This window comes from Oenanthe melanoleuca, chromosome 3 (assembly GCF_029582105.1).
Source record: "Oenanthe melanoleuca isolate GR-GAL-2019-014 chromosome 3, OMel1.0, whole genome shotgun sequence".
Taxonomy (NCBI): domain Eukaryota; kingdom Metazoa; phylum Chordata; class Aves; order Passeriformes; family Muscicapidae; genus Oenanthe; species Oenanthe melanoleuca.
The window spans coordinates 32,648,758-32,710,805 of record NC_079336.1 but is presented as its reverse complement, the minus strand read 5'-3'; the positions used below and the strand labels follow the sequence as shown (position 1 = coordinate 32,710,805).

At 38.8% G+C, this 62,048-nt stretch overlaps 2 protein-coding genes and 1 long non-coding RNA gene across 4 annotated transcripts; 1 reads left to right on the top strand and 2 right to left on the bottom strand.

Annotated features, from left to right (window-relative positions):
• Positions 1–10,906: 10,906 nt before the first annotated feature.
• Positions 10,907–38,541, bottom strand: LOC130250736 (cytochrome b5 reductase 4). Of its 2 annotated transcripts, none has more exons than XM_056486758.1 (16): positions 38,382–38,541; positions 37,167–37,320; positions 34,245–34,345; positions 32,161–32,245; positions 29,814–29,855; positions 27,524–27,578; positions 26,218–26,275; positions 26,012–26,105; positions 25,427–25,459; positions 24,549–24,671; positions 18,837–18,977; positions 17,547–17,699; positions 16,794–16,944; positions 13,897–13,983; positions 12,367–12,531; positions 10,907–11,522 (listed from the first exon to the last, which is right to left on the bottom strand). In XM_056486758.1, the coding sequence occupies exons 1-16, from the start codon at positions 38,454–38,456 to the stop codon at positions 11,468–11,470; spliced, it is 1,572 nt and encodes a 523-aa protein (XP_056342733.1). In that variant the 5' UTR covers positions 38,457–38,541; the 3' UTR covers positions 10,907–11,467. The 2 variants fall into 2 exon arrangements, with proteins under 2 accessions (XP_056342733.1, XP_056342732.1); XM_056486757.1 differs by lacking the exon at positions 38,382–38,541 and adding an exon at positions 37,946–38,189.
• Positions 38,542–40,028: 1,487 nt separating this feature from the next.
• Positions 40,029–42,674, bottom strand: RIPPLY2 (ripply transcriptional repressor 2; the record flags this gene model as incomplete). Its single annotated transcript, XM_056486950.1, has 3 exons — positions 40,029–40,299; positions 42,053–42,117; positions 42,231–42,674. Coding segments are annotated over 3 exons (675 nt in total), but the record flags the coding sequence as incomplete, so codon positions are not given.
• Positions 42,675–54,592: 11,918 nt separating this feature from the next.
• Positions 54,593–58,522, top strand: LOC130251384 (uncharacterized). Its single transcript, XR_008840136.1, has 3 exons — positions 54,593–54,674; positions 56,517–56,661; positions 57,949–58,522. It is a non-coding gene; the product is annotated as an uncharacterized LOC130251384 (long non-coding RNA).
• Positions 58,523–62,048: the final 3,526 nt, after the last annotated feature.

Here is a 62,048-nt window from a genome sequence, read left to right as displayed (position 1 = left end):
AAAGAGGCCAATGATCAAGCAGGCAGAACACACAAGATGCTCACCACAGACTTCCAGGTCCTTAAAACAGATCAGAATTTCTTGGCAGTGGCAATAAAATAATATACCCATGAATATATAGCCTGAAGGGAAGATGGGACATATTTTGTAAGTAAATCTTCCATCTGTCAGCCTAAGCATGCATCACCAGCAGCACTGGCTGCCAATGATCCAGGAGGTTTACTCTCATCTCAGAGTATTAGCAGAGACTCTGCTTTAGAAGATGATGTGCACAGAGATTTTTTTCTGCAAATTAAGTATGTACATTCAGATGCCTGCACTTAGCCAACACAAAAGCTGAAACAAAGGCTCCACACTCACATCTCCCTGGGGTTCACACAGACAAGCCTGGCAGTGCTCCTTGGGATAAATCACTTGCCACCAAATAACTGAATTTCTTTTAAGAATCTTGTTCGTCCTAAATAACGGGAATCCCTGCAATAATTAGCTCCTTTTTCTTCCACAGAAGAAAGGGATAAAGGATTTAAGTTATGCAACTCTGACAGTGACTGTGGTAATTATACCCCTGCAATGCATAATAGATTATTTTCACAGATGAGGTAGATTTTATTAAAAAACTGTTTCAGGATTTGTTTTCAACAGCAATGTAGACTTGAAAAAACTACCATGTTTACAGAAGAAGCAGGGGACACCTGAAACAAATCAGCACTTTGAGTAAATTCTGTCTCAGCCAACCATCTTTTGCCCAATGTGAAGCAAGGATGGAGAAGACATTTACTGCTTATGTTCATCACAAGAATCCCCTGCAAGCCCAGATGACAGCAGGAGAATGTGCATTCAGGGCCTGACCTTGGGCTTGCTGAAACCAAAGGGAAAAAAGGTAACACTTTGCACCTTGGCATCACCCCTGGATTTCTGCAGGCACATTACAGAGTTTCATGCTGGTTTCATTTTCTTTTTCAAACACTTCTTTAGCCATCACACTCCCATCTCTAAACACCCATGTGAACATGTCAGTAAAGTAACACCCACTAGTCAAAATATTTACATTTAGCTCGTCTGTTTTCCCTGGTTATTTATCTTGGCATTTTTTCAAGGAATGCTCAGAGGCATTCTGAAACTGCTGGTTGTATCAAGTTCATGCTCTCCTCCATACCTGTGTTTCTCTAGCATGCTGTCATTTCTTCTCTTCAGTGAAGACTGAGGTGAGAAGAGAGAAGGGATAAAGTGTTTGCTGTCCTTCACATCCACCAATACATGAAATCATCCCAAGCTAGTAATAAGACAGCAGGCATTATTTTCAAGTCCACTTTTTCTAAGTGACAGATACTGAAGAGCCCAAGTCAACTTGAGATGAAGAATTGCAGTTCTCATTGTTGTTTCATTCCACTTTTAACAACCACCCAGGCTAGGCAGTACATTCAGTCCCAGCACAGACTTTTTATATAGTCAATTGTGTACTAAAATAGACACTATCACAGGATCAGCCAGAAATGGGTTTTTTTCAGTGCCTAGGAGTTCACACTCTACTCGCCAGTGACAAAGCTACTGCTAAACCTATTTTTAGCACTTTGCAACACACAAATCTAGGTTGGAAGGAAGAGTTCACTCACTAAACTTTATGATCAGGAGCATCTTTTAGTTCCAAAGGGACAGATGAGCAGTGGACATAGAAATTGTACCTCAATTTGCTTTTCCAAGGGTGTGATGCCAAAGCTTCACCTGAGGTACCTGAGGTACCTGACACATGGACTGCAGCAATACTTGGCCAGGCCCATTCCTTGCTAAAGAAGTGTGGTCAGACATATCTTCCATCATACAGAGCAAGGAGTACAGTAACAGCTGCTCTGCAAAAGTATTGAGAAATGTTTGTTTGCAGCAGAAACAGGACAGGGAGCTCTGCTAAGCAGCTGCATCACCTGTCTCCTTTGGGCTAATGGGAGCACTCTTAAACAAGCCTCAGAGAAAGACCTTCTCTACAACAGGGCTGCCTTTGAGGACACTCTTCCCAAGAGACCACTCATCTTTCTACTAAAACCTTTCACTTGAGCTTGGTTCCCAAGGTGTTTGTGCTACTTCACTGACAGGATGCAGGTCCCATCCTGCATGAGTAAGGGACATAGAAGTAGGCTAAAATACTGGTTCCCCTGCATGCCTTTACATTCTTGGTTCCTGGCAAAGCTTCCCAGCAGCTGCTGGGCAAGGGATAGTCAGCAGTTTTCCATTTTGTGGGAACAAGCAGCCAATATGATGAGAGAAGTATGACAAGACTGAAGCATCTTCACTATACCAAATTTTCAACCTAGATTTAAATCTGAGATGAGAGCAGAAGGTCAGGACTGAGGACGAAAGAGAAATGTTCTGCTGATGCTGTGCCCTCACAGAAGTCCAGCAAGGTCAGAAAACCCCATCAGAGTGACAGTGACCCTGCTTCCTAGACCCAACATGCATTGAGCTGAATGTGCAGAGAGCCCCAACCTACATGAGGGGTCCTTCTGCAGTCACAGGATCAGTCACCTCCAATGTCTAACAGTAAAGAAGTAACCCCTGTGCCTGAGTGATGGATTTATCCTGCTCTCCTGTCAAGCAGCACACATTAAGAGACACCTCCAGATAACCCAACTTCTCGGGGTCTTATCTGTCAGCTCCTTTTTCAAGTGTTCAGGTTGTGCATCCCAATGCACAAATCACAAGCATTGTTGCCATGCTTAGAATTTGGTAAGATCTTTACCAAGAGAAGATTCAACTGCATTAAAAATGTATATAATAATTATTACTATTTTTAAATTATATCATTATTATTTACTGAGTAAAATTCCACTATCTTTGGGTCTCACTGTACACAGCCTAACAAGATACAGATTTTGAATCTGCCTCACATTCATTCTCCCTTGAGTCCATAAAATCTGTTTGCTAGCAGTGCCATGATACCAGTTTATTTGAAAGGGGAAATAAAAGCAAACACACTTTCACTTAGGAAGCTGTCTGAACTGCCAAAACTGCTGCATGCCATTATAAGTACAACTGTGCATAGAATACAAACAAAAATTGTATCCTGTCTTTCTGTAGAATTTATTCACCTGAGACATACTGTGGTCTTGTTATTTTCCTGCTTTATTAAATGTGACATTGTTCTGTTGGCTTTATTCCCAGAAAATGGAATCTGAACTAAGTGTTGTTCCAAACCACCCATGGCATGGTCCATCAGTCCAGCTAATTTCTCTCTTATGCTGAGCAACATTTTCATTGCTATGGTAACTACACAGCTGTTATAGAACTGGGGTAGGAAATCAGTTTAGGAAATTATTCCTCAATTCCTCAGATCCAAAGGAACTCCTGCTTACTCTGCTATATCTATTTATGTTTGGGGGAGCAGAGATATTCACTGATGAACCTCCTTATAGCCACATCTGCAGAAAAAACCATGCCTGCCACTGTCAAGAAGTCCACACTTCACACTGTCAAAGGGATCTCAGCCATATGCGGAGAGGAAAGGTGATGTGTATTTTCCATGTTCATGGCATAGGACAGTTTTCACAGTTGGAATAGAGGAACTAATACAGAGAATTGAAGCCAGGTGCCTGAAAGAAAAAAGTTCCAGTGCTTTCAGCTTGTGTGTCAGATCAGGACACCTCAGTGCCTTGCTCTAAGACATTGCTTGGCTTTTTAATAGATTAAAGTGTTCCAGCACAATCTAAGCTGTCCATTGGTCTCTGTTTATGGCTTCTGGTATAGCAATGATGGTTCAAAGGTACCACAAAACCAACCTCAATGACGCAGCCCAGACAAAACCAGGAGCATTAAATCTGCTGCACGATTTTGCTGGAGGACATATTGGGATATCAAAGTAGAGTTCACTATAAGTTCTCTCAATGCCAACTGATGGGCTGAGGGAGCTGAAACCAGTGTCTTTGCCACTAGTAGTCAATAAAAGGTTAATAATTGATGAAAGCGTATTTCAAGCAGTTATTTTTAATCATCCTTAGCTTGTAGCGTAGAAATTTAAATTTTTTTCTGCTGCCTTGAAGAATATACAAAGTTATAATTTCTCACTGAAAAAACTAAGCAGTTATGCACAGGATTCATGCATTTTCTTGACTTCTGGCAAAGGATGAAAAAGAAAAGGACCTGCATTCAATTTTTCTTTGTAGTTATTTTGAAGTAGTCATACTAATAATCAGAAAGAGACTACATAAAAGTTTGGCTGTTACTTGCAAGTTTTGTTGCCAGATCTTTAATTGCTATGAATATTTTAGAAACTATTTTCCAAGGCAGTTATTTGCTGGGCTTCTTCTTGTAGCTATAGATACACTGGCATATTTTATTACTAAATTATTCTTATTTTACTACGAATGTCAGGGAGTGCTACACAGATTAAATACTAACCGAGATAAATTATACCTTAGCTCAAGGCCTTATCAAGAGAGATTGGCAAATGTCTCCCTTACATAGGCAAGACACCATCTTCTTATGTCCTTAACATATGCTAAAGAGCTGTGTTGAGGTTTTTGTAATCTTAACAAGATCTGTTTTGCTGGAGGATGCTATTTCTTGTCTTAGTCAAACTGAAATAAGAAAAAAAGAAGGAGGGCACACCAGCTTTGTGTCAGAGAGATTTCCAGCTGAAATTTGAGATGGTTGATCTGAATTTAACCCGATTCTGTTCCTCAGTTACTCAGATAAAGGGGAAAGACAGCAGCATGGAGCAGAGGAGAGTGCTCCTGAAGAGAATGGCGAGCACAGTGTTAGGCACAGGGGACAGACACACTCACCAGTCATGGGTGCTGTGGAGTATACAAGGGATATAGGTTCACACATATGAGGTGGTTTGAGACCTTAAAATGGAAGGCAGTAAGGTAGAGAAACATTTTGAGACAACAGCACTGATAAGGCAAGCTTAGCTAGAGATTAGTTTCACTAGACAAACTGATGTATAAACAACAAGTCTGAAAAATAATACAGCAAACATCTGGTATATTATCAATACAGAATCCATTCCCTTTCCCTTGTTCACTGACCATCTGTGGCTCTGCAGAACACCATTGCAAAGACCTGATCAAAGGTCTCCTGAGTGGAGTTTTGGAGAGGTTATGTTTCAAATATAAATCAGGAGTCTAGGAGATGAATTCAAAAGGTAACCATAGTCTTATAGGTTCCCATCTAAAACAACTTATTAATTGATTTATTTATTTTAATATTAATAAAATACAGGATAAGGCCTTGGTAGCTGTTTGCATCATCAACCAAGAGAAATGCAACCACAAGCTGACTCTAGTTAGAGGAAAGCCAAAATTGTGTGACTGAATATTCACTCGGGTCTATGGTACACTGAGTTCTCCCAGCTGGCTCTCTGCATATGGAACACTCCACATGTCCTCCAGTATGCACCAATCCACAGTCCCCAACATCTGCAAGACAAGTCCTTCAGCTCTGCTTCTCCTCAGCAGAGGCATGGAGAGGTGCAAGGCTGGCAAAACCATTTTGGCAGGGTCCATCTTTACTGTGCTCACAAAGCCCAGATCTAGGGGAATACCAGTCCTGTGGCACCAGTATCTCCCACACTGGGAGCCTGAACAGAGACAAAGCTCTATGCCAAACTGCATGGTTCCAGAATGACAGCTTGGGAGGGCTGGTCAAGTACCTCGCTGTTTTCTAAGTAGAGAACACAGCAGTAACTCAGCATGTAAACTTAGCTGGCAAGTTTCCTAAAGTTCATGAAAAAAAGTAGTGAAGATGATAAGTTATTAAAATTGTTTCACTGGTTTCAAAATAAGCTGAGGAATCTCTGAATGTAAGTACTACTTGTCCAGAAAATTTTTAATATAAGATTCCCCTATTCAGTAGTCTTCACAGAAAAATACTTGCACAGGAATTTCTGCACTGAAAAAGAACAATGTTCATTTGACTAGTGACTGAAGTTCTGTTAATAATTTATTTTTCCTGTGAGGAATGATGCAGAGTGTTGAGGGGAGAATAGATGGATTTAAGATGGTTATTAAAACACATTTTTAGACTTAAAACATGCTGCCATGTAGAGTCTACTCTGCTTTTATTCATTCATCTTGTTGAATGGCTACAGGGAGGCAGCAGGTGAAGATGACCTTTCTTAAAACTCACACTGACTGTGCTATTTAAGAGCAAAGTCCACTGCTCCAAACAGTGAAGCTACCAGAGGCACTGGATGCACTTTTCAGCAGTGGCTCAGCCTGCTGTGGAGGTAGGAGATGTCTCCTCCTTAAGACACACATGACAACTGCTCATATTGTGAGCACTGAGGCACTCAGCTGCTCTTTGTGCATTCTAGAGTTAGCTTTTTGTGCCACAGCATTTAGGTACCTACCTTCAGGTTCCTAATTTTTAAAAGTCTTCCCCACAAAATTTAACACAGTCACATTGTATACAGCCCCTTTCTCTCTCTTTCCCCTGCATCCATGATGGCTTCTCACCACTTAAGAGCATTGACATATGAACACATCATTGAAGACATGAAGATTTTGGGCAGAAGCTCCTATACTATAACCTTTCTGGACATAATTTATTTCACCTGCCAAGCAGCTGACATTTAGATCTGTCACTCATATCTCCCATACTGACATTTTGGAATATGCATCAGAGTAGGACCTTCCTGGCTTCTCCACAAATACCACTCAGGGTATTGAATCAGATGACTCTTCTCTAAAATTGTTTCTTCTACACCTTTTATGGAGCTCAAAATTTTACTTTGTGCTCTGCACTAATCTTCAGTTAATCAAGAGGGACACAGTTCAAAGCAGAGATAAACAAGACCAAAAGGGGAACAAGAAGAGCCTCCCCACCCTGAGCTGGTCAATTGGTTTAGCAACTTTTTTTCCCCTTTACTGGGAATGAGCCAGCCACCACTTCTGACTTAGTGAGTAGAAAGGTTGTATCATACTGTGCTTTAACTGACATGCCTGTCATTGGTAAAAGCTTCTCTTGTATGACTACAGTTCCAGGAGCATGGAGTTACTTATTCTTCTACCACATAATGTCAAGTGCTTTCCCACCCCTCCATTTTCTGCCAGGTAAATATCTTTGTATCTTTTGCAAGTTGATTCAAACTTATTGTTTTACTTGCTTTTAAATCCACAATAAGTGGATCTTCCTTACCTCATCTCACTGTATTCTAAACTGACTCCTGATTTTAAATAAAAGAAAATATTTCCAACAGGATCAGGTTTTCTATGTGAAGATGCAAATACATACAGGATTGCCAAGAGGTATATTTCAGTTAGAAACATTTGCAAGTTGGTGACAAAACCCACACTCCTCTTTGACCTCTACATGCCAAATCATCACTAACAGAATCAATAAATCCCTTGAGAAGTTACAAAACACACAAGGCAAGTGCATTTCTCATGGTTAAATGTAGAAAGATATGCAGGTTTGAGAGGAACTCTCTGCCATTTTAAGGTTTAGGAAGATCACATGCATCCTAGAGAGCTCCTCACTCCCTTCTGGGGCATCCAGCAGCAGCTCCTGGCAGATGCCAGATGCTCAGGCTTAGCAGCCAGCACAGACTTGACACTTTTCTACACCTACTAGAATTTTTTACCTGTGTTGCCACAGCAACTCAGCATGTCCAGTTTGTGTGAAGACAGTAATATGTTTCCATGGGAACTAAGCACGCAGGCTTGCCCTGAAATTTCAGCTGGGAAAACATGAAATTTATCCAGTAACAGGAAAATCAAAGAATGAAAGGCAGGTAGTTAACTAAGAGAATCTGCACTGTGTACTCACAGGACTGTATAGAGAGAACCACAGGATATTTACTCTGGCCGAGAACTAAGCAAATTTGTACTCTGACTATTAAGCCACTGATCACAAACTCTAGGACAGCTCTGTAAAAATAGATTATTTTCCTCTCAGTGATTGGCAGCTTTAAGATTTATATTATCTACTCATGAAGTTGAAAGGTCTGTGGTAGAGAGAGTTTGGGGTTTTGTAAATCCAAATTTCTCCAGACTAGCTAGGAAAATCACACAACCCCTTCTCCAAGTAGATTTAAATATGTATAAAATACAAAACGAAGTAAGCTTATTCTTGCTGCTGTTTGTGTGAAAACAGCTATTTTAATACAACCATTTAAGGTAAGATCAGGAAAATCATAAAAGACTTAATTCTTTAGGAGTGCAAACACATTTTTAATATAAATATATATAGGAAAAACCTGAAAACAGTTAAGAAACAAAACCACCAAAAAACCTAAACCTGCTTTCACAGTACTATTTCTTTACATCACTAGTGATCAAAGACTTAGATATTGAGACAGATTTAGGCAACAAACTGGGCTTCAGATGTATAGAAAACACTGTCTGACAGGCATAAGTGGAAGGAAAAACAAACAGAAAAATAAAAATAGGCTGTTGATCGGCCTGGCTTGCCACTGAACATCTCAAATGGCCCTAAGCACCCTTAATCCCACATCCAGCACAGCTGAACCAACTCTCAAGACCTGCACAGGCTGTGCTGATTTGAATTCTAGTGATAACAAAGAGAGCTTGGATACACAGCTCTGCCACAGGCAGCTCATTTTAGACAACTTGTTTTCAAACAAAATCCTCCTCTGGGGAGATCAAGTAGACAGTAAAAAACACTGAACTGTAAGGTGTTTAAAACTTATCTGTGATTTTTTTTCCTGCCATTTTATCCCTTGTCCCTTTTAAACACATAATAATGAAAAGTATGAAAGAGTGGGAAAGTACCTCGACTTGACAAAAGCACTACTTTCAATATCATCCTACAAAGGAAAAAAAAACCTGTAAGGTAGTGCTTATATGAGCAGAGATAATTGTTTTGTGTATAAAACATTTTGATACTCATTTAACCACAGAACAATGTATTGAAGAAATGTACTGGAAGCACTCATCTGAGTATTTCAAGTACTTTGTTTCTCTTGCTTGTTTTTTAAATCACACAATTTGCTGTGTGATATACCTTATCAACATCAGCTCACACATGAACACAGAGAACTTTCAGGAATCACAGAATCATTTAGGCTGGAAGAGACCTTTAAGATCAAGTCCAGCCTTTAAACAATCAATCACCACTTTGCCAACTAGACCATGGCAGTAAGTGTTCAGTGTTTCTTGAACACTCTATAGGATGGTGACTCCACCACCGCCCTGGGCGGTCCATTTCCAATGCCTGACAGCCCTTGAAGAAATTCTTCCTGATGCCCAACCAGAACCTCTTCTGGCACAGATTATGTCCTGCCTGGGAGAAGAGGCCAAACCCCACTTGGCTCCAGACTCCTTTCAGGCAGCTGTGGAGTGAGAGTGTCTGAGCCTCCTCTCCAGGCAAACAACCCCAGCTCTCTCCTCAGCTGTTCTTCATATGAGTCACTCTCCAGATCCTTCAGGAGCCTTGTTAACCCTTTTAGACTTACCTCAATGTCATCCTTATAGTAAAGGGGATGACACAGAACTCAAGATGCAGCCTCACCATTGCAGACTACAGGGACACAATCCCTGCCCTGCTGGCCACACTATTGCTGACACAGGCCAGGATGCCATTGGCCTTCTTGGCCACCTGGGCACTGCTGGCTCACGTTCAGCCACTGTCAACCAGCACCTCCAGGTCCTTTTGCACTGGCTGCTTTCCAGTCAAAACGTTTTGTGCCTGTTTGATCACACTGCCAGCAATAAAGGTTAACTACAGGAAAAAACCTGACTGCCAGCAGCTCCATTTTAACAGCTGCATTAAGGCTGGGATGACTCCTAATGCAAACAGCCAGACCATGAGCATTGCTGCCTTCAAAAAACACTTCCACTTGATTTTAGATGCTCAGCCTGGTGGCCATCACTTTAGGAATGCATTATAAAATTTATAACCTGCAACAAGTCTTTCAAGTATTAGAACAATATAAATAAAACTTAAAAGATACACTTCAGGCATTTTTAATAAATTGTTTCATATCTAGATTAACAAGTTGAAGTAATGTCAAACTATCATTTGTTGCTGAGCTACTCACACAAAAAATTCCAAAATTCCAAAGAATATCTGAGGCTTTTAGAAGTGTGGCAATTAATCCTAAATTACATTTTGAAAAATCCTCAAAGTGCTTAATGCTTTGAGAGCTAGTCATGGGGAAAACAAGCAACTCTGCTTATCTCAGCAGAAAGTTCACTTTGGAAATTTGAAAAGTGTCCCTCCACTTAACTCCACTATAGATACCAAATTATGACTTCTCTCAACTATAGTCTTCTGAAACAACTTTTGACCTATGGGCAACAACTGACAACTAGATCCTTTTCTAACTTCAAGTCCAATAAACTTGAGGAGGGGCACTGAAGAGATGACAATTCAGTTAAGCACAGCAGTCACTGTCAGATAGCAATTTTAGCCTTTTTAAGGGTATCATTAAGACATTCTTCATTAATGTATTAATGCCACAATAACAAGTCTTGCTTCTTAGAAGGAAGAAATATCCATTCAACACAATAGGAAAACATAAACACAACTAGATGTCACACAAAACAACACCTACATATACAAATGACAACATCTAGAAGAGGAGTAGCTGCTTTACTGCTTTTTTTCTCCAAAATACTATTAGGCTGCAGACTGCTGCCTCATGATAACACATTTTTAATAATGGAGTAAAAAACCACACTGATGGAAATAACCTCATGTAATACTAGTGCAACCTGTCAAATATTTTTAGGTATTTCTGTGGTCCTGACCCTGGTATCTGTACTGTCAGGATTTTATCTTCAGACTGTGTCTTAACAAGGGATGCCTGACATCAGCCACGTGTGGTCATGTGGGAAGTTTTGTGGGAGACCAAAATTCCATGGCTCTGTTTTGAGTTCTCAGCTGAAGTACTAAGCTTGTGGAAACCTTTCTTCATAGCACTTAAATGAAAATACAAAAAAATTTGTAGAAATACATGAAGTAATGTATTTTTTTTATTTGATGTATATTTTATATTTTACCAAAGGTACTTTTATTCTTTGTTTACAAAGCCAGAAATATATCTGGATCACTTGCAAGTCAAATAGAGAATCAGATGAAAAGGAAAATTTTTCAATGACCGATTACCTGAGTTACAGTGCAATTTAATTTCAGACAGTATTGCTCTTTGGACTTTTTACAGTAAGAAATAATAAGCTTTATCAAGTCAAAACCTTAATCAGAGCTTTTGCAAATTTAAGAATTTTCATGAACCAACACCATGAAACACCTGACATAATGTATACCTCACTTTTTGCTTGCCTTTACAATAAATTAATACCCTGGATGAATTAAATATTAGCAAAAATATTTACAAAAAGAAGATAAAACACAGTATAAAACTTTTTTCAAAGATATGCTTCTTTCAAGAAACAGTTTGGTACCAAGAGTGAAATTTCAAGTCTTACAAAATTGTTTCTCACTTATTTAAATTCATGAAGATAAATAAATAACACTGAATTATACAAACAAACATTGATATCCTCCTATGGGTTTATGCAGTAAAAGCGTGGATCTCTTCTTGGGAGTATCCAAGATCCTTCAGATATCTGAAAGTCAGAAATCAAGTTGGCAATATTAATATTTGGATCTCAAAACCCACCCCAGACACAGATGAAGCATAACCTCAGCACCTTTTCCTTGTTTTTATTTAGACATGCACATTCAACTTTACCCCTGCAAATACATTTAGAAAACAATCAATGCCCAGGAGCTCAGATATACTACACAAACTCTTTGGGTAATGAAAATTATTTTTATTTCTAAAAATAAATACAGGTATCATCTGAATTATCTCAGATTTCTCAAGAGGCAGCATAATTATTGGCTAATTCACATTGACTTCAGCAGGACTGCAGACATGCAAACAACATCATATTGGTTCAATATTTTGAAGCTGGGCAAGAGAAATTTAGAGAACCTTTTATCTTAAAACATGCATAAAAACATGAAAATACTATATACAGACAAATAAATGCATTAATTTAAAAAATAAGTGAGAAAAATGTTTCTGCTAGAACAACTCCTTTGAACTTTACTTCTGTAACTTATTTTATCAAGCCAACACCAACAAAGAAAGCTTATTTCCTATTATTCCAGCTTTTTTATGAACATCAAATTAAAAGCAGCATTTAAAACATTAGGAAAAAAAGGTCACTGTTAAAGAGCTGCTTTTAGGAAGTTCTGGACAACTAACTCATGAAACTTACATATTGCTGATACTTACTTAGCTACACATAAATATAAATATAATCTTCAACTATGGTGCAAGGTGGGTTTTTTAAATTCCATTTTTAAAAGACTACCAAATCAGAAACATTACGGCTGATTAGGTGATCAGTTTTTTAAAAATGTCTCACTTTTCAGTTATTTAGTATTATTTAAAATACTCACTGTACTCCTTGTTCTGTAAAAGGTGTTGGACCACAGATGCAGATAAGCACTTTGGAGTCTCTTCTGCTTCTTTTCACATACTCAGACAGAAGAGATGAAGAAATTGTCCCCTGTTTACCTACCCAGTCTTTTGATGGTTGTGAAAGAATGAACTGAACCTCAAACCTGGTAAGCAGAAGAATATTTCATAAATATTACCTCTGATTAAGAGATCTGCTACACAAAATGCTAGTGACCAAGACACTGATGTTTCCTATGATTATCCTCCTGTTCTGCTCAACTGCCCACTCTAGTGTCAAATCTCACAGATATTTAGTCATTCCTACTGATCAAGTCAGTCAAATCACCTTCAATATTGCATATTTATTAAGCCAAATCTTTCAATGTTAAAGATTCCAGCTATTTAATTTACAAAAAAACTCAGCTGGCACCAATTAAGATACTTAAACACAGATTTTACTGCTCCATTAGTCACTTATATACAAATGTTGGTGTAGCTCAATATACAAGCAGTGAGATAAGAATCCTTGGCCAAACTTGTGAAAATGTCAATACAATTTTATTAATGTGAAAGTATTCATTACTGAATGTTGGTTTCAAAAACTCACACACAGAATAGTAACTGAGAAAAAACCAAGCACTTCTGTATCTGAGGCTCCTATGGAAAGGGAGAAAAGACTTTTACTGTAAATTTGGACAATGTCTAGACTACAAAGCTTTGAATGTGCCAGACATCACTAGGATATAAAGTAGTATTGATTTTCACTTCAGTGTTGTGAAGGAACAAGTGGTTTCTACTGAGGAAGAATTCAACTAAGAATTAACCATAAACAAAACATATTTTTATCACATAAAACCTAAGCAGTGACAATTTATCTAGTGGTAACAGCAAGGGAACTGAAATTAAAGGGTAACCTCTGTCTCCTGACAGAACTATGGCCTGCTGAATTAAATTGACATTATATGTGCACTACTTGCATTTTAATCTGCAACTACATTGTAATTGAGGGCAAAATGCAACAATTATTAAGAAAAAGTTAAATAATGAGCCTATTTAAACTTTGAATTTCTATATAAACATTTAAATAACCAGTGACACCAAAAAGATTTTCATAAGACTTCTCTAAATTCAGAATTTTTCTCCTGGGGTACATTCTCCTTCTCTCTCTCTTCTGTGCTCCTTTTTGCATAACTGTGTTTTCTATTGTTAAGGCTAAGGCAAATTTTCTTCTGCATCAAAAAGCTTCTCAGTTTTAAAACTCATCTCATCTAACATACCATTTCCAATAACCACCTATTAAACACTGTATATCAAATGCCTGGCTTCCCATGGGACATACAGACAAAGCCTCTGCTATCAATCTGTGAGCAATGGATCTCCTTCCACACCCTAGGTCTCATTATATTCTTAGCTAAGAACTTACAGAATCAATCTGTCCTTGTGCCAAAGCTGTATGGTTAGTCTAAGCCCCAAGACTTGCTCTGTACAGAGAGATGTTACAAAGTGTTCTCCACAAGACTTTTAATTACCTTTCATCTTTAAGAGCTAATTGCTCTAGTTGGTTTCTCCACAGTATGTCATCCTCAGTTTTGTTGAAGAAGATCAGCTTCACTGTCCTTAAAAAAACAACACAAAACTAAACAAAAATTAAAACTAACTGTGGATTGTTTCTGTTAAAGAATCAGAACTTAATGCATCATACAGAAACATTTTACTTATATTTTTTGTTTTCTCCAGAGGCATTATAAGTCAAAATGAGACACACTGAACCAGCTTTGGAAAACTGGAAGAGTATAGACAAAACAGCCTCAAATCAGCCATGCTACATCTTTAAATACTAAACTCATCTTATTCAGAAACCAGAATGTGCTAAAATCCTTACATGCTTCCCAGGACCCACTTCTCTGAAAACATGGAAAATAAAACCCACTACACTAAAGTAGCACTCTGAATGGTGTCATGGTACACCACAACATCAAGTGTTACTCAAGTGGGGGGAAAGTCAATAAAAAGTGCATAGGAAAGCCATACATTTTGTTCATTGGGCACAAAAGTAGAAACTGGCTATTTGGAGAATGATGTTTTGAGACACCTCACTGGTACTCCCCAGGGTAAACAATTGTATCTGATGCAGTTCTGCCCAGTACTCAGCACTATAAAAAACAGAAAATTACCAACTTGGAACAAACTGGTCCTAGTCTTGCTGAAAATAAGCGAGAACATAACTAAAATGAAGAATTGGAAATTTAGATATGATCCCCACCAGTGAAGAAAAGCTGGTTGACAGAATGATGAAAAATTTAGGTAACAAGTAAGAAGCTTCATAGGAAAGAGTGAATCTAACATACTGGAAACTAATTAAAGGGATGTAGATTTTAATGAACTTAGAACACTGGTATGCAAGGTCTTATGGAAGACTTCTCAGAAAGAGGAGTTAGAGACCCTTAAAGGATTTTAACACAGAGGAAGAAGATGAGATAGAAAGTTTAAAAATTACCTTCCAAACAAGAATGATGGTGAAAGTGGGATACTATATTAAAAGTGAATATGAGAACAGAGTGGCAATTCAGGAATGGAAAGCTGGAGACAAAGATACAGCTATCAAGGAGAATCAAGAATAGATTACAAGCATCCTATACTCAAGAAAAGCATTAGACCCCTACCTAGTGTTTAGTGCCTTTGTGCTTCAGTCTTCTTTAAGAAACATACCTACCTGACTGCAGTCATACACAACCAATAAAAGGAGCAAAAAAACCTCATCTGAAAAATGAAGTGTAGAGGACCAATATTCTTTTATGATTAATACTTTGGCCAAATACAATTTGGTCTGTAAGAGAGGAAACAAGGCTGAAGAAAGAGCATCACTTGATGCACAAAAGGATAGTGCAGCTATGAAAGGAACAAATTGTTTTGCCCATTTGCAGTAGGCAAGAAATAGACTTACAAGATAATAGGCACACTTTGTCTAGACAGTAAGAATGAAAATCCAATTATCCAAGCCCATTACAGCAAATGCTGCCCAAGGAAGCTGAAGATTTTCCAACGTTTGCAGTGCAGCCCCCGAGGTTCAGCAACACTCTCCCAGCACTCCAGACAGAAGTTACTTTGGCACCCTCAGGTGACAAGTCTGTCATTGTACAGATTATTGCTCAGCTTTCTGCAATTTGTGCTCTAGCATGGGCAATCTAAGTTTATGGCTAGTTACTTTGCAAAGTAATATAATTCTATGCAAACCATATTTATACTGCTCATATATCCATATATACATATATATTCACACACATGTATCTCATACAGATAAACATACATATATTAAACACACTCTGGTAGTACTGTCCCAAAAAATAAATTGAGGGTTAAAGAGCAAATATAAGGCCAAGGAACCAAATTGCCTAGAACAGTCAGAAAAACAAAGCTTTTAAGAGCCTACATATAAATAGAACCTGTCTCAGTTCAAGTTACTCCAGCACTGAACCAGCCTCCACAGCAAGAAGGAAAAATTCATTTACTTTGACTAGCAAGGAAATAGATGCTGCTGCACCCTAAACACTGAGTCCCCATAAGAAATTGTGCTGAAAAGAGCTAAAAATGTGTTCCCAAGCATTTTGTCAGATGATAGACTCATCCTGTAGCTTCACAAAGCCTGTCAGCCACTTTTTATCTGCTACTGACAATACAGGACATTTTGGAAGAGCCAAATAGTACAGTCTCTCTGCTCACAAAACAGGATTATACATAACTGCTGAAATATAACAATATGAGAATAACGTTTTTTAGAAACAAGTTTTTGCAGTTTATGTCACCCTTCGCAGGAGAAGTACTAGTTCTGCAGTTCTGAAGGACATAACAACCTGCTCCATTGACCAAGTACAAGTAATGTTTTCTTCTGTAGATTTTACAAAGAGTACAGAATACATATGAAATATACATTTTTTCATTAATTCGAATATACTTAATGTTGTACTTATGTAAGTGACATATAAACCTTCTGTGAAAACTGGAACTCATCTGGGAACAAGGTGTTGCTGCTGCTTAGCAGATGAAAACCATTAGGTAACTATTCTAATGAATTAGTGAAGCCATAAGTAAACAGCTGCAGCCCTCCTCAGTCAAAAACCCAGGATCTACATTGTAGTATTTCCATACAAAAAAAAAGACACTCAAATGTAATGCTAATTAAAAAAACCCAACTCCTCCAAGTTTCTACTCAGGGAGCTCATTTGTACCACAACTACAATTCAAAATCAGTCCGTTATGTTGATGGCAGCCAATAACCAAACAAGTGGAAGTTGCCTCAGCTTCTGACAGGCTCTTCCCTAACGCACACCAGTTTTTGGTGTAAGCTGAAGAAAAGTGCTTTCATACCATTTTATTTTGTTAATTGTTTTTATAACACTGAAGCTTGTGTATCAAGAAGTCCACATACCTGACACAGCTAACTTCAGTCAGAGCAAAATTCAGCAGCTTAACCATTGGTGTAAAACCTGTGCCTCCTGCCAATAAAAGGAGATCTTCTGAAGTCTGAACTTGCGACTTCTTGAAGTTGCCTTCAGGATTGCTGACAGAAATATAGTCTCCTTTATTTAAAAAATTAAGAAGTAAACATTATTTGATGAAAACAAGCTAATTAGCACTCTGATTTTCTAAAGGCCATTTCATATTGCCTTCATCTCTATAATATTAGGGTTTCTTTCAGAAAGGTACTATATACTTCACATAAGGGTCATTCTTGTTAAAAGAAGAGATGTACAAATAAAATGTTTTGTCTTTATGGACTTTACACAATGTGAGTAAAACATTTGCAAAGTCAGTGTTAAAAATCTACTTCCGTATCTAAAATGGAAAAGGAAGTGCATCCTAAGTCCCATAAAACAGACCTACTTTCTTTATGCAGAAGTACAAGAAGTTCTCAGAGCATATGACACCAAAACCATCAACTATGATGTGTGATACAGTTCAACACATCACTCAGGAGAGAGCTTTCTGTTATGGACAACATCTAGTTACACTCAGGACAAGCCTTTACATTCAGGGAATGGAGAAGAAGGTTTAAAAGAAGTTTTAAGTAAGTCCTGGTTAAGTAGGTAAACAATAAGAACATCACAATACTCAGACAGTGAATATTTAAAAATAATGCAATTGTTTCAAAACCAAACACAACCCCCCACCATATATTTACCAATTTGTAGGTGGTCAAGTGCCTGTGTGAACAGTCCGTGGGAATAAATTTTAATCATTAAATATATATGCACACCATCATGGCGAGGTGGTTCTTGGAAATCCAGTGGCAAAAAAGGCAACACAGGTGTGTATGGTTTTACTACCTCTGTCCCTAGAGAGTAGACAGAAATACAGCTCAAATAATATGAAAAGTACTCTACATCCAGGTATTACAAACAAATGCCAAAATAAACAAAAAGTAAATAAATAACCTGTATATACCATAAAAATAAAATCATCCCATGCTTTTATGCAAGTTATGACTTTACAGTGCCTTCTACTTGCAATTAAAAACTTGAGTATGTTATTTCTATGCTACTTAGCAATTCAGGACACAGGATGAAAAGATCTTGAGTCATCCCCAAAGAATATGAAAATCTAAACATTTTCATTAATTTTCAAGTACCACAGCTTGATTTCTTCTAAATTTAAACAGCAGATTTTTAATACTGCACAATTACATATTCTTGCAGTATAATTTCAAAAACTATTGTATAATGATAGCAAGACCTCAAGAGCTGGGCACTACTAAAGTATTAGGAAGGGAGGAGGTCAAAACAGTTCTTAATAGACATTTAAAAATTCTTCTAAGAAGTCTCTACCATGTACACTGTAATCCAAGTACAGTGGCCAGTATAACTATTAATATGCAAATTTTAAGAAGTACTCTTTAAAATAGTAAATTGGGTATTGCTTTGCCCTTCTGCTTTTTAAGTTTTTACAACATTTTGAATAGCTCATTGAAGAAAAGCACATATGCTTTTCAAGACACATTCCTCTCATAACCTCACATTATCATTAATATTGCACAACCAGAGTGTTAAGCAGTGTTACCATGACTACTATAAATCTATCAGAAGAAAAAAAAAAAAAAAAAAAAAAGAAAAAATTGCAGCAATACCCTCCTCATTTCAAAAAAGCTGCAAACTAAAAGGAACTGACTAATGATACGTAAGACATATGCAATAATCTTCCCACACATCAAAGATGAACAGAACTGCTTTGGTTTTTTTAAAGGGAGAGTTGACAGTAGAGACAATAAGGTCACCAGTAATTGCCAGCCATCTCAATAATTAGCTTTCCATTAATATTAATCCAGTCAGTTCATTATTAAGCACTGACTGTAATCTTGAAAGCAGAGACTTGCTAACAACAATCAGAGAATTAGTGGCCATGAACTTATTCTCACAACACTATGAAAAGGATTTACTTAAATATATCCATTTACTACATTCTCAATTTTTCTTACCTGCAATAATTTGTTTGAGGTAAACATGTTGTCCAGTGGGAACACAGAGATGTGTGCCCTTAGGCAACATTAGGCAGAAGAGTTTGGTGTCATGGGTAACTTCTGTCTTAGAAACCAACTTGCATTTTCTGTAGAACAGTCCTAAAAACATTTTACTTGTTAGTTATCTGTCATTCTGTTATTATATGTCTTTCAATAAGAGAGACAAATGTGTGTATTTCACTATATACTTATAAAAAGACAATAAATAGATGCTTCTTTTAGAATTACTTACCATAAGTTTTAGAATTCTGGACTAAGGACTCATTTATAATGTTATTTAAGAGCCTCTGAGCTACTGACTGGAAATAAATAGAAAAGCACCAAAAACTATCAGAACCATTTGTCCTACATTGCACTGAGTTCCCCATACAAGTACAGCATGGGTACACACACATAAGCAGCCTGAAACCAGCTGGTGGAACACAAGTGAAACATAGGCCAGCACCACACCACACTCCTCAGCAACAGACTACCCATGGTCTACTACCCAGCAGGCTGAGGGAGGTGATTCTACACCTCTTATTCTATTCTTGAGTCACCTCACCTGGGGTACCATGTTTAGCTCTGGGGTCCCCAACATAAGAAGGATGTGGATCTTCTGGAGCAAGTCCAGAAAAGGGCCACAAAGATGAATAAATGGCTGGAACACCCCTCCTATGAAGATACACAGAGAGTTGGGGCTGTTCAGCCTGGAGAAAGCTCCAGGGTGCTTATAGGAGCCTTCAGTAATGATGATCATGGGTAATTTTTCCTTCTCTACCTTTAAAAGAGCACTTTTCAGCTAGGCCTTTGTTTCAGCACTGCAGTATTTTAGCTCCAACCTGGAATATCAGTGTGATCACAGCACCACACTGCCTAAACAGGTTTGTAACTCAAGGGAACTTTCATAGGCTATTAGGTACTGGAAGCTCTTTAAAAAAAAAAGAAAAAAAAACCAACAAGCTAACAAGCAACAAAATCCCATGAGCAGCTGAGCAGCATTATCTAAACTTCATACATCCAAAACAAGATGAATAATTAGAAAAAAAAAAAAACAGGCAGTGAGAAAGAAAGAAGAAGCCACTTAATCTCTTTCCTACAATTACCCACCAATGTCATTTCCCATTTTCAATGTAGAATTTGTGACCAGTCCCACTGGATATTTTTATGTAAAGCCTCTCAAAATTTGACAGGTTCATATATGAGAATACTTGAGCATGACACCCTTCTAGCAGTACTTTCCACATTGGAGCAATTACAGTGAAGTAAGGTTTCTTTTCCCCTTTTTTCATGGTATTGAAAAATACTAATGCTGCTGGCATGCTACTCATGAAACAAGATGAAATGCAAATGAAATTCCAACCATAAGCATGAGGTTGGGTAACCCTGAGGATGGTCTGGGGCAGCTGCACAGAGGGGGGTCCTTGGAGGGATTCAAACCCTGACTGAACAGCTTTAAGCAGAAGGTTAAATCAGATGACTTCCAGAGCTCCCCTTCAACTAAGTAGTCTACAATTCTAATATTTCTTAAAGGTTTTAAGAGTGAGAAGTAGAAGCACCTTGATCTTCTGTGTTTTGCCACTGCATCAGGAGATGCTTCTTTACTTCCTGACTTCAATCTCATTTCAATTCCCTTTTGACAGGAATGGACTACCAGAAAATCTCTAATAAATGCATATCATTTGTATATGATCTAAATCCTGATGTGAGTCAAAAATCTCATATTGAGTCAACATAACAACTCTTTGTGAGTCGTGCCTGAAGGAAGGCTTATGCAAGTTTCCAGCGAAGTGTCCATTAAATACAAATCAAAATGTAAAGGAAACTCTAGCATTGCTGCAGCTCAAGTAATCACTGCCATTGCTTCCTTGCTCCTTCCTCCAACAGCACCAAAAAGAACCTGAAGTCAGTATGCCTGGTTGAACTAGGGCTACAGTTCACAGACTGAAACCAGTTCCTGGACTTTTAAACAAAAAAAGCTTCAGAGGGGCTCTCAGTAAGACAGCCTGTCCAATCTCCTTGTCCAGTGATCCCCAAGAGTAATTTAAGGACCATCTAGTGAATTATCATCTTTCAAGTAACTTATCTGTACTGCAGCTTCCTTATTCCAAGATTATTATCCCAAACATTTTGCTCTTTCCAGATATCCTAGATGAAAAACACAGTTTAAGAGTACAAGACAGCAGGAGACCAGACACAGTGTGCTTCAAGGAATAGCCATTGCTATTAATGTTCACTTCTTGACTAAGTGCAGGATCAATTCAACCATAACAGAAACAAAATAATTTTAAATAGAGGGAAGCTTCCAACAAACAGTATTTATCTACAACTTGCTTAAAAGTTAAGGGTTTAAACAGTATGTTCTAACAAATAGCTCAGCCATGCTTCTTTCTAACTGACTATTTCCAAGGGTATAAATAAACTCTGCTGGAACAGTTAAGCATCTAAATACATTCAGTTATGCCTGGAAATACACATTCAGGTTACTAAATCTCAGCTGCACATGCACTTTTGCATGGACTTAATTAGGATCAAATTTCTTATATACCACAATTGCCACAGAGGATGGCCATGGCATTTTTCTGCATACACTGGTTTTCTTAAATTATTCAAATAGCTACTAGTGAATTACCCACTACAAATGCCTGCAGAGATGTGTGATAAAGCTTCTGACATGGCATAAATATTTATTAAGATTTTCTCACATCTTTCATCTAATATCCTATAAATCCCTTATTTTGAATGAACAAGCATTTCAGATGAATCAAAAGAACACCTAAAGCCCTGATAAAGCGGAAGTCAGTAATTCCATTTCATACCAGTCTTGAAGTAAAACAAAACATCAGCATCCCTCCAGCTATATAAATAGTAGGAAATTTTGTGGGAATTTGTTTTCTATCCTTCTTTTAAAAAGCAGTACACAATAAGATTGCAAAGTACAATAGCCAAATAAATATGTTAAGATTGTTTTCAATTCTGCATACTTAAGAATTGCTTAAAAGGATGTGTGAGGTTAGGAATATAGCCCTTAACACTCATCAGCTAATACTCTTACACATATTTGGGAATGGAAAAAGAAGTTAAAAAACTGATTCATCAACTGACTCACCGTTCCCTGACAATTTTTTCACCTTCCCAACCTAACTTCAGCCTTTTCCTCATAAATAACCTTTATCTCTCTCTTTTTAATTGCCACACAGAACTTTCATTCTGATTCATTCCATATAACTTTTGAAAACTGAGTAAACTTCTAGTTTAGACTGTAGTCTGACTGTACAGTCAAGACTGTAGTCAGTCTTGACTGGCTTTCAGTCCTTCTTCCTGTGCTCTGAATAAAATGGAAGGGTTTTAACTGGTCAATACACAAAGAAATACTAAAAAACTCATAAGAAAAACCTAATAAATTTTCTCCAGTGCTTCTATAAGCACTCACTATTCACAGCCTTGCCACCAAATTGGAATAATGCCAGTTAAAATGATTATTTTTATTAGAAAGCATAGGTTACCAAAAGAATTAGTAATACACAAAATTTGTGTATTACTATAATACACAAAAATTGAATAACATAAATTTTTAAAAAAGTGTAACATGATAACACAGCTATTTTCTATTCTGTTCCCAGATTTTCAGAAGTGGAAATTATGAGTTGCACTGTCTTCACACAAGACTCTCATATTCATTAGAAATAAAAGGTAATGCTGAGAGTAAGCAGATGACTCAAGGGAAAAATACAGAATATTTAAGGCAATACATCAGTGCTAATGTATATTGACTGCTGCACAGAAATACCAGATATAAAGCTATAAAACAGCTTTTTAGAATTTATGTTTTAGCAATTAATTATTATTTCTTCGTTCACACTGCACAAGATATGGGTTTCTTTACTCATAACATTATTTTGCTCCCACAGAAGTGGAAACAAACATGAAATTCTGCAATTTAGAATAAAGGAGCACAATTCTAAGCAGAAAGCAAACTGGCTACTTAAGACTAAACCAAGTTAATAGAAGCCTCCAACATGTAGATTTTATGGTTGAGCTGAAGCACAGGTTCAAATGAAGGAAAGACCTGTAGGCCTGAGAATCTTCTATAAACGTTGCATGCTCAATTTCAAATTTAGAGATTTAAAAATTTCAAAACTGCAGAATAGGAGTTTCTGGAGTAGGGATTAAAAAGATACAGATATAAATTTATTTGTTAGATTCCTCATTTTTGTAATCAGGGATTTGAAGAAACTCAGGGTCAGCAAACCCTTTAACTTATGTTTTCCACATATTTAGTTTAAGCTGATGTGAACTCAGTTGATACTATATAATAAAGTTATCCAATACCTGTAACACTACTCTGCATAACAGGAGAAATGTTGGAGATTAACTTCTTAAAAAAAAATAAATAATAAAAGCAAAGTAATTACTTAGAAAGCATATTAGAAAGCATATGTATTTTGTCACTTGCATCTAACTATCCACACCTTCCTCATCTGCAAAGGACCCATAAAGCCACTATATTCTATATCTCTTGTTCTTTCAGATCATCATCTCTTTCTGTTTTCTATAATCATGAAAAGCTAAAAGGAGGGAGAAAATGAGCAGTGGACAACACATCAGATCAGGCTGTAACCCCTTAGATACAGAGGATTATATAGAAAAATCTAATTTCAAAGTGGATGACTCAATAGTTTCTGAAACTCTCAAAAGGAAAATTACATTCCACATAAGCTAAAGGTAGCTAGAGAGATGTGCTTTTATGCAGTCTTCCTTTTTGTACCACAGTAATCTCTCAACTTTAAAGGCCCACTTAGCGTAAGTGAGGGATAAGAGGTGTACAACATGGTGAGCAACATTTCATTAGCTCTTAAAAATGCTCAGCTTTGCTTTCACACATAATAAGGCACATTATAATCCAATGGTCAATTTTTGAGCATTATTTGACAGAGGACCAAGAGGGGTTTTGAGAAACTAGATGACCACAATAACATCAGGATTGTGGTTATATTATGCAATGCAATTGTGCAGAAATTTTTAATTTAACTGAAAAAAACCCAAACCCAAACTGATCACTGTAATGCACTTTGGTGCTGAAACAAGTTCATACTAATAGAATCTGATAGCACAAAATGAATTCATATATAACATTTACTGCTTCTTGCAGACACATCAGTTTATTCAGAGCTGGCTTTAATATCTCCATATTACTTAAGTCCCTTATTTAATCTGAGCTCAAGTTACAAAGATGCAGTGTACTGGAACAACTTTACAGATGCTACTGTATCTACAGTAACAACTGGAAATGAAGGGTTTTGATCCTTCACTCCAGTTACTCCCATAATGATTGACAGATGTCCATGCACTCTCTCCTCAGGAACTACTGACATTTTCATATGGACAGGAAGGTCATTAAGCACAAAGGAAACAATGAGATAGAACAACAATAGGGTAGTATTCACCTTCCAATCTTATGTTCACCTTCAATTCCATTGTGGGACAAAACAAAATAAGAAACTAAAGCAAAGCAAAAAACCCTTCTCCAAGTCAAACCCTTTCTAGGAAAATTCCTGAACAACTTTCAAGATTGTGAAAGAAATGAAGGTACAACAACAGAAAAAGAAGATCCTGGAAAAAAAAATAAGTATCACTAGCAAGCTCCAAAAAGTCCTGAAATAGCTGGTAACTGGCCATGAAACTGCTTACCTCTGTCTGTGCGTTTGATAAATGTATTATGACCCTCCCGGGGCTGTCCCAGCATCTTCCAGTGAATGTTATCCTTTTTATTTAAGATAATCTCTACTTTCCCTACTTTTTCAGCAATATTTACTAAAAGAGAAAATAATTCATATTGTTACTTTTGGTTATACTCCATACAAAAAATTATTTCACACATCAATTTTAATGAAATTCAGAACAGTTACTCATTTCTCAAGACACACGTAATTAATTTTTTAAATTAGAGCATATATAATTAATGGTACTTCCAAGCTATCTATCTGTAATGATTTAGAATGCAGTTAAAACAAGCACTAAATGGATATGCATAATTAAAACACATTATTTGCTAAATAGATTGTGGAAGCAGGACAGCTTCAGAGACCATTCTGATCAAGAAAAGTGCTCATGCACCCAGAGTCTCCATGCACTGGAACTGGTAGTTACCGCTACTTATTACTTTCTTTTCAAGGCCATTTGAATTGACAATTAAGAAAATGCCAGGCAAAGTAAAGAATAGTTTACAAATATACAACAGAACTAATTTCAAGCTATTTTAACATTTAGTCATATTTAGAGGGACCGGAGACTATCAACTTATTACTTTCACAAAGGCCCAAATGCTACAATTTAAAAAAAATAAATTAATGTTGTGGCTTGATTTGATTGACTGTGTCAGGACCTGATGGTAAGCAAAACTGTAAAGTATCTGATGAGTCAGAAAAATAAATTGAAATTCCACATTCTGATATCAGAATCATAGAATATTGTGAGTTGGAAGGGACCCACAAGAATCATTGGAAGTTCAGCTCCTGACTGGACTATTCTAGAAGAGATACAGAAGTGCTGCAAGAGACAGAAATTACCAGCCACATCTTCTGAAACTGCATGATCCAAATCTGAAATAAACACAAAAAAATTCTGTGTTAAGCAATAACAAAATTCTATTTCAGCCATCATACATACAGAAAATCAGTCTAGGATTTCTGAGCAATCTAACAACCCTAGAAAGTTATGCATATTTATTTGGCCTTGAAATTTGACTCATGACTTCTACAAGCCTCATACATGAAGGTATTATTTTTCCCATTACTTTTAACAATGGCTCATGTAGCTTTGGTAAAGCTACCAATCTCCATTTATTGTACTTGCCCTGGTGAATGAGGGCTTTTTAATAATCATAAAAAAACACACTTGAAAAAAAAATTTTACACAACTTTAAAATCAATTTCTTACTACATTTTAGTACACATGTAAGAAATCCATTACATACTAAATAAATGTAGACATAATTCCTTTACATCCTTTACATCAAGGCTCTTTAACCATCTCTAATGAAACAGGAATAAAATATTAATTGATACATGTAAAATGCTTATGGTCTGATGAGCAGGTTTTAATATAGTAGAATGAAAATTCAGTACTTTCAACTGCAAAATTACAGTACCTACCAACTTCTACAAGATATGAGTGGTCATCAATGATGATCTCTCCCCTTAATTGTTTGTCTTGACAGTCAACTATCACCAACTCTGCATTCATGTCCTTTCATAGCCAAGGGGGGAAAAAAAAACCAACAAGTTTTATAAAGGTGTCCCAGAATTCAAGCTAGATCACAACTGGATCTTGTAATCCTTCCTTCATGAAATATACTTACCTTCTGTTTAGTATATATGACAACTGTGATCAAACTATCTGTTTGGAACCAGTCATAACTGTAAAACAAAAAATACAATAAAAAAAAAATATACTTCCTTTGAGCATATCAAAACACATTTAACCCCAAACCTTCAAACAGAGCTTCTTTAACAAATTTACAAGCCAAACATATTACTTACAACTTTTGAAGACTAAGTTCAAAGTCAGTAATTTTGACAAAACTACTAAAATATCTAATTATGTATCCTGATAGTCAGTACACTGTAGGTAAAATAGGCATTAGTTTTACTTAAAAAGCACATGCATTCTCTTTGTAGTATATGAACGTTGCTTATGGATGATTAAAATCTTGAGACCAGACAAAAGCATTACATAGGCAGGATGGCTTCCAAGTTATAGATTTGATGCACATACCACAAAACCACAGTTCCCTTCATCTCTACAAATTGAGTTTTTGCATTCATTCCTATGCTCCCAAGTTCAAATCCTGTAATAAATCCAGGGTAAAGTAAAAAAAAAAAAAAAGAAAAAAAAAGAAAAAAAAATGCAAGCCTTCAAAAGCTAATTATTTGCATGGCCTTTCACTTGCCAGGTAGTAACTTCCATCTACTCCTGGACCAGAAAAACAGACACAAAGGGAAGAGCAAATGCTCCTGAAAACAAACCTCATTCCAATTGTTTACAAGCCACAGTATTTTATGACTGCATGTAACTAGCCCAGAGAACACACAATCCCAGGGGATTTTGATGCCAAGTGAGAAACTGCACCTTGAGGACCAAAGCCACCATGGAGGAAAATGGTGCCTCAGTGGCAACAGCAGGCATCTCACAGTGAGCTTTGATGGCCTGCTTTGCTTTATATATTGTAGAAACTTGAATGCAGCTATCACATCTTAATATAATCCAGCCTGCAATGATGCTCTTTTTCAAGGCACAGCAATTGTTTGTGTTAGTTAAAGTTAAGAAAGTAATCAGTCCACTTGGAATCACTTTCCCTGAGTTTTTTCAAGAAACAAAGCTGAGGAGCCTGCAAATATGAGCCATACACTTGTATACAATCAAGGCAGGACAAGATTAAGGAATCAACAGAACAAGCAAAGAACCATCATCTGCCCAAATTACCTCTGGCAAGTTGTTTAAACCTGAACTTCAACTTTCCTACTTATACAAGGATGGCAATGATATATGCTCATTTAACTGAAATTTCAAGAGCTACCCATAAAAGAACATGCCTTGTATTTATTAAGAATTGCACAGAACTCTTAAATAGAATGTTCAACAGACAATGACACACAAAGGCTCACCTCGGACTTAAATCTTTAGCAGAAGAGGCCAGTACTTTCTTCTCAGGAAACACACCTGCAAAGAGAAAGAGAGTAATTAATATATTTGCCGAGATGCTTGTTTAATATAAATAATACTCAAGTTATGTTCAGGGTTTGTGGTTTTGTTTTTTTATTTGAACGTTCTAAGTGTCCTCGAATAATATCTGGTGGCTTTATTTCCAAAGGTAGCCGGAGTATGTACTTTTCGTGTCTAGTTTTTATTCAGCACTTTCTCTTTGAGAGCAAGGACCTAGAACATGGAGGTCTTCTTCAGAACTTAGAGTTCCATACACTACAGTACCTGTGCTGTACTCAGTTTCATCTGTTTCTAGCTTGTACTTTTACACTTTGTGATAGTGAAGCACAAAAAGACAAAAAAGGTTATCTGAATTATTTTCCTTTAACAGAACTATTTGTTTATACAATTCAGATGAATAAATTTGAGATGTCTGGTCTAACCTAAATCACAAGTAAAAGTTCATATCAGTTGATTAAGTGAAGATACCAGTCCTAATCTTTCTACAACTTTGCTAGGCATTTTCACAGAATTCAAATACTCACTTTAACTATTTAACAGCATGAAACAGTCTGAAATAGCCTTTGCTGGCAAGCAACAGTTGGTCAGTCTTTGAAAATGTCAGTTGCACTAATCTCTGGCATAATAGAAAGTGGACCTATTTGGCAAAAACTTGAGGACAGAGATAGATAAAAGCAACTGCAATCCTGCAACAGTTTTAACACAAAGAAGCTAAATAGAATGATGAGGAGGAAGTTGCAGACTGAACAGCTGGTTGTCCATTCAAAGGCAAACCTTGCATGTCTGAAATGGCTATGCATAAAATAATTAGCACATGAATTCTCAGTTACTCAGATTATTATCTTCTAAATACCAGTACGTTTTGTAGTACGACTACAAGCTTAAACATGTTATTGAGTGGCTCCACCACACAGGAAGTTGATAAAAACAAAAAGAGCCACTCTGGTCTAATCCAATCTGTCAAAACTATTTGATTATCCAGAATTAACCCAAAGCAATTAAAACTCAAGTCGAATTACTTATTCTTTGATCCTTAATTACTCCTAAGTACACACCATCTGTAGCTGCCAAGGAAGCTAAATGGCAGAGCAGTCAGATCACTGCAAAAGAAAACCAATCACCTAATGATAAAAGCCCTCTCAAAAGCTAAGCCTTTCTCGAGGATGAACATCATACGATTTGCTTGGTCTCCAGGGATAAAAGGAGTCCATGGTTACACATACTCCTATAGCTTTTGCAGGTCCAAAGAAATACATGAATGAACACAATAAAACAGAACATTCTGGCAAACTAAGTTATTTATCAATTATTTTGAAATACTGTAAGATGCTACATGAAAACAGTGATTCACAATGCAATAAAAAGATGATGACTCAGGTGATCAGTGAACCAATTAAGCAAACTGCTCTATTAGTCATGGTGATCACAAATAAAGAAAAGCTGTGGGTGAAGCCAAAGGCTGATGGCAGGCATGAAATGAAGAGTTTAATATCACCAGATGAACAGCAGAATTACAACCCTGCACATCATGGGACTGCACAATCCCATGGGACGGCAAGGCTAGTGATAAAGGTTCTCATGCCATCTTCATAACCACATTGGAAAGAGCTGGGTTTGCTAGGTGATTGCATCACAGACAGAATGAGCCAGTCACAAAAGGTGTGATTAGCATACAAAGTCCATCTGAAGGCTAGTTACTGTTAGCAGGGAATGCTGATACTGTCTCACATAGTCACTAGTAACCTACAGGGCACACACTCCCCCAGACAGAGCAACACCAAATCATGCAAACAGGCAAAACATGAAAGGTTAAAGTCATTAAGGGATGAATGCAGAGAGAAATGAGCTGATAAAAACTTCATGAAGGAAATGCAAAATTTTGAACGTTGAAAGGAAAAAAAAAAAAAAAAAAATCAGCAAAACAAGTGAAAGACCTGACTGGACGGTAAAGACTTGGGCAGAAAACCTTACAGGCATTTCACAGACAAGCTGACCTTGCTGGTCCATCCCATACCTCCCTTGTCTACACTACTCTACTGCAGTTTTACAATACTTTCAAACCCAGAATTCAAAATACTTAGTTAGGATTTTGCCTTCTGAAATTTCCATAGATCACTACAGCCTCAGCTCTGGTTTCAAATGTAAAGAGAAGTGTGAACAAACACTGCTCATTCAATGATATTCACATAAGTTTGAGATTCACTCCCCACTTCACTTTAGGAGAAAACTTACCATTAAGCTGTTTCACATCTTCAGACACAGTAGAAGAAATCTCTGCAAGCATTAAGAAAAAACAGTAACAAAAAAATTTGTCTGCATATTCTGCTATACACCACTTTATGGTTTCTGCCAGCATGGGCAAGTTGTTCACAGAATCTTATTTCTAATGAAAGGTAATTTTTTGTATTTAGAAGTCTACTCTCATTTCACTACATTTTCACACACTGCACAGAAATCAGCACTGCAATTTTAAGGATGACATGAGACACATCAAAGGCACATACAGCAAAAAACAGTGTTTGTCTTAATGCTGAACACTCACTCTGTCAAAAAAGTAAGGAATGTAATCCATAATTTAAATAATTTCTACAATTTCTATACTTATGGGGTCCATTTAATCCTCTATTCAAAAACATGCACCTTAACATAGTAATTTATTCTTCTATTCTGAAATGCAAACTTTGCAGAATATGGTCTTCTGGAAGGATAAAAGACTAGAATTACTACCAGCTAACAATGAAGTAAGTATCCTTTGATAATTCAAAGGAAGAGGATATATAACCTCCCAGGAATTCAAGTAAACCTTGAGAATCTTACAGTGAAGGATTTCAGCAAGTCCAGTGCTGGCTGGAGTGTTCCAGAGAGCTGGTGAACAGTCTAGAAGATATATCCTATGAGGAGTGGCTGAGGGAGCTGAAGCTATTTAGCCTGGAGAAGAGGAAGTAGTGGGGAGGGACTTTGCTGCTTCTATAACTCCCTGAAAGGAGTATGTACCCAGGTGGGGGTGAACCTCTTGGCTACACCAGGGGAGGGTCTAGGTGGAGAACAGGAAAAACTTCCCTGAAAGGGCTGTCATGTATTGTATCAGGCTGCCCAGGGAGGTGGTGGGGTCACCATCCCTGGAGATGTTCAAGAAATAACTGGACATGGCACTTAGTCCATGGTCTAGTTGACTAGGTGGTGGCTGTTCAAAGGATGGACTTGATTTTGGAGGTCCTCTCCAACCTAAATGACTCTGTAGTTCTGTTATCAGTTTGATTCTTTATTAACAAAATTAAGCTTTTTCAAGTCTGAAATGGCTAAAAGTGACACAGGCAACAGAACTGTGTTTATATAGTAGACAACCCTTATCCTGCAAATTTTACTACAAAAAAAGGATAGTCCTATTACAGAACAAAGTAGAAAAAGAGAACAGCTGAAAATGAACTGTCAGAGCTGGCAGGGGCAAAGATGTGTTTATGTTTTATTGACTGGCTGTCACAAGAATCCCTTCCAGTTGCAGAAAAGTTAATTAATAAAATCAACAAAATTCATGTTTACTTTTCAATTTCTAACTCAGGTGACGACACAGCAGTAATGTCTCTGTAATGCCTCAACTCAGTGAGGCAGTTGTGCTGCTGAGGTTTCTCCATTCTTTGCAGCATTTACTTTAAAATTTCCACACTGGAATTAGCTACCCAGCATCATGAGATGCAAAATAACACTCCACTTCATACATAGACCAAACTCAACCTAATTGTTAAGACAAAGTTATCTAAGTATTAAGCAAGCACACAGTGCACTTCTTCAGGAGCTGAAGAGCTACAACATAGCTGAAATTGTGAACCACATTGGAAGCCACAGAATTGGAGAACAATACTTGTAATCATTAATCCTTTCATGTTTTCACTGCAGTTTTTCTAAGGGTCAATAGTGACTAACAATGTCTGCTTCCCAGGTATAGGCAATTTTGGCTGTGGCCTACAATCCAAAAAATAGACTAAAGATTAAGGCTTCTGGAAACCATCACCTGCATTCTAAGACTATATTACATTTCTGCTCTCCTGGCTCAGAGGAGTCTGTTGTATCCGCAAAATTTTCTCAAGGTAAATTCAAACTAAAGGACCCAAAAAAGCATCCTGGAAAGAATAACTGCTCATAAAGCATATTCAAATATCTCAATACATATGCAACCTGCCAGATGTACGTAAGGTGCTGAAATCACCAGACTGAAAATACTGACTTATTTCAATTTGCCTATGACAGTTTGCCCTCTGGGATCAGAAGAAAAAAAGGGATGGCAGGGCAGTAAAAGGTCTTTTCTATATACACAGACATGTTATACACATGCACAGCTGTTTTCTAACGACTGAAAACAAAAGAAGAAACATAGCAGTACATTACTAAAACTCTTCAACTATACAACAATTTAATCTTCAGGTATTTGCTGTAAAAAAAATAATATATGCAAAAGCCTTCAAGTCTATGTAGGAATAGAGACTTTCCTCATAAATATGAGGTGATTTAGGATTTCTCATAATTTCTAGATAATTTTAGAATAAAGTATAACAGATAATATTTCCTTCTTGAAACAACTCACCTTTTGGAGCAGCAATAGGCTTGACAGCCATTCTCCCAACAAGACATTCCTTCAGCATTGATTCATAATTGACCCAACGATGAACCTACATAAACAAAATATTTTTTCACAAAATTTTGAATTCTTCCTATGTGGTTCTATGCACTGAAATAGAAAAGTTCATTTTTGTACATTGACTAATATAATTCATTTAGCAGATTATTTTTGAACTATTACATCAGTCAGTATTTATTTTCACTTCTATTACAGATATCATGGCAATAACTGAAACAACAGGATTACGAAAAAAGTGACAGTAGGTAAATTTACTCATTTATGTTTTGCAATATCTGAACATCATAACCTTGACCTACAGAATATATTTCAGAACAGCATTTTTATGATGCATGCTACACAACTAACAGAACAAATACTTTGTCATTACCACAATGTTTATTAGTCTTGTTTAGACAAGTGAAGGGGAAAGGGATGAAGGAAACAAACATAAAGAATAATAGTTAAGACAAACACCTCCTACCAAGCTGGTGTAATTCTGTTTGCTTCTGTCTTACTATCACTGAATCATTTGGAAATTCCCTATTTTAGAAAGTAAAATATAGTGAAGAAAAAGCAGTAGCTTTACAGACCAGAACTGGAGAACTTGTAGAGGAAATGGATGGCAGAAAAGCGAATTCTGATAGGGCATCCAGGATAACATCACAAGAAGAGAAAAGGAAACAAAGTGTTGCATGACAAATTTGAATGGAATCTAGATTTAAGAATAAAAACTTTAAACTGGACTAGCTAAGGAGATGAGATAAAGAATCCACCAACAAGCTGTAGTTTCCTCATATACAGGTAACAGAAAGAAATGAAGGATTATGAATGGCAGGTAATTTTTCCAGAAATTTGGGGAACACTAGAAATCTATCAAGTGCTCAAAAAAAGATCACTATCTGACAGACACAGAATGCTAAAGCAGAGTAGAAAACAAACACCTCCAGTAACAGCAAAGTCATAAGCCAGAAACAATCAAAGTGAAAAGCATAGTTTCAGGATCTAAACCTGCTTCCATTCCCATGACAAAAACCTAACAAGTTGCAAGCATATATCTGGACTTAACAACAGGGGCTTCCCCAAATACTTCTGATGTCAAGATTCCTGTTTTCAAGGACATCATATAATGACCCAGCAACATAATTCCAAGCCACAACTTGATACTGGATACTTGATACTAAAAATTTATTGAAATTAAAGAATTATGCCCAAAATCAACACTTCATTTGTGAAAGGATTAACCAAGGATAAACTCAACAAAGCCAAACATTACTCATCTTTATCTACAATATTAAAAACATTTTGCAAATGAAAGCATAACATACTCTTGATGCCCAACATGTAAAGAGGTAACATATATCCTTTCAGAAGAGATTTCTTTTCTGCTCTTTCCCAGTTTCTCAGATAAACCTAGTGAGTAATGGAGACCCACAGAATGTCTGTTTCTAAAAAATACCAACTCAGTGAATCACATTTTACAGCACCAAGTTTGCGAATCCTTGCAGAAAGCACACCCACGCTGCAGAACCTTTCTTTTATGAGTATTTTCAAAAAATTTGAAGAAATAGTAAAAAATAAGAGACCAACTGTCATCTTGTGATTTATTCACCAGCTAAAGTTAATAGAAGCTCCAGCATTTTTTCTGATAATGCAGCTGCTAAGTAAATAGACAAAGAATTCTACAAGCTTTTTTTTTAAGTGAAAGCTCTTAGAAAAATAGGTCTCTCCAACAACAGCAGTCATTGCAGCAATTGATTAAGGTGGTATCTCAAATTGTTGCTAGCTTTATTGCCACTTCTTCTAAAAAAAGAGGTCCAATTGAACTATAATTCTAACAACATAAAGTGACATTTTCATTATTGTCTTTTGCTACAAAGTTTAAACTACATGTCTCTTTCAGCACGTGTCATTCTGATCAGTGACCTGCTGCCTTTCCTTAGGAAAAAGTTCAAATCATCATTTCCACTGAAATGCCCTAAAAATAATCGCAAAACATGCATTTTTCAAAGTACAGTGAGCAAGTGTTATTTGCTGCCAGTTGTTCTCACCTGATCAAAGAGATCTGTACCATCAGTTCCTGCTGCTTTCATTAGTTCATCCTCACCACCTGGATGGTATTCCATGTACGGCGTGACATTATATACAAATCCTGTAGAAAACAGAACATAAAAGCATATGAGCAGCATTTCTACAACCACTCCTGTCTCCAAAAATAATGGAAAGGTTAGCACAAATTAAAGAGTCTCCTAGCAAACAGTAAGCATAATTGGAACAAACAGCGTGACTTCACATAAACATAAGTGACACAACTATATAGAGCACAAGAGGTATCTTATTACATGGAGATGCCAATCCTACAATGCCACACCACTTGCCCTGGGTAAAGACTTCAACCTGGAAAATGAACACGATGTATTCTAGCTAGAAGGTAAAAGTACCACAGCCAGGTTTAAAAAGAGACAAAATTGAACCAGCCAGCGGAAAGAATTGCTTTCAGTTTCTCTTCCAATTAAGTTATCCCTGAAGTGCTGTCACAGCTGTTTCCCTATCACATCATGAAATGAAATGCCTACAGGAATTAACTGTCTCACACAAGGAAAGATTGTGACCATCAGCAACGAAACTGCTATTCTTCAGATTCAGCAATATAAAAAACTTAAAACAGCTTATTAACAGCTTACAACTCTGGTTGTATCTGTCCCAGTAAAATGGCTCAGCACTGTTTCTACACTTTCAGCGACATAAAACAATGTTTCTTCACAGGTCTGAAATGCTGAAGGTTAATTATTGTGCCTAGGCAATCAGGTTATTGGAACTCGAAGAATGCAGCTACAAACAGGTTTAACTATAGATATATTGCTGTTAACATGATTACATGATATTTGAGTATTTAAGATATTTAACATTACCAAAACTGGAAACTAGCAAAAATGGAACTGTGGCATTGCTTTCAGAAGCTTTTAAGACATTGGGAAGTGTACATTAATTACTTCAGAAGGAGAGAAAGGAATTCAGCACTGAGCCTGGGACAGACATACTTGGAATAATCCTGGCAAGAACAACCATCCCAGTCAACAACAAAGACCCAGTCAAAAAAAAAAAAAAAAAAGGAAAGATCTTTGCACACTTTACTGAGCTGCTTTTCTGATGGCTGTATTCACTGTGCCATCTTGTGTGCAGCAGTGATTACTGCAGACAATAAATTCTAAGTATCTGCATAGCCATGGTCTCCTGAATATTACCTAAATTTACCATCAAACTTGCTGAAGCAAAAGAAGTATAATTTAAATACCCTTCAGGAGAGCTTTTTAACTCCCCTGTACCCCCCACTTTATATACAAATTTGTGCCCTATATGACAGCCTTCTTTGATCACACTGGGGTTTTGAATCAAGTTAGCTCCTGTTCTTCTTTTACTTCGCATTGCTCTCATGGCTTTCTGCTCTTTCTTATAGAGACACAGTCTAACTACCAATGCAGAGACCTAATTTAGCTTTTCCATATTAGAAGTTTATACAAATATAGATATATATATAATTTATAAAATTATATTATTTTACTACCTGTCCACACATGAGGGCTACCGTGATTTTCATTTATGATGTTTTTTTCACAAGCAGACCTGGAAAAATTTAATGAACGATACAGAGGCAACTTGATGGAGCTCTTGTAAAAACCAGCCTCAGAGATGCAGTGAAGGTAGGATGAGATTAAAAAGAAAACAGAAACATTTTTAGGCAGCAACTCTGTCTGCGGTAGATGTTCGTTTTTCAGAGTGAAAAATGAACAGATGTCCATGGCAAACAGGCTTTCTTTAGCTCTCCTCCCACTACAGTTTTACTGGCACCTGCAACTGCAGCACAGGGAATTAACAATCCTATTATTTTGCTCAAAGGCCAATACTGAATGACATTTTACCTTTATTTTCACTCTCATCTCCTTTAACACTCAACAATAATACAATCAACCTCAGACAGAAATTCATAACCTTCTTTTGCTGAAGTTTAGACATGACATTTTACTTAATATCAATGCTGTTCCTTACCAGATCCATGTTATCACTAACAGATTAAGAAGATCAGAGTAGCTAACAGGACGTTATTATAGAAAGAGTGATTCTATCTTCATAGAAATTGGTGTTATCTCCTCACAAATTTATGGTGATATTAGTGTATTTTAGCCTCTAGAAGATAAAACTGCAGAGCAAATGTTTTACTCCTTTCTGCAGAACAATTAGGAACTTCATTTGCAGCTCCGAAAATACTGTTCTAGCCACAGCTATTGCTCCAGACCACCTTCAGACATTGCTAAGTGTGTAACATATGATTCAACTTCTGAGTTAAAATTTCATTAAAATAATAACAGAAATAAAACTGCATAGTTACCACACATATTTGTCATTGTAGAGAGAGATTACAGCTGCTCTGTATGGCAACTGTAATTTGCATCACTAAGTTTTTTATGAAGCAGTATGTGTGATTTCCCAGTTAGTTCCTAAAGACTATTCTCCAGATTTAAATAGTATTTTTAATATTTATATCTCAGGATGCTCTAAAGCAATCCTTAAAAATAATCAACTCCTCAAAATAAAAAACTGTCCAAGACTGAGGAGTGTACATGTCAGCATTTTCAAAGCCCTATTTCTTGTTAAGCCCTTTTTATTTGATACATTACCTAAAATCTTGTGTTTTATTATTTTCATAGGCAGCTATAAAATAAGTATAAAATATGCTCATTTGGAAGACTTGTTTTGAAAGGCTTTAAAGCAAAGAAAATGTCTGTAACAAAAAATCTCTCACTTGAAGTTATGCCAAATTATGTCAAGATTACACCTGGCCTAAGCACAGGAGGTACACAGTTTCTCCTGGAGTGTGGCTTTTGTTCCTGTTTTTTGAGTTTTGTTACTTCTTCTTTAAGCACAGAAAAGAGAAGCCAGGTAAAAAACACAGAACAAACATCACAGCAACCAACCTCTTATACATATCCAGCAGTCCTCCTTTTTGTTGTGTTTAGAGAGCTCATCTTCAGTCACTTCAATCAGCCTCCCTCTCAAACCGGTTAAGTCCTTCCCACTTTTAGTTAGCCGAATCCAATCCATAAGACTCCTTCCTGGTTTTAAAGGTACCTGAAAAAAAACAAATGTACAAACAACTTCAAACTCTAAAGGAAGAAAAAGCCATTCTAAGAATACACTTTTCTAAGCTCCATAGGAGGGGTCAGATAAAAAAGAATTAATAACCCAACTCATATTATTCACTGATATTTGGGAGTCCTACTCAGCAGTATGGGTGTTTAAGGAAGTGTTCTGGGTAGTGACACAGAAATTACTGAACAACAACAAACATTCAGATGGTTCTTCCTAAAGCAAACTGAAGATACTGAAGTCTGCCTTGGCGGTAAATCATTTAAGATATGGTCTGGGAAACTACAAGCAATAAAGAAAGGAGATTTTAAAAAGACAAGTTTCGCCTTCACAGCATTCATAAAGGCTTTCCACAAGCTCTACAGCAACTGGAAGCCTCACCCGGAGAAAGCTGGGACAGAAGTCTAGTAGCTTTCCAGAGAAGTATTGCCAAGGCCTGCCTCTCCTGAAAGGCAGAGCAAGATCTTCAGGGTATCTAACATCCTTCTTTTCTGGGAGTCTGGGAACCCTTTTAACTTTAACAGCAGGAAACAGGAGTAAAGAACTGTGGTCTTACAAAACCACAGGAAAAACAGAAGCAAAAAAACTAAAGCGTACATAAACCCACATTTCTTAATGCTACTTTAGTCCAAGTCTGCTTTCCAAGCAAGGTCTCTAGACAACAAGTGTTCTCAAAACCCCTCCAAAGATGAAGATCCAGCACATAAAGCATAAGCTGCGCGCAGTAATTCCAAGGTGAAAGCCTCCATCTCTGCACGGGAGGAACAGCCGGGGCAGGAAGGGCAGGAAGTGCCGGAAGCGTTGTCACCGCCGCCCTCTCAAACGAGAAGTACCAAGCACTTTCATCAACGCAGCCAAGCCAGCCCCTTGCGCAGACCCTGCCGCAGCCCCTCGGCAGGAACCGACCAGGAACCGACCGGGAACCACCGCAACTCGGCCGGGCGGGGCGGGGCCGGGCCAGGCACCGCAGCCGGCGCAGCGGGAAAGCGGCGGGCGCCCTTCATGTCCCCCCAAGCGACCAACAGCGGCAGAACCGCCCCTACCTTGCTGCGGGCACCCGCTGCCGCCCGCTGCTGGGAGCCGGGCGCGGGGAAGGCCGGCGGCGTCACGTTGAGCATGGTGCCGGGCCAGGCCGCAGCCGGGCCCCGGCGGGCGGGCGGGCGGAGCGCTGGGGCGCAGCGCGCAGGCTCCGCCGCGGCGGGCGGGGCCCGGCCCGGAGCAGCGCCGGCCGCCTCGGCCTGGGGGCGGCGCGGGGCGGAGCGCCCGGGATCCAGCCCTGTGGGGCCGGAGCGGCGCGGGCCAGAGTGCCCGGGATCCAGCACTGTGGGGCTGGAGCGGCGCGGGCCAGAGTGCCCGGGGTCCAGCCCTGTGGGGCCGGAGCGGCGCGGGCTAGAGCGCCCGGGGTCCATCACTGTGGGGCTGGAGCGGCGCGGGGCGGAGCGCCCGGGATCCAGCCCTGTGGGGCCGGAGCGGCGCGGGCCAGAGTGCCCGGGATCCAGCCCTGTGGGGCCGGAGCGACGCGAGGAGGAGTGCCTGGGGTCCAGCACTGTGGGGCTGGAGCGGCGCGGGGCGGAGCGCCCGGGATCCAGCCCTGTGGGGCCGGAGCGGCGCGGGCCAGAGTGCCCGGGATCCAGCCCTGTGGGGCCGGAGTGGTGCGGGGCAGAGTGCCCGGGATCCAGCCCTGTGGGGCTGAAGCGACGCGGGGAGGAGTGCCCGGGATCCATCACTGTGGGGCTGGAGCGGCGCGGGGCGGAGCGCCCGGGATCCAGCCCTGTGGGGCCGGAGCGGCGCGTACACCGCCACGGCCGGCTTCGCTCCTCCGGGAGTAAGGGGGGTGCCTGTCCCTGCTCTAGGATTGGTTTTCCGTCCAGGTGTCCCAGCGGCAGGTACTGGAAGGCTGTGGCAGACACAGCTGCTGCAGCCCATGCTCCGAAGGTTACATGTGGTGAGAAGGCTCTGGGTGAGGGCCCGCTGCCGTCCTGCAGCAGGGCAGCACATGGGACGGGACAAGCGCTCCCTGGCTGGTGTTGGCACTCTGAGCCAGTAAAGTACATAGCTGCTACCTGACAGAGGCACTGGCCTTTAATTTAAAGCGTTGCATTTGTTTTGTTCGCTTTGGCCTTCACGATGGTCGGTGCCAAACTTTGTTTCAAGTATTAAAACCAAGCTCACTCTTAAAACAACTCAGTTAGACCTTTCTCTCATTTCTTGATGTCCACTTTACAAACACAGACAGTATGAAGCTATCCTTTTAAGTATAAACAACATGGCAAATATACATCAGAGCACAAGTGACATAAGGCAACGCAACAAGAACTAGATTAGAATTTGGACTCTTCTCCATTTCAAAAACAGCTATATTGCTTCTCCATGTTTGAAACTGTTGTAATAGCAGGCACAACACAATTGGACTACTCAATCCAATGATTCCTTGATACACTCCTATATGGAGCTTACTAAATCACAATGACAAGCTTTCCTTGTGTCCTCAGCCTCTGAGAAAGTCACATAACCACAGAGCCCTTTAAAGTAAGGCATCTGTTCTCTGCTTCAAAAATTGGTGTTCAACTTATGATCCACAAACTACAGGACATCAGATAGAAAAAAACTAATCAATATCTTCCTAATTTAAACCAGGACAGGAACAGAACAAAGGAAAAAGGATAAAATTACAAGACATCTCAGTTTTATTAAGAATAACTTACATAGAAATAAATTATCTTTAAAAATACTATAATACATATTTATATTAAGTTTAAATTAAGTCTTAGAAGTGGCATTAGCCTTCCCTGCAGTCAGCAACTTGATTCTGTTCTTGAATCTTGTTCCAGTTCATCCTCATCATCTTCACTATCCGAGTCTTCATAAAAGGATATTGTAGCCTGAACTGGGAAGTTTTTCAGAAGTGCTTCAGCTTCCTGATACAAGTAATCATAGCACCTTGATTTGGGCCAAAATAGTCTGAAACAAGTATATAATACATTTGCTTATTATTATTATGCATTTTACACGGAGGCTGACATGCAAAAAATCAAAGTGAAATTCTATTAAAACAAGCATCCTACAGAGCTTTTCCTTACATGCTCAGTTGTAAAATTGCTTTCTGCATGTAATTAGGAAAAAATTATCTGGATTGTTATTTTGATCTGAAGAGATAAAGTGTATTTAGAGTGCTAGTTTTGCAGCAAAACTATGAAAGCCCAAGACCCTGCATCTGAAACTTCCCACTCCAGTAGCTCATTAACAAAACTACCTGGGGATCTGATCCAAGCAGTACTGCCTCTACTGGAACTATTCCCAGGGAATATAATGGGCCTCAAACAGGATCAAAAATACATTTGAATCAAATTAGTAGTCTTCTTACTGAAGGTCCCTAGCCTAGGTAGTTGATGCTTGTTTCACACCATTGTAAAATTCAAAGGAATGATAAAGGTCTAGGGCTGATCAGACCTTGCTACTTCATATGTCTTTCCAAAAACAATCAACAGACTTAATAAAGAAGATGTCCCATGGATGCAGATTTTAAAACAGTCTGTGTTGTATCCAGAAATTACCAAAATTTCTGGATAAGATCAAAGTTAGCATGGGCTATCAGCTAATGATAATATATTGCAATTAATAGACTCCAAGTTCCTGTTCCTTTTCAACTGCCATCCCCTTTTGCTTACAGTTTAGAAATAGCTGGAAGGAACTGATCATGGAAATCTCAGGAATCAAGAGACTAGAACACTACAACATAATGAAATGCTGACTACAGATTTAAAATAGAAATGCATTAAGAAACAGAACTAGACGGCTTTCTAGCAATTACAAGAAATACTTTTTAGGCTACTGTTTAGCAGGACACTGATTCTTTGGCAGCACAAACTCACTGACATTGGCTTTGTAACAGGTCTCCATTCCTAATGTTCCCTGTAACAGCATTCACTCAAACCTAAGCATTGGAGCAGTCACAATGAAGTCTGCCTGTACAGTTGCTTATTTAGTGCCTCACTATTTGAAGGATCACAGCCTAGATTTGAAAGAAAGCCACATCTTGTCTGGAAAAACTACCTGTGCAATTATTTTAAGCATCTTGCATAAAACATCTACCAGCATTTCTGAATAGAGACTCCTACAGATTCATCTGTTGCTCTTTTCCTTTTTTTTTCCTTTTCAAAACTGATAGTGCAGATAATATCATTACCTTTATCGTTAAAGTAGTAGTTACACAAATATTTTCTTGGGCAATGGTGGCTTAGCCAGTGCATACCCTCTCTTCCTGTTACTCTCTCCCACACCTCCACCTGCTTCTTTGCTCTGGGTACAGCAACACAACCTAGAACTACAGCCTTTTTTAATCCTGGGCACTGGAATGAGTAACAAGGTCCTTCAGCCAACTCTACCACCACCAAAAAACACCCACATAACTGTGTAATAGGTCTTAAGTCTCACACCACAAATGCACTTCAACAACTCAAATATGTTAAATCCACGAGTCCTAGCAACGATTTGCCCAAGAATCTGTCAGTTCAGAAGCACATAGAGGGCAAATTCACTCCCAAGGCACTTTAATAGCTACATAAATATATGGGTGGAAACAAAAGAGGCGGGAGAGCTAATGCTAAGACACTACAGTGGCGAGCAAGGGACTCTCTCCCGGCGCTCAGCGGCACGGGCCCCTGGTGGCCCGAGGTCCCCCGCGGGACGCGGCGCGGCGGGGACTGCCACTTACCTGACGGGGTGCGTGTACTGCGCCAGCTTGCGGGAGGCTTCCGCCAGCCCGCCGGGGCTGCGAGGCTGCGGAGGAGAGAGCAGATGTCAGCCCGCCGGCACGGCACGGCACCGGGCCCTCCCCGGCCGAGTTACGGCGATGCCGGCGGCAGATGCCCCGCCGCGCCGCACCCACTCACCGCTGCGGGGCCGCGGCCGCTCCGCCGGGCCGCCTCAGCCGGCGCGGCCACCCACGGCCTCCAGAAGGGCGCAGCGCTGCGGGCCGAGGGCAGGGCCGTCAGGGCAGCACCGGGCCGCCCCCCGCACCGGGACGAGGAGGAGAGGGGCGAGTAGCCCTGCGGGGGCAGCGCCGCCGAGAGCGGGCGGGGGCAGGCGCCCTCCATCCTCCGCCGGTGCGCGGCCGCTCGCCTGGCGCTGCCGCCCGCGGGCCCCGAGGCTTTTATAGCCGGCGGCGGGCGCTGCGCGGCGCGGAGCCCCCACCTCCCCCGGCTCAGCTGCCAGCGCCATCCACAAAAAGGCTCCGCGCGAAGGCGCCGCCGTGTAAACACGGGGCGCGGGCGCGTGCATGCCCCAAATGGCCCGGGGAGGGGACGCGGGCGCGGGGGGGATTTGGCGAGTCGGTGTTAATCGCACTCGAGCAGACACATGGCAGCTGCCGGGGGGCGGGCGGGGACAGCCCTGTGGGAACGGAGCGGGGGGCGGCGGCACCGGGGCCGCGCCCGGCGCTGCGCTGCCCGGCGGCGGGGCCCGGCCCGGCCGGCGCGGCCCTTTGTTTGCGCGTGGCCCGCGGCGGCGAGTCGCGGCGTGTGGGCACCGCGGACAAAGGGCCCCGTCGCGGGGTGGCGGAGAGCCCTGCGCCCCTCGCAGCGATCCCTGTTCCATAACGCGTCCGCCCCAGTGCGCTGCCTGACGTGCTCCCCCTCGGCCAGCGGTGGTGGTTCTTCATATATGTGGCTGTGTATGTATCTACGCGCACACACACGTATTTTTTTAATAGGGTGTTTTTACCGAGGAAACGTGCCTGCACTAATCCTTTCTTCCTGTGGTCCCAATACTTCATTCTGCTGCCAGCTCTGGATGCTGTCATTACACGTGCATGGTTTTACACAGGGCTCCTGCCCTTTCCATGTTCCCAGGTACCAAGGGAGTTTACTTTTGCCTCTATTTTTGTTTATTATTCTTGTTTCCTCTTTTCTTTCTGAGGTTGCAATCGGTGATGCATGTCAGAGGGGCAGAAACAAGTTATATAAGAGCTGGTAAACAGCAATAATATCAGCCTGAAAGACTAGGAAGCTTGGGATGGAGCTGCCCTAGATGCTGAAGGAGAGCTTAAACCGCAGGTAATTTATTGTTTCATTAAAGACCCACATTGCTGAGGCACCACAAAGATTGAGGCACTCTTTGGAATAATATTTTGCCTTTTTGAGTTTGTATGAGGCATAAGGAGTGTGTCTACCTCAGCATTGCCCAAAAGTAGCTGCAAGTAGCTGCTACTCTAAAAAGAGTAGCTACAGACTTGTGCCTTCTCCACAACTTCAGCACAATCCATTTCACTAAATAGTACCTGCACTACCAGTTGTAAAAAATGCTACATATTAGAAGCTGTGTGGGAATGTAACCAGGTTGATCTTTCACATCCTAAAGTCAAAACCAGATGTAGACTGACTTGCCTTTCTGAAGGAAAGCAACCACTTACTTTGAACAAGAAATAGTTGGAAAAGTGCATGCATTCAAGCTTGCATGTGCTGTGATACATTTCGAACTTACCAGTGTACACACACTGTCATTTTGGAGATGTGTGCATTTGGCCACTTGGAAAAATTGATAATTGTGACTTTAAGAGTTAATAAAGGAAAATGTATTTCCCAGTGAAAAGTTCAGTTTAGTAGGACTTGATATTTGTGCCTGTTTGGGTTTTCCCTGCCTCATTTTCATTGTAGCCTAGAATCAGATTAAATCAGAGTGAGGAAAAGGCTCAAACTACAATACATTTTCACCTTACAGCTAAGAAATAGAGAACAGAGGAAAGTATAGTAACCTGTGCAATAAGCCAAATGTGATCATAAGCAAAACTGTTTCTACTTTTCCTCTTTTTCCAAATAGCTACTGTGAAGTTTGTCAGGTGAGGTAAAGCATAAATAAATGTTTTAAAGCTGTCTGATGGTAGATTCTTCTTTGGCCTAAAGGAAGTGAGAGCAATAAATTTTATATTTCACATTTCTCTTTTGAGAAATTTAACACAGGCTGTGTGAGGAAAAGAAAGAGGCAAGGTTCATTCTCTGAAGAAGAAAAGCAGAAACGTCTTCCAACACATTAGTAGTGACAAAGGGCTAGGAGAACACAACATCAGCTTTATCTGTGTTTCACCTGAAATGAGAAAATGTCCTAGGGAGAAAGTGTGATTTACCCATTAGAGAGCAAATTGAAAGAGAGGTGTTGAAAGGATAAGGAGAAAATAATGACTAACAGCTGTTGTTCCCCTGCATATTTTCACACTGTATGAGTCTTCTTGGCCTTATCATTCAGTAATCCTGTTTGTTGAGAGAAATACAGAATCTGTTGTTGCAATAATAACTTGTTATCATTGACATAATTAAAAAAAAAAAAATCCAACCAAAAAAACCCCAAAATATTTATCTATCTTCTCATTGACCTTGAAATATGGTCTGTAAACTGGTAAATCAGGGATACATAAATCAGCTATGGTAAATGGTAAATCAACTTTGTCATGTTTGTCTCTTCTGCAATTTGTGCACAGTAACAATGCATTATTTTCATCGTTCTAGAATCCCTTCAGGTAGGAACTTCAGACTGCTGCTGAACAAATAGCTGGTCAAATAGGCTTGATGGAATACACTTAAAACTGGTTATTTTAATATTGTAGTGGAGTACATAGCTCTGAATTCAACATGAAGTTCAATAGAGGTAGTTCTCATGCATTCTTGACTCATCTAACTAAAGCAATTTTCCCCATTCTGTGCCTTAGTTCCTGTTTTTTTCATATTTCTACTTTTTAAAAAAAGTGCAAGTCCTGAGTTGAAGGTTATTCTTGGTTGTACATATATAACTAGACTGCCTCTAGGAAAGGAAGGCTGGGAATCAGGATCTAATACACTGTGCTTTATTACACTGGAATTAAAACTGAAATATTGTGGTTTATGGTTTTATTTACTCTTGTGTGATAATAAAAATACCTGGGCTTTTGATCAGTTATCAGCTTTTTGAAAATTTCTCTCAAGGTCATAGATTTTAAAAATTTCCTTATACCACTTTCCAAGCAGATCACAGCTGGTCATTTACAGGGTTCAATCCTGCTTAGCTATAGTTTGATTTTTTTATAGGGATTTTTGTACAAAATTGCAGTTGAAGAATTTCAAATGCAGTACAAAAATTCTTGTACAGTCACTCTGATTTTACAAAAGTGGAAAAAAACCAATTTTGTTTTCTCAGAATTATACCAAGAACTACTTTTCCAGGATGAAAGTAATTTTTTAAAATTTGATTTAAATTGATTAAAAATGCTTTTGTGGCTTTCTGCAGTGTGACATCTTGAAATGTAGTGCACTGTTAATAGGATACACAGAAAAGCAAACACAGAGATCTGTGCAGATTTCAGTGTGCTACTATAAACAAAGAAGGTGTTCACAAATGGCTTAGAGCTAAATTTGACAAGACAGTGCTAATCACACTGGGACATGGGAATATCTGGACAGAGAACAGTCAGCTGGCTTCATATTCACCTCCCTTAAGGCAGAGATACCTCTCACTTATTAGTAAAGCAGGGACATTGCATGAAAATTATTGCATGCATTGATATTGGGAGAGAATTGGCTTGGTCTTATCAGGAATTTGTTTTAGTGACAAAGGCAAGGTTTGTGTGGAACTGTTTTTCTGCTTACTGAGACTGAACTGAGGAAACTGATTAACAGACAAAATTTGATCTTGATTATTTTCTAGCCTAGCTTCACCTTGATGCTTCCACTTTCAGCAACACTTCAGGACCAGGTTTTGAAAGTCAGTGTATGCCTGATACTTGCATATAGGTATTGATTGTACATGCATATGTGATTTATTTACATATTTGGTCTGTTAGCTCGTAAATTGATCTTTTTTTCCTACTAAAAGCAAAGTTTGCACAGGAAATTTGTAAACAACTTTTATAGATGTTCATTTGTGTGCAGTGACAAAGTTTCATAAAAACTTGCAATGGTGTCTTATGAGGCCTTTAACATTTTTTAGTTGTGATATGACACAAAGGGCATTCTTTCTACTATAGTTTGAAAACGAAATATCAATTTGCAAAGAAAAAAAGACCACCACAGATGTGCTCACCAATCTTTATCCTTACCACTGTTTGGATTTGATACAGTATTTTCAATAAACCTAAGGTACCTGAAAGTGGATTTCATTCAGCATTTCCACAAAATGGTTTATTTTTGTCAGTAAATAATATGAGATCCAAACTGCATTCCAAGAAATAAAATAAATACAAATTAAGTCTTTTTATTAAAATAAAAAAAAAAAAAAAGAACAGAACTAAGTCAGCAGACCAGTCTATTCACATTACCAGCATTATCAATGGCTATAAAATGATTGTTTGGCTAATAAAGGTTGTGCTTGTCCTTATGCTAATGTGTATTTTTTCCATCCTTTTTGTACAAAAATGCAGTATCAAAACAATGTATTTCCACTTAAATCAAAGTGCCAGGTGATTCCTGCAGAGGTGGATTTTGGAGATGTAAAGAGGGAATCCTCTTTCATGGACACATCCATCCCACTTCCCCTCATTTCTCTCGATTTTGACTAGCCTGTAATAGTATTAAACATCGTTCTTTCATTTTATGGAGAAACTTATTCTTCCCCTTCCTCTATTTAACTGAAACACTGGAAGGAAAACTTTGTGAAAAGGAGGGATGCAATTCCAATAAAGGTTATCTTTTCACCTTCTTTTTGCTATTGGGAACCATCTCCTGGTAATTCAGGAGGAAATGGCCTCACTTGAAGGGGCACAGCTCTACCTTTCACCGTGTCAATGGGACTAAAACCCTCCAACTTTCTTAGGTTTATCCCAGAACTGATGCTGTTACGAACTTTGTTGGGGTGATCCTAGGAATCTGCTGGGGGATGAGCAATGTGCTGTGTTCGTGGCACACGTGAGAGCCCTGCACGTCCATGTGGCCAAGTGTGACTGCACACAGCAGCTTGGGCTTCCTCATTTCCCTCCCACTCTGAGCTCCGCTCCCAGGCCCAGGCTGGCAAATGGTAAGGGATAATGTATCCACATGGGAAAGCAGCCCATTAGGGGACTGAGAATGTGTAATGGAATCAGCCACCAGTTACAGGGATCTTTAAAAAAAATAGGAGTATCATTCGCTATTGAGTTATGGGCACTTTAAATTCCATGCAGATAAGAAACAGAGACATCAGTGCTGAACACCAATCTTGTTAACCTCTTTTAATAGAATGGGAGTCAGTGAAACACTGATACATCATTGATGCCAGGGCTCAGCAGAAGTGTCTGGCTGGCTCAGCATAATGCAGCATAATGTCACAGTGTTTGCTGCAGTTGGAGCACACAGTGCTGCAGTGTGGCACTGGCAGGATTTGCCCTCTTGCCTCTGGAAATGAGAGGCAGCCAAATGAAATGAAGTCAACAGCTATTGACAGAGGAGATGAAGAAATTAAGATAATCATTGGAATGTCCTGAGCTGACCCCTTTGGTAATACAGTCTCTAGCAATGTCATCTCCTCTCTCACAATGTTCCATTCAATTAACTGTTTCTTCAGATATATTGCTTTCCTGGCTACAAAGATAGCGATGGAGGCAGAGTGGTTGTTTTTCAATTTCCCTTGTCTCTCCAAGCTATCAGCTTCATCAACTCTCCAAAAAGATGCACGCCACTAAGCATGATGTATATAATGGAGCATTTAACCTCTGTCAGGAAGGAATGAATTGCAGGAAACAGAGCTGTACCTCTGACAAACAAGCACCTGAGAAAGGCGATGTGAGTCCTAAAGATAAGCAGTGCCAGCCGGAGGAACACACACAGTATCTCGTACCACACTGCAGGGATGTCAGAGCTCTTACACAGGTGCCTGCAGATAGGTGCTGACAGACACCCTCTAAGCCTGCAGCTCCTCCCTGGCTTCTTGTGACTGATGTTATGGGGCTGCCAATTCCATCTTGTCAGAATTTCAGCACTACTTTGAGCATGCTCACATCCCAAGGATCCTTAGTGGATCACACAGGGAATAGGCTGCTAGCATGTCTGTTTTAATGAAGATGTAGATAAATGCCAAAGGTACCAAAGATAAAAACTGATATCACTTGTTTTTAAGGCTGCTTGTCAGTACCCTTAAAATCACAATTTCCATTGCTTATAATGTTCCAAATTTGGGCTAAATTTTTCTGTGGTAGGGAAGTTGTGGGGGAGGGAGGGAACTGCAATCAAAATAAGCCATCTCAAATCATTGAGTCATTTTTGAGATTCATCGAATGTTTTGGGTTGAAAGGGACATTTCTAGTTGCAACCTCCCTGCCAGGGGCAGCAATGCCATGCAGTAGATCAGGTTGCTCCGGGCCCCATCCAACCTGGCCTTGAACACTTCCAGGGATGAGAAGATCATCTTGCAATATAAAAAAGTTCTGGTGCCTTTTTTTGGAGTGGACTAGGCTTTGGTAGATATGGGGAAGGGCAGCTTGAGGATGTGGGAATAACAGATAACATTTGAGCAATGAGACTGGATCTAAGTCCCAAATAGGCACCAGAGAAAAGGAAGAGGGAATGGGCAGGACAGTTACCAAGGAGCAAGATTGCAGAAGCAAAGCAAGAGTGACTTGAACAGGAGCTGGCAAAAGAAAGCATTTGGCATGGGAAGGGCAATTTGGACTGGAAAAGAATAACTTGGTGATGTCAGAACAGGGTAAGATTGTTGAAGGACTGAGGACAGGAAGACCTCCAAGTGATTACAAATGGGAAAATGCTGGGAAAAGAGTCAAAAGACACGAGACAGGTTCTTCTTAGTGAAGGATATTGAGCCTGGATGTCTTGTTCCCAGACATGATCTAAAGAGAGGTCTGAAAGCTGGAACCTGGGACTGGTTAATAAGAAGTAAGATGAAAAACCAAAATTGGGAAGATACATGACTAAAGTATTAGTACCTTGAGAGGAAGGGAGAGGGAAATTGAGTTGGGAATAAAATAGGTATAGGAGTCATAGCCCCTGTGTACATCCTTTCCAAAGCCCACATCTTATAATTGCATGATGATTTTTTGCCTCCTAGTTGTTCCATTTGTATTTATATAACATATAACATATAAATATAACTCTGGGCTGTAATGTGGAGCAGTTTAAATGCTGCAGTCACCCAAAAAAACCAGAAACTTAAAATTCTGTGAGGTTCACATGTGAGTTATAGCTCATCAAATTTAAGTGTTTAATGGTTATTCCTCTAAATCTAACATGATGAATTCAGGCTGCTGTTTGATAGAAACCTTCAGACAACTGATTGTGTCCTAGGAGAAGAGGATGTCTTCTAAAAATGTCCTAAAGTGTCTAAAATGCATGGGGCAGGCCAGGTGAGAAGCTCTCTGGCACAATCTGTGTCTCTACTGTCTCTGAAAGATGACCAGTTTAACTTACAAATGCCTAGTTTAGCTTGACAATAGCTTTTAGATGTCTCAAGCTAGGTAATATGAATCCAAAGGACATGTTTCTGTATTTGTTTGTCTGATACGAGAGACTGCAGTAAGATTTGTAGGTGTTTAAGTCCACTCCTCCCAAGGTTTGCAATTGCAAATTCCCACTTGCATTTTTGTGTCCTGAATAGCTTAAACAATATGGATCTGGGGTTCAGGACTGCATTTGAAATTAATGAGAATCATGCCTTAAATGCAGTACTATATAATTCAAGTCTATGGAAAAATGAAGTCCTCATTGCCTCAAACTGGCCAGCCATGTATAAAAAGCCTTTTTAACATTGGCCTTGTGGTATAAAATGGCAGCAGTAGTCTCTAATGGCTCTGTGATGTTTGTTTAATTCCTGCAGCTGCCACGGTCACTGGCAGAATCTTAGTATCACAGAATGGTTTGGGTCCAATTGCCCTGGCCATCAGAGCAGCATTTTGAAATCCTGTCTTGTTTTTGCTATGAAAGAAAGCCATCAGAGTGTGCAGGCTGAGCAGAGAACAAATGATATGCTGAAAAGCCAATCTATACCTTCTCATCACCTATTCTGAGCACTGAGAGAGGGAAGGGACTTGTGAAAAACAGGAGGTGGTGGTGCCATTGACTGCCATAATGCATATGCACATGCAAGCTGAATTTAAGTTTTGTAGACAATCATAATTCTGGAATTTTTCTAACTTTCTGGTGCTCACTCTCACAATCTTTATAATGTTGTTTTGATACACAATTGTCGGTGAGTATAAGACGTGTCTGTGGTGTATTCCATCTGGAGATTTTGCCTGAGATCCTCCCCTTTTTCATTTCCCTCAAAAGCCTTTGTGCATATCTTTATATGCCCAAAAATCATATTCATGATATTGTTCACTATCAAATTTATCAAAATATTCAATATATTTTATATCAAACAGAAAACTATAGGATACAATGTTTAGTTTTGACATGAATGTAGATACTCAGATACAGGTATCATATGCAGGAAAAAAGTTTCAAAATAGATGGTTGAAAATTTTCTATGATAGTCATAAATCTGTCATTTTTTAAGACCTTGAAGAACACTATCATAATGTTTTTAAAGCTGCATCCTCAATATTTTAAACATCTTCCTCTGCTCACATTTTTATTCATTTCTTTCCTGTTTGAGTTACAGCCCCAGTCTCATTAAGAGACATTGCATTCCTGCACATCCTAGTATTTACAGCATGAAATACAGGACAGCAAGTAAGTGTGATATCACATTATTAAAATTTTTTACTGTCTCATCTTTTAAATTTTTTCCTGGCATTTTTTTCATTAGTTTGCTTTAAGAATTCCACAGATCCCACTTTCTAAGTTACTGATGTGGCTTTACTCTGTGAAACAGAAGTCTCTGGATAATTAGCATTTTGTTAGTCAGCCAAGTATCTCTCTGGCCTCCAGGCATTACTGCAGCATGAGTATAAAAAAAGAGTCTGACATTTTTCCATTACATTTACCTTTCATCTTCGTAAACTGGTTCTTTCTTCAAAATTTCAGTTCATATCACATCAAATTTTTTTTGTTGTTACTGAAGTACTTCATGGCTATAACAGACATTGCAAATTCTTGTTGTTTCTTTTTCTTTCGCCTTCACAGAATTTATATTTATCTCTAGCTATATTTACATATATACTGTAAAAATATATTGTATATAAAATATGCATTATATAAGAGAATATATATATTCTTACTATCCAACAATAATTATATATATGTATATATACACCATTAAATATATATACCATATATATGGAATGTTTACATATGTATGAAGTGCTTATTAAATTAACTTTTGCCTGGATATATGTGGCCTGTTTGGAAACTGAAAAATAGGAAATCTAAAAGTTGTCAGATTTATCTTCCTAAATAAAAATTTTTGAAAAATATGTATTTCTTCAAATGGTGCTTCTATTAAGAGGAAATTTAAAACACAAAGAATTTTAAGGACATTTTCCACCCAAAATGCAGAGCTAATCCTGGAAATTATTACCTTAGGTATTCATTTTCTCAGCACTGCAAGAGATTTCTCATATTGTTGGCAAATAATCCATAATAAAAAATGGTTTCACATGCACACCAAGTACCTTTCTGTCTAAAATAAATACTTAAAATACCTTGAAACATGTATATTTAATCGTGGGGTTATTAATTTTTTTATTTGCTGAATTATGTAGAAAGGATTAAGCAGATGTGAATATGGATTGCTAGGCATAATTCTTAAAAATAGTAATTGAATGCTCTGTTAAAAAAACTTTTATCCATAAACATTCTTAAGCACCTTGTTGAGACTAAGCTTTTTTTTGGATTTGAACATATATTAGTATGTATATTAATATAAAAAAATTTTATGACGTAGGGGCTATTAACAGCTATTCTGCTATTAATTACAGAATAGCTGAGGGCTTCATTTCCAGGTGCACATTTTGCTTTTATCAGGAAAAGCCTTATGTTGACTGGCAGCACACAGGAAATCTAGAAAGGATTCAGTGGCTTCAAAAGGAAATGCCATTTTAAATCCTGCCCTGGCTCCCTCTGAAACCTGCAGTGACTTTACTTTGACCTGCAAGGGAGCTGTATGAATTCTCAGGCAATGTCGCAGTGCCAATAAACACATTCCATTCAGAGGGAGGGAAAGAAAACCTGTCTTGACACTGCAAGACCTGTTAATGTTCAGTCAGACAAAGAGAAAAGACCAGCTTCTGAGGATCCATCCTTTCATTTCAATTCTTCAAAGAACTGTACAGCTGAGATGCCCTTCATGAGTGTGCTTATAGCATGAGCAGGGAAAGAGTGGAAGATCCATCCTTGGTTTTTTTTCCCCACACTGAAGTCAATAAAAAATTTGTTTGAATAAAAAATTTGTTTGAATAAAAAATGATGGTGTTTTTCTAGAGATTACTATTTTTCTTCCCTTTCCTGATGCAGCTTCTGTTCTCTCTCATTGCTCTCTTTCCATGGTAGGAGAGCAGGTGCAAGGCAGACGCTTTGGCAGATAGAAAGGTTCTAGTACTATAATTATAATCAACATTTCTGTGTAAAATACCCGAGGGTTTATGCATGCACAACACATACAGGAAGTTCCACATGGAGTTTTCAGTTTCTTGCTCTTAGTCATAAATACAAATACCTTTAATTTTCCGGAGAATTCAATTTTTAGGGGAATGAGGGTGTTTGAAGGGGGATGTCAGGGATAGGATGCCCCTGAAAGTAGAGGCTTGACCAAGCTTAATCCTCCCTTGTATTCAAGGTGTCCTTGGTATAGTGTAATGAGAGGAAGCATGGTGAATATTCTGCAAAGGCTTGGATTTATGAATGGAATCAGCCTCAGCCTCCCCAGCACACCCTTTAAGTATGCATGTAAGGCTGACTGTGGAGAGAGAACACGTGCAGCACAGGGCTGTGCTGTTTCCATAGGCTTTATGTGGGCATGGGATTCCCTACAGGCCAAGTAGCAGGACAAATCTGCAATGGAACTCAAGGCTGAAAAGCTTTCTGGGAGCACTCCCTGGAGGGGGAGGATGCAGGTTTTTGTCTTCCTCTGTGCTGCACATGCAAACCACTGTGACAGTTTGGGTAATGGCTTTCCAAGGCAGACACAAGAAATTAGCTCAGCCTAATAGCATGCCTCAGTGAGCACCCAAGCCAAGGACATAATTTTTAATAAATCATTTACTTCAAAAGGTGCATCTCTGTGTTTGAAATTGTATCTGTTTCTTTATTTCTGTTATTTAACTGTGTACAGGTTGAGAAATACTTGAATTTTGTTTGCTTATTTAAAACCACAAATCTCCATTTTTGATAAATTATGCACAAACTGTGTTTGCTGTTCTTCTAAGCAAACTGGTGTGGACCAAGGTACTCTGTCAGCAAGATCAACAGACTCACCATGTCTCTCTGCTCTCTTGTTGAATTGGGCTGCTATGATTGAGTGTCCCATGAGAACATTGCACAGATTCATATTTATCATTTAGCATTTCTATTCCCTGAACTTCTCAAGTATTGTGTTTAAGAGTCTTTATTTCCATAAACCACCATTCCAGTAAATATAACAGAGGCAAATACAGAATGTGTGAAAACCCCAGCTTTCAGTGTAGAAGGGAAAGGGTCTGCTAGTGTTTAGGATTAAAAGAAAAAAAAAAAATAATGTAGGAGTGCTTTAAAATGGATTGAGGACAAGGTGACAGATGCAGGGGAACATGCCAGTTGGAGTGACTCATTATTGGAAGGGCAAAACTGAAAATGCTCTGCATGCCTGAGAGAAGATGACAAAATCCAAACAGCAGGCAACAAAGATTGGTGCAAACACTCAAAAGAAGTCAAACATACAAATGGGTTGGATCAGTATTCTACATGAAAGTGCTCTATGTTACTGCTGGAGGTCTGAGGATGGAGGTTAGTGAACAGGAATATTTAATTTTAAATGTCTGTAGTAGTAGGCATCTGATAGAAAATAATCAGTATGACAATGTAATGCAGTGGAGTTCAAATACATCTGAATAACAGAGAAGACTACACCATTAGAGGAGCAGTAGTGCTTATTAAAAGAAAGCTCAGCTTCTCATTGGTAGCAGGAAGAATAAGTGCTGTAAAATTAATTTGGATTCAAATTTCTTATCCAGGAAGGAGCAATAGTAAAGAAACAGTTGTTCTGCACTGGGAAGTGAGCCTGGACAGTCTAGAAAACAGGTCCCCCCATCCCAAAGCTGGTAGAACCAGCAGCACTCTGTGCATGCCTGTCCCTCTCTGTGGATGACAAGCGTGGGAGGCTGCCTGGCAAGCTCTGACAAAATATTTACCCGTTCAGTGAGTAAAGTTCAGCATGATAAATCCACCTGATGGCCGAGGCTGTGCTTGTGGTGACTCACACAAAGGGTGACAACAGCTGCAAAGCACCCTGAGATTAAAGGCTGCAAGGGTCAGGTAGGTGCAAGGGGAGACTGCAGCTGTCTGCAGGGGGATTAGGAAGAGTTCTGAGCACGCTATTATTCAGAGACAACCAGTTTACATAGTTTCTTGGCCCAGCTAGTCAGGTGATCCACAAGAAGGGAAGCCATTCTAGATTTAATACTGAGCAGTTTAAAGGAAGTATTTCTCTATATGACTATGGAGGAACAGCTCTGTAGTAGTCGAAGGTATTCAAATATAGTATCCCTGCAAAAAATGGAAAAGGCACCAACATCCCAAGTTCAAGAAGGGAGCTGCTTTCATATGGCAAAATTAGTCAATAATAAATGACAAGAGTCAAAAAAATGAAGGTGAACTTACATGCTTTATATGTGAGGGAGTAAGCATGACTTGTAAAGGTTGAAGCCACACTTCACCAATGAACTAAACATTGTTTATCAGATGCTCATTGAGTGCAGGTATCAAAATGAAACAGAAATCATGATTGTACCACCTTTTGAGCCACTGGTGAAACTGTATCTTGAGTAATGCTCGAACTTTGGCTCCATGATACAGTAAACTAAAAAAAGGTACAGATAGGCAGCAATTAGGTTCAGAGAATGGGAACAACACCTAGGCAAGGGGAGGAAATATTACAGACTATTTTCTCTTGTATTACTCTTCAGCATAGACAAAAAAAAAAAGCGGCTAAAAGGATTTTATTGGATATCTGTAAATCATCAATGATATAGAATGTAAACAGCTATTTTTACATAGCTGAGGGACATTGCAGGCTTAAAATTATCAGAAGATGCTTTTTCATATAATGTGTGATTAAAATTACAAACTCATTGCTAGAGGGTGCCACAGAGACCAAAAGCAAAGGGAAGTTTAAAAAACTACCAGACATAGATAAGGCAGATCCATCACATCCTTCTCAGCTTCCAGTGTCAGAGACTGAGCTGGACCAGTGCCCTGCCTATCTGGGGGTTGCTGTTCTCACATTCTAACCAAAGTAATTTAAAAATTGGAAGAAAAAACCCCAAGATATTATTTTCTCCACTCCTACCCATCAGATAATAACCTTTGATTATTGCAAACCAGGCTGGATTCCAAGTAAAAATTTCAAGATGAACAGCCCCAGCTAAGTTGAGGGGTTCTCATTTGTAAATGGAAAATAAATATGAATACCAAGTCTTTCTATCTGAATGAAGCACGGTAACTCTCTGTCAGGTTATTTTAATGAAGATAAGTATCTTTAATTCATATGAAATATATCTCCTTCAATGCACAATTTGATTCTTTCCACTTCTACATTCTTTTTTTATAATGAGGATTTGGCAAGAAAATCTGTTAATAAATAGGGTCATTTTCAGACTGATGTTTCCACTTGTCACAGTTACTTGAAAAACATAGAAAATGAGATTGTCCTTATCTGCCTTTCTCTGGTGCTCAGTGTGTGAAACACCATGGGCCAAGAACGATAAATTTAATTAAGCTCCTTAAGCAACAGCATTCTGTCTCAGTAAACATTAACACTTCCCCTTATGCCTGAGCAAACACAAAGATCTGGTCTCAGCTTGGGAATAGTTCAGAGTGCTAATGCAAACAACACAACTACAGCTATTTCTACAAATGGCCCTGAAAGGTTTTCTAGCATGTGTTGATCACACTTCTCACTTAGGAAGTTAACTTTACTCTGTTATTCTGTATTTTATGAGTAGAATCTTTTGTGTCAATAAGTGAAACTATTTATTTGGGATCAGGAGGGGAGGATCTGTGCTAAGAAGACTCTAGGTAGTCCTTCCACAGCTAAAAAAACAAGTGAACAAAACCCAGACCCTTAAGTAACTAGAATGATGTTGTTCTACATCATAGACATCAGATGTCTTCTACTGCAAGAAGGTCAGATTTTCACAGTCTCATCACCACAGTCTGGAGAGGCTAGAGTTACTTTTGTACAAGTCTGGATCAGCTCAATCTACAGTAAAAGGCACATATATGCAGATGTGGCTGGTTATATGTGAGTTCATATGTTTCTTATGCCTTTGATTACAATGGAGACAAAAAAGCTGAAGGAGTTTCTATATTGTCAGTATTTCTGTAAAAGGAAACCAAAGCACCTGCATCTGTTTGCACTGGAAGACATCAGGCCTTAACCTGGTTACTTGCCTTGAAACATTTTATTATTTTCATTTCATCTAAACAGGATATCAAAAAATGCAGATTTGCTCGTTGAATTTTTATGCTTGTCATTTTTTGTTCTACTGCTAAGTGCCAAATTTCATTTTGTAAAATCTGGAAACAGGAAAATGCTTGTGACCAAAGTTATTTTTCATTTGAAATACAGTGCAGTTATATTACTTAAATAAGTCTGAAGTTTTAGGAGCACTGAAGGCTCAATTGACCAAATTAATGTTCCATTCAGTCAGCACATCATCCAGCCCTGACTCTTCCTGACTCCAAACTATGCCTTGTTTACAAACATATAAATGTTTAGCAATCAGCCTGTTTGGCCCATGTGAATTTTGTGTCTTTTAGGTTCTGCGGGAAAGCGCCAGCTGGTTTAAAGGATCCCTATTATTTCACTATCTTTGTTTGCCAGCGTGTTTTGTTTCCTCTTTGGAGCCCCACTCTCATTCATCACATTTCTTTTGTTCCCTTTTATTATCAGGCTGTGTTCTAAGGGAACATGAGCTAAACACCAAACCCCCTTTGTCCTTATCGTTATCATCAGGATCAGTTCCCTTTACATTTTCTCATCTGACCAGCCTTCCTGAAACACAAAATTATATTACAATTAGAAATGCTCTAGATGCAATGTGCACAGGAACTTCCTATTCATATTCACAGAGTTGTGTATTTTGAACTGATAGGACAAAGGAGTCACTGCCTTTGGAGTGCTGAATTCAGGGACGAGGCAGGGTGGACTGGGGTCTGCTCTGGGATATGTCCAATTTATCTGCCAAAGTTATCAGTTGAAAAGGGATTACTGATGCTTATAAACCATGTGGGAGGTCTCAGCTGTGCTTTGCACCTGCATATATCTGTTTGACTGTTACCTCAGACTGAAAGGATTAAAGCTCAGGTTTTCAGCTTTCCCAAAAAATGGCCTATCAAGAAGCACCAGGCCATTCTGGTGAGGAAGGATTATCCTGGGAGTAGGAAAGCCACACAATTCTCAAGATCCTCATTCACTGATTAAGTAGTTAAAATGTACTTTTAAACTCAAACATATATGTCTGTTTTTCCTTTGCTTTCAAGACTTCCTTGTGCAGACCTATGTCCAATAATGTCTTGTTTCTTCCAGGAGTTCCAATTTTAACTCCATCTGTTGGCATTTCATCAAGATGAGAATGACCTGCCTTTTCTTCAGAGATCAGCAGAGAAAAGAAGCTGAATGTGTGCTGTCTGCATCTCTTCCCTTATTAACTGTGCTGCTAGTATAAAATCTTTCATTATTTTCCTTCCTTGCTGTAAACCTTGGGAGTGTATTTTGATAACCTTGACAATTCCCTGTGGAGATCTTGCTGTACCTTCAGTCAACTCAGTGCACAAAATGAGGCAAGCAAAATGTAGAGTTTGCAGGTATGATTACTTGTAAGTATAGAGACTTCTTGTCTTCCTGTTGGCCAGAACCCATGGAGAGATTCTAGGTGAGCAGTTCTTTAGAGGATGATCTTTATAGTCTCTCCTAACCCGTGGAGATTTTGTGCAACATTCTTCATAGGCTTCATATTTCCATAATGAAAAATAAAAATAGATTCTAAGTACATTCCTTATCCCAGGTGCACAAAAAGCTGAGTGGGAAATCTGCAGATCATTGTGGTGCATCCAATATCCTATATGTTTTTTTTCATATAACCTTTCTTTTCTGATAAAGATCCTTGTATCTAATAAAAAAAACTGTACAGTTATTTATGGGTTTTTTTTGTTTTTTAAGTTTTTCTAACAGATTAAGATTAGATGTGGACATTTATGAGGCAAATTTCACTTCCTGTGCTAGTATTGATTTAACAAGAAGGAAGTGGAGACAAACAGCAGCTGGGATTGAAAGAGGTCATGACTTCTTTGTGATGAAATAATACAAAACCTGGAGTCACACCCAGGCAAGACAGCAAATGACATAAGGCTGGTCCTGAGGCTTCATTCATTTTCCAGAGCATGCCTTTGCATTGCTATGAGCTATGCTGTGCTGAGCAGTGCTGTACCCTTCTGACTGGGGGACCCTGCCACTGCACATCTTCTGCAAGACAGTTTGCACAGTTTTGTGCAGAAAGTGTAGAGCCTAGGATGAAATTTTTGTCCATAATCTCTGACCTGAAGAGACTTACATAAAATATTTGAATACATTGAGCCTGGTGCACAAACTAGTTTTCATTAAGTTAGAGGTATTGACACTCTTGAAAACATTAATTTGAGGTTATTTCTCATGCACTCAGAACATTCTGCTTTCGAATTATTTTCCTTATCTCAACATTTTACTCATTACCCATTTGATACTTGAGGGCTCTATGTCATATAAACTGAGGAAAGAGATTACACAATGTGGTTCCCTGTGTTTCTAAGTCAAAACACATTTTGCCATCAGTGAGAACAGCATTTTATCATATTCCCACGACAGACCATGATGACAACAGGATTACAATCTGTGTCTTAGGATAGAAAAGAAATAGTGGAAGGAAAAGAAGTCTTAAGAAACAAAGGTCCTGTTTTTTACAGCTAGTTTTAACAGCCAAAAAATAAAGCAAAGTCTTGAGAATTTCAATTTGAGGCATATTTGACAGGCATTTTATCCTCAAGTTTTTTTTTTTATTTCACAGCACCAAAGTTGTCGTTTGGAGGCTGTGCCAATACAACTATGTGTTACATTTTTATAATTTTTTAATTTATATTTTAATATTTTTTTATCATATCAAGAAGCAAAAATAAGAAATCTGAAAAATAGAAACTTAGCAACTGAATTATAAGATATAAGTAAAAAAAATACAGGTCTTAGACCTGTAATTAAGTCTCCCCTATAAATCTCCTCTGGTTAACTTCAGTGGAGACCACTGAAGTACTCACAGGCATATTGGAGCATCTAAGGCAACAAAGACTGAAGCTGAAGCTCTGAAATGGCATGAATCAGGAACCATATTTTTACCTTCTCAGCTATACAGAAAGTCTCAGAAATGCCCATTCAGCTCATTCTACTGCAGTCTTATTTACACTGGGCACTTGATTTAAAAAGCTTTTTCGGGATAATGTTTCATTTGTGCATGTCCTGTTCTTTAATGCTTATTCTATTTTCCTGCTCAACTAGCTTAGACGTGTTAGAAATGTTAGGTTTTTTAAACTTAGCAGTTTTTTTAAACTTACTAAAGCTAAATCATTAATTCAGATCAATTCCTCAATTGCCACTGAGAAGTAATTCCTAAGTCATGGTCACCCATGGAGGATCAGTAACTGCTCTCAACTCATGCATGGCTCCAGTGTTGGGAAGACTTCTCAGGTTTTGCAGTTTCTTGAAGGGCTAGCTTGGTTCCTTCAGGACAAAAAATTCACCTTTAATTACATGTTTATGCTTATGTTATTCTTCACCTGATTCACACACTTGGCTCTCATAAGTCAGCAGTTGTATATTGATTAAATAATCAACATGTTTTAGCATTTCTCATCTGTGCTGGGGACACATTTTAGTTTGTTTTATTTTTTTCACTTAGTAAGTTGCCTGAGAATTGATTGTCTCAATGAATAGCAATAAGACATTATACACGAAAGTTCTGACTTAGTAGCAATGAGTTAAGCTCATGCACAAATGCCTTCAAAGCTCTGTTATCTTAGAAAGATGTTGTCAGGCAACTAAAGTCCAAAGTAATATAATGCAATATTTAAGTATATCTGAGCTTATCTCAGCTGGAGATGAATTTTTCTGCATGTTTAACTCTTGTGGACAATTTTGGTAAAGCATCAGAAGTGTTTTACAAAACAAGACTGTAGAAACCTCCAAGATTTATTTTAATAATTCAGTTGAAGCAGCTGCTGCTTAGGTTAGAACAGAACCAAGGCAATTCTGGGAACTTTTGTATCATGCCATGTATTTTTTTCATCAGGTTAAGTAAGGCTTTCTCAAGCTTCTGGAAAAGTTTACCTAGAGAGATGTGGACAGTCCATCCCTGGAAACATTCAAAATTGAGTTGGACTGGGTTCTGAGAAACCTGATCTAGTAGAAGCTGTTCCTGCTCATTGAAGGGGGGGTGGACTAGACTACCCTAAAAATTCCCTTCCAACACAAATTATTATGTGATTCTACAAAGCAGCAAGCTTTTTTTTGTGACTTTTTATTATTTCAGAGGAAAAACCTGCTGGCTGTCATTGTGCAATGTGACAAGAAACAGCCAAAAGTGGTTGTAGCTCATACGGTAAATGTTGGGGTGCACAGAGAGACCCTGAACCTCCCCAACCTTCCCAGGACTGGGATGTGGCCATACTGGGATGTCTCCTCCAACTCCCCTTGAGTGGTGAGCTCAAACTAGCTGTAGGAAGCCTATTTCCACACTGAAGGAAAAGTTATTTGAATAATCCACTAACATCTAGGTGGTTTAAAATTCAATACAGTAAAAAAGATAACTAGTATTTGGTGCAATCTGAGAGCAAAATGCCTTACAGCAGCAGAGGCAAGAGTTCTCAAACCACAGTCATCAATAACATCAATATCAATTAAAATATCTGGGGGAAGGCATCATATAGGTATCATAAATAATAACTGTGGAGAGAAAAACAGGACTGCTAATGCAGTTAGTGCCAGGATACACAGTAAGTGCTTTGCAATCTTCTAAATTTTGTAGTGCTTAAATACACCCTGAAGATCAGAAACAAGTGTTGAGGAAGAAAAACTATAGAGCAAGGGAGCAGTAGGGGCATAATGCATCATTAAAGAGTGATTAAAGTACTAAACCCAGAAAGGTTGCTTTCTTTGCAGCTCTTTAAATGCTTAGAAAAATCATCTGCTGAACCACATGTGATTAGGATGTAAACACAAGTGCTGCCAACCATGTAGCTGAAATATATTCAATTTACATCAGCTTCTCAAGAGGAAGCTGGAGATGAAATAGCCAGGGGTGTGCTCTGGGCACTGGTGAGTGTGGCAGGCACCAGGGAATGGCAGCCTCGAGCACCCACCACCCCAGTGGCAGGGAGGGTCTGGGTATAAAAGGACCAGTTCTCTACTCAGACTGTGTAGGCAAAAAGAAAAATATAAACCACAGCAACAACTTTTCAGCCGGCACAGAAGTTTTCTTTTTCATTTTTGTAAAATGAACATGGGAAAATTCAAAGTAGTGCCTATCAAATTTATACCTTTACAAATATACCATCCTAGAAATGTCACACCTAGGATTTTAAAGGAAATAGAGGAAGAGATTTTTT

Coding starts and splice junctions, on each gene's coding strand:
- LOC130250736 (XM_056486757.1), bottom strand. CDS start 38,050: ATGCTTTATGTGCTGGATCTTCATCTTTGGAGGGGTTTTGAGAACACT. Junction 26,276..27,523: donor GCTAAAGATTTAAGTCCGAG/GTGAGCCTTTGT, acceptor TTTGTTTTACAG/TTATGACTGGTTCCAAACAG. Junction 17,700..18,836: donor CCTCAAACAAATTATTGCAG/GTAAGAAAAATT, acceptor TCTACTCTCTAG/GGACAGAGGTAGTAAAACCA.